Source organism: Schistocerca cancellata, chromosome 5 (assembly GCF_023864275.1).
Source record: "Schistocerca cancellata isolate TAMUIC-IGC-003103 chromosome 5, iqSchCanc2.1, whole genome shotgun sequence".
NCBI lineage: Eukaryota > Metazoa > Arthropoda > Insecta > Orthoptera > Acrididae > Schistocerca > Schistocerca cancellata.
The window spans coordinates 195,065,355-195,137,443 of record NC_064630.1 but is presented as its reverse complement, the minus strand read 5'-3'; positions in this window follow the sequence as shown (position 1 = coordinate 195,137,443).

The following is a 72,089-nucleotide window of genomic DNA, read 5'->3' as shown; positions in this document are numbered from 1 at the left end:
GCAGTGTTATGTAGTCTCCATCGTGCAGTGCACGAATTGTTCAGTTTCCCTGCCATATTCCTGTTCCATAAAAGTAATCAAAGTCCAAACTTCGCCCAAAATATTTCAGAGTAGCTTTCATAACATAAAATCCCCGACAACCTTGTGTGACTCTAAGACCAACAACTGTTGGAAAACTTTCACTATTGTCGAACATATTTCAACATCCTACAACCTGGCATGGTTGTAGAAATTTTCCAAGTCCATACGTATGATCATTCCACATTACATCTCCTGACACTCGTCATTGTGACCAGGAACAGACCTCATGCACGAGCACCTTTGTTGAAGGGATTGTACAGACATTTGTCAGAAAATGGTTTAGAAATGCTATGTAAGCATGTAAGCTCACACACAGAAGTCCCAGTATCCCATCATTCGATTAAGAATATGGAAAAATTCAAAATGTTGCTCACAACGTCAGATTTCTCAACTGTTACCATCCAGAACATCACTGGAAATGTTAGATGTCTTATGTACAATTTGAAACATAATTTATGCGAGGGATCTCTTAAAAAACAGTTAGTGGATGTACGATTGGAGTTTAAATAAAGATTGAATTTGAAAGACATCAGTTCACACCTACCAGTGAAATGTTAGTGTTAGTCAAGAGATAATACTGTCATCTACCAAAACGTGTGCAGTCATTGGTGTACAGATAGCTGAGAATCTATGGTGTACTCTACTAACGGCTTCACATTGACCACACATCTGTTATAGTACACTTTTTCCCACACAAGCACCCTTAGAACTGACTGTAACATAAGACTCAAATTATGCTGCAGTGGTTTGAGGAGCACTCAAATTGATGTTTTAGCTATCAAATTCGTCTGATCTGAATGCATCTGGGACGTTACTGGAAGTCAGCTGTAAACCCGAAAATTACTGGAATTGTGTAACACATAATGCCAGATACCTATGGAGACCGAGAAGAATCGATCAAGTGGAGTGCAGCGTAAACATGACGGTAGACGCTCGCTACTATGAGTGTTTGCAACCTTTGTCAGCACAGGACATATTGCACACAAATGCCTTTCTTGAAGAAAGCACGGCTGTTTTCTCCTGAAATGATTTGGAAATACTGTGGAAATATGACAGCTGTGCCACGAAAAAGTGAACGGACCAGAGTTGCTTATTGCCGGCCCTAGTCAGCTGTCTCAGGTATCCATTGGTGCGCATACTTGGTGACAGGCAAAATTCTGGCAATGTGTGACGTGTACGGACACAGATCAGCAAAAAGCAATGGCAGCGGGAGCTGAAACACTATACAGTACTGATACTAGATTGTGTTTCCGCAAGCCGTGGACCACGTGGGTCGAGCGTAATGCGAGCTCCCCACTGACGCGTCCAAAAGTTAGTTTGGCACTCTCCGTTCTATTTCACTTTCGATTCGTCACGTCCATGAAATACACAGTGCCCCGAGATCGTGAGGAAAGTTTGTTTCGTTCCGGACATGCTTCCATTGTTGTCCCATGCTGGCACGATCGGACGGCATGCTCATCACCGAGGAGTGTGCACCCTCCGAGATTGGTGTTTGAGTGGAAATGCGGTGGAACACCATTATCGCGATCGCCAGCTAATAGACATTGCAATCAGAATTTATTTTGTCAAGTCTTTATTTACTCTTTCGTGTAGAAATACATTTTTGACGAATGTGTACTTTATCAATTCATGTCACCATACCCTACAGTGTCAAAAAAGTGCATGGGTGCGACATTAAAGCTAACTTACTGCATGACTAACATGTAAGCGGCGTTACCCACACGTTCCCGACTCACTGATGACCCCAAAATGAACTCTAGGCCAAATACATGGTGACGAATTTTCGTCAGTGTGAGTGACGTGGAACGGTCCTCAATTAACGTTAGTGATTTGTTTGTAAACAAACCATCGCGAACTAGGCACTAAAGCAAGATGATGACCTCGGAGTAACTGCAAAAGACAGTAGACAACAGATAAACGACAATAGATAAGCTGCTGGAATGCAACCAGAGGCTAGACAACAAGCTGCCACCCAGAGCCAACTGAGGAAAACTTACGAACATGAAGCATAGCCCCACGAAAACTTCGTAATGTTACAGAAGATGCAGAAAACATAAGACAGATGTTGGTTAGGTTGTGGCTCTTTTGGCCTCGGGACCCAATCATATAGTTTAGCCAAGTGTGGGCTGTTTAACTGAGAAAGAACATCGCCTGGGATCTCGCCAGATTCGGACGCGTCGTGAACCAAATAGATCAAGATTATGCGGGATATAATCGCCGCCTTGACGATGCAATCTTCATGTAAGTGACTAAAGAAGGAGTTATCCAGCGAGTTTCATCTTCGCAGGAACAACAGGTGCATCAGTTGCTGCGCCAAGAGGAATGTGGCGACAAGAGGACATCTCATTTCTGCGCCATCTGCGGAGCCTCGCAATTCGGCGTAGTCCTACACTCACTGTTGCATGCTATCTGCATGTGCAGAATCCCAGCACAAGTGCAAGCGGTCATCGCTGCTCAATAGATATGCAGCTGGACACGGTGGCCGACTTGGTTGATCAGATGCAGGACACACTGGAAACAGCGTCCAGTACCACTGCGGCAGCAGCCCACATTGCTGCAGCCCCTCCAACAAATCTGACTTCCCGGCGACACGCGTCTCCCTCAGCCACCAGCCCAGAAGCCTACCTGCACAACCTAGCCCACAACTTGGCCGCCCAGGTGACCATGTTCAGCATGCAGGTCGACGGGATGGCGCACTCACGAGCAGAGGGCAGCAGGCACCGTAGAGGCAGCCACTGCCGATCTGGCTCACGCAACTGCCCACACAGTACCAGCCGTCCTAGTGTTACCCCGCCGACGTCAGAGCAGCAGCCGAGCAGTTTTTGCTGGTATCCTTCCCACTTCAGCAACAAAGCGCCAAGTGCCGGCCTCCCTTCTGGCACCCAAATGCCAGATGCAGCCAGGATTAGGTGCACTCTGTTGGAGTGCAATATTCAGCCTCTCTTTGTAGCAGAACGGGCTGACAGTGTGAAGTACCTTGTCGTCATGGGTTTCGATCAGTCTATTTTCCCCACATCTATGGTAAGAGATCGCCATAAGGCCGAAGCACTGTCTCCTATGGCGGCAAACAATTCAGCAATAAAAACATATGGCACACATCTCCGAAATTTGGACCTTGGACTGTGCCGCACACTCGTATGGATCTTCACTGTACGGGACATCAACGATCCAGTCCTGGGTACAGATTTCGTTGGTTACACTACAACTTGTTATTCAACATTGCAAACGTCCAACTGATTGATTCAACAAAAGATTTGAAAATAGTAGGACAATGACCGGCTGTGTTCTTTAGTGTTAAACTAGTGGAGTCCCCCAGACAGTACTCAGATGGAGCGCACTCGCCCACCTGGTGCATAGAGGGACAGCAAGCATTCAACAGTCCACTACATCATGTCAACTTGTGCCTGAGCGACTTGCTGAAGCAAGAGCTGAGTTCAAGGCCATGTTTCGAAGGGCATTGTTCGACCATCATGCAGCCCATGCTCCTCTGCCTTGCACTTAGTCCCCAAGAAAGACAATTCATGGCAACCACGTGGAGATTATCTTGCCTTAAATGCACGAACGGTAACAAACTGATATGTGGTATTGCACCTGCAGAATTTTAACTACACCTTGTAAGGCTCAGTTTCATATATGTAGCAAAACTGACTGCATGAAGGCGTCGATAGAAATCCCTGTGGCACCTGAAGACTTTCAGAAAATGGCAGTTATCACACCCTTTCAGCTTTTAGAGAAGATGTGCATGACGTTGACCTTCGGAATGCTGCCCAGACCAGGCACTTTTTCCTGCATGGCGTCTTATGAGGCACATGGGGCGTGTTTCGCGTATCTCGACGACATCCTTGGCTATTCAAAGTCGCTGAAACTCCACCACTGCCACATAACGACCTGTTTCAGCACCTGATCGAGGCCGACTTCGTCATTAACCCCTTCAATAGTGTATTCATTGCCATGGAAAGTGATGTTCTAGAGCATCTAATACCCCTCAGCGTATCCACACCAATACCAGACGAGGTAGTGATCTTGAACATACCACAGACTTACACTGCTGTCTTGGTATGATTTATTACACAGGCCAGCAATGGAAAAACTTTTTTGCTGAAAATACCTTATTCTTATGTTTTTAGGGGGGGGGGGGGGAATCCAAATATGATACTTAAAAAACTGTATCACCCATCATTTCTTCACATTTTACAGTTCAGTTTATTAAATTAAGCTATTTTTTAAAGAATTTAACAGCTTTTATATAGTTAAAATAATTTAAAAAGAAGGTGTAATCAATGTAGATGTCGTTGGTAGCTCTGGTGAAAAACATTTGCTGGCAAAAAAAAGTAGATTCTATTTTTGTTCTAACAGATGGTGTTTTGTTTACTGTCAACCTAACCTCACTTTCCTATTTCCTGTACATGTGACCAGCACAATGTCTAATCATGGTTTTAAAAACTCTGCAGACAGTTTCTGTTATATTCGTGGTGAATTTGTGATTATAAAGACTAAAGGAACATTAAAGACTTTGTGAAAAAGGTTTATCTATCATACTTTGCATCTAAACTTGGTGACCAAGATAAATCTTGGGCGCCACATAAGGTATGTTATGTGTGTGTTGAAGATCTGAGAAAATGGTCCAAAAAGTAGAAAAAAGGCCTTTATATTTGCTGTTCCTATGATATGGAGGAAGACAAGGAATCATTCCAATGATTGCTACTTTTGCACTGTTGATATTACTGGCCATAATTCGAAAAACAAGAAGGTAATAAGCACCCTAACCTTCCATCCGCCATCCGACCAGTAAGGCATGGCGTAGATTTGCCAGCTCCTGAACAACTAGACGATTTAAATTCTATTCCAACAGAAGTATTTTCTGATGTACAATCTGATTCACATGAACCAGATGATGATGAATTCCATTGTAATACAAAAAATCTAGAGCTCAAATTGTTTACTCAGACCAAGCTTAACGATTTGGTTTGGGATCAGGGCTTAACGAAAGAAAAAGCTGAATTGCATGGCTCTATATTAAAAGAAAAGAACGTATTGGCAGTTGGAACCAGTATATACATGTATAGAAAGAAAGAACAGCAATTTTCCAAGTTTTTTCAACAAGAGGGTGATTTAGTGTACTGTAGTGTACATTCCTGGTCTGATGAATGAGTTTGGTATTGGATACAAAAAGGAAGACTGGAGACTGTTTATTGATTCATCCAAAACTAGTTTAAAGGCTGTTTTATTACACAATGGTGACATGTATGCATCTATATCTGTTGGACATTCTGTACAAATGAAAGAAAGCTATGAAAACTTAGAAATAGTGCTAAATAAAATAGGCTATTCTGCTCATGATTGGATGATATGTGGCGATCTAAAAGTAACATGCATGCTCGTTGGTCGGCAAGGTGGCTTTACCAAAATTTCCATGTTTCTTGTGTGACTAGGACAGTAGGGCTAGGGATCAACACTGGTGCAGAAAGAACTGGTCTATGAGGGAGTCTTTAAAACCTGGTGAGAAGAACATTCTACGCAAAAACCTTGTGGACCCAAAAAAAAGTACTCCTACCACCTCTACATATAAAGTTAGGCCTAATGAAACAGTTTCTAAAGGCTTTGCCTAAAGATGGACCTTGTTTTAAGTATCTCTGCCAAAAGTGTCCACACCTTTCCGAAACTAAACTAAAAGAAGGCGTCTTTGTCGGACCTGACATTAGAAAATTATGTTTGATGTTAACTTTGAATCCACAACGACCTTAAATGAGAAAGAAGCGTGGGTATCATTCAAGCAAGTCGTTACAAACTTCTTAGGACATGAAAAAGACCCAGAATACTCGTATTTTTCTATTATAGCTACAATGTTAAAAGAGGTTGAATAGTTTAGGATGTTTGATGAGCCTGAAAGTTCACTTTTTGAACAGTCTCCTTGACTACTTCTGGGACAATATGGGAGATGTTAGTGAGGAACAAGGAGAGCCTTTTCATCAGGACATTAAAGTGATGGAAAAACGCTACCAAGCCCGCTGGAACACCAACATGATGGGGGACTATTGTTGGACACTTCATTGAGAAGTTCAGCAAGCGACTCATCGTAGAACAAGCTAAACAAGAAGCTTCAAAGAAAAAAGAGAAAGAAAATATAAACGAATTCCAGCTGACAAGTGAAATCTCTATTAACACATATCATTGTTTTAAGTAGCTTACTGTAAATACAGACCATGCTTATGTTATAACAAAGCGTTTCATCAATTTCCTCGTTTACCGTATAGCATAGTATTTTTATACTAAATAGTAAAAAGCATATTGCTCGAAAACTATGGGTGATACAAAACAACTAAGGCTACATTTGGATTCAGCTCATAAAAATCTATAAAGATCAGCTATCAAAGTAAAGAAGTTCTTCAAAAAGATTGTTTTGTTGGCCTGTGTTATTATTGGTGCCAACTGCCCAATGCCACCGCAGTTCTGGAATCCCTGTCTTGGAGGGAAGGACCCCCATTATCTAAACGGATGCAATGAAGAGAAACTTTTTTGAGACCAAACGGAGCCTCACAGAAGCAACACTGCTTGCTTTCCCTGTGCACGACGCTGAACTGGCCGTGGTCGTAGATGCTAGCTAGACAACCATAGGTGCTGTGTTTCAACAATATGTTGGCCGTAGCTGGCAGCCACTCGACTTGTTCTTGCGAAAGTTTTCAGAGTCGCAATGCTCCTGGAGTACTTACGATTGTGAGTTACCTATAGTGCTCGAGGCAGTGAAATACTTGCGCCCATGTCTAGAAGCGGGTCCGTTTATGATTTTCGCCGACCACAAGCCTTTAATTCATGCATTCCGGAACAATAATACCAAATGTATGCCGTGCCAACTCCGACAGTTGTAGTATGTGGAGCAGTTCCCCATGGACATCTGCCATATTTCTGGAACTAACAAAATCGTCGCCGATTGTTTGCCCCGCGCTTGTGTCGTTATCTCTTCTGCTGTGAACTTTGAGGATGTTTTCTAAAAACAGGAGACTGACAAGCAACTGTACAGCGACCGCCACGACATCTCAAGTGGCCTACAACTTAAGCTAGTGCCGATTCCCAAATCTACCTGCAAACGTTTTTGCTACGTTTCAACAGGCACACACAGCACATTTCTGCCAGAGAAATTCCGGGGCAATGCTTTCGAGCGCATTCACAGACTGTCACAACCCAGCATCAACACCACTGCATCGTTCGTGACCGCTCGTTCCGTCTTTCTACGGAAAGACTGGCATCAATGGGGACACACCTGCAAAGCATGCCTGTGAGCCAAAGTCAGGACCCATACACATGTACGCGTCAGCGCCTTTCCCAACATGAAACGCCATTTTACACATGTCCGAGTGGACATCATGGGCCCACTCCCTCTGTCCCAAGGTAAGCTTTATCTGCTGATGACGGTAAAGTACGGTACTTCATATTTTGGCCAGAAGTGTGCAGTCCTAAAGCATCGACTGCACGCCGACCAGCGTTGCGCCGCAGAACGGCACCGAGAAGGCTTTGACCTGCACACCAATAGAAAGAGTGGGCAGAGCCACACCTCCAGGAAGACAGTTCAGCGGCCTCTGTCAACGCTGGTCGACCCCAGTTCGGCCGCAGACTTTGAGAGTATCAGTGCTGAATAATTAGAACACGATACTTAGCCTGCGTTCTGCAAGTAGTAACAGTGGCTAAGTACTTGCAAGTAGGAGACACAGGAAGCGACTTACATAAAAAGAAGTTATGTACAGATCATTTTGGATTCCTGCCACGGGCCATCGCAACTTCTTTCCTTCCTTGTTTGTGTCAAAGCTGACTTCTACAGTAGCCGACACAATATCTGGCGATGATGATTCCAGAACGAACGTTGCCTTCGCTCTTCGCCGCTCGGCCACAGCGCGTCACTGTTTTGTTTTTTCTCTCTCCCTGTCTCTCTTTTCTTTCAGAGGTGCATTGCTACTAATTGTGTTCTTTCTTTCGTCTCGCTTCTACTTACAATTTATTGCGGCGCTCCTCTCATTAAAATGGCCTCTAACCCGCCTCCTACACCACCTGCGCCTACGCTTCCGGTTGCCGCTGGCTTTGATGTAATGCATTTTATTCAGTTTCGAAACTACCAAATGTCGCAGTTGATGTCGACAGTCCAGCTGCTCATCAATACACAAGCCACAACAGCCAGCCTCATCCACGGCACGGCCTCCACACATTCCACCGTTCACAAGAAGAACGGAACGAGTACTACGCTCAGTTCGACGCTCATTGTGCTACACATCAATTGCAAGGTAGTGTGAAACTTTCTTTCAGAGCCGGCACAGGGGTTTACCGCCTCGCTCAGAAGTTATTTCCGACTAGTATGCCGGAGTTGCTAGTTTTCGATGATTTAGTTTCCGCCCTCACTAAGTATTACGAAGACCAAAGTTCAGGGTGCTGCAGCTCATTACAAGTTCTTTCGATTGAAGAAATCGGTCAGTGGGTCACTGAACTTCAGGGTTCGACGCGATAGTGCCGTTTTCAGTGTAGCTTTAGACAGTCCTTTAGTGACGCAATGATTCGTGATGCAGTTACGTACAATGCGCCAGACAGAAGGATTTGTGAACAACATTCTTATGCTGCTTTGAAACAAGTGTGTGTGTGAAATCTTATGGGACTTAACTGCTAAGGTCATCAGTCCCTAAGCTTACACACTACTTAACCTAAATCATCCTAAGGACAAACACACACACCGATGCCCGAGGGAGGACTCGAACCTCCGCCGGGACCATGACTGCAGCGCCTTGAAACAAGTGTTACAAATTATTGAACAGCAGGACTCGTGTCTTGAAAAAATTTGAGGTAGCTCGCATTTGCAGTGTAACAAAAAGTGATGAACAGGTACGGCACTGCGACCGACCAAAGCGCACCAACAGGCCACCGGCCGTGGCCGAAGTAAACAAGTGTCTACACGTACGTCTGCTCTGAAATCGCGTCCCACTTTTCCATGAATAAAAGATAATGTTGCCCTTCGCAGAACGCGACTTGTTTTGTTTGTATAAAGCCATGTCATTTACAGTTTGTGTGCTTGCAACAGAAAAAGAACTCTTCCAACGTTCGCTCTCGTAAGCGCGGAGCACTTTCTCACTCAGTGAATGTAGTTTTTCTAAACCGGCTACCGGTACAAGAAATGACGGAATTCACGATATTCCATCACCCTGCCCATGTGCTGTGCAGGGACAGTCAAACAAACTGCGAACTTAGTCATTGCCGGAAGCTGTGCGCAACTTAAGTTAGATACTGGCGCTTCTATTAAGTTGCTTAATCCTGACGCTTAAGAACAGTTGGGCTAGCCACAGTTCACAAAATCTTGCACACAACGTACTACGTATAACGGTCGGGACAGTCCAGTGTTTGGTACGTGTAGTTCGCTTGCCACATCCCAGTCTCACACCAGAACTGTGACAATTACAATTTAGTGTTCACGAGACCGTAAAAATATTTTTGGGTTAGCTTCATTTGATTTGTTTGGTCTTCGTATTCATGGAAATGTACTTTCTGTTTCTGCTTTCAATTCAAAAGTTATTGTTACTCAGTTGATTGAGGAGTTTCTTGATTTAGTTTCTGAAGGACTTGGCAGAGCAAAAAATTTTGTTGCACGCGTTACGATGAAGGATAAAGCGCAACCAAAGTATTTTCGGGCGGGTCCTGTCCCTCATGCACTTAGAGACAAAGTTGCAAGTGAACTCAAGGAATGGTGAGACAATGGTGTTATTGCTCCTATTTAGGCTAGTCAATGGGCTTCTCCCTTTGTCATCTTACCAAAGCCTCCTGGACGACTTCGTCTTTGTGTTGACTTTAAATCCACTGTGAATCCATAAACAATAACTGATACTTATCCATTGCCTCGCCTTGAGGAATTAATGGAGAGGCCTGGTGCACGCCTCTAGTTTTTCAAAAATTGACTTTGGTGACACGTATTAGCAAATTCCGCTGGATGAGGAGTCTCAGAAAGTTTTTGTGGTCAACACACTTTTAGGGTTTTCAAATTTTTGCTCTTACCCTTTGGCAGCTCTTTCGCACCTGCCATATTCCAACGCTTCCAGCTTACTGCAAAAGTTCCATTCTCTTCAAATTACTTGGACGATATTGAGGTGTCAAGATGTACAACGGAGGAACTTACCAGTAACCTTTGTACGCTTCTTTGAGTACTTCTAGCTGCAGATTTGAAATGTCGCCTGGACAAATGTGCCTTTTTTTCAGGCTGGAATTCAGTACTTAGGCCATGCTCTTAACAGCCAGGGTGTTCACATTAGCTGACCATCCAGGACCTCCCTGCCCCGCGAAACGTGAAGGAATTGCAGTCAGTTCTCTGGAAGTTGACACATTATATCCGGTTTATACCCAATGTAGCCGAGATCGCGACTCCGTTGCATCCTTTGCGCTGGAAGAACGTGCCTTTTGTTTGGACCAAACAGTGTCAGGATACATTCCAAAAAACTTAAAAATGCCTTGTTGAGTGACAGAGGCCTTGTTCATTTCGATCCCGCTAAGCGTGGGATTTTGGCAGTGGACACTTCTTCTTACGGAATCGAAGCTGCGCTCTCGCATGTACTTGGTTCACCGGACAGGCCGATTGCTTTCGCTTCCAAATTATTGATCAAGACTTAATGTAACTATTTCCGAATCGAGAAGGAAGCACTCGCTACATTTACAGCGTGACAAAGTTTGACCATTATCTGTTTGGTCGGAAGTTTTACCTAGTGACAGGCCGTGAGCCACGTCAGTCCTTGTTTCAACCACCCAAACCCGTTCCGCCATGCACGGCTCAGAAGCTGCAACGTTGGGCTTTGTTATTATCACTGTATCAGTAACAATTATTGTACCAACCCATGTCGAAGCATGTAAATGCTGACGCCCTTTCTTGCCTCCCGTTGGTCCTGATTCTGAATTCGACGCTACTGCCGCATATTGTTGTCAGACCGATGCGCAGGACACTGAACTTTTACAGACTTTTCCACTGAACTATAGGAAAATTGCACAGGGCACAGAGACAGACCTTGACTTGAACCTTTTGTTGCGCTACCTCCGTACTGCTTAGCCTCGTTCAGCGCAAAACATTCAGCATTATTGTGTGCAGCAATATTTTGTTTCGTTTATTGGTGAGTAAAGTGACTAAACTACTTGGTTATCAGACTCTGAGATATTTTACTCGTCGGAATGGCCTCTCCGTCCAGCACGGTGTGATTTTACTGTAAAATGACTCTGTACAATCACGTATGCTTATTCCTAAAGTGTTGCAAAAAGATTCGTTGCGACTGCTCCACCAAAGACATTGGAGAATTGTGCGATCAAAACAGTTGGCACGTCAGCACTGTACTTGGGCAGGCATGGATGCCCACATGGAACAGATGACGTTGCAGGGTCGCGCTTGTGCTGAAAATCTGTTGGCCCCGCTGCAAACGTTTTCAGGTTGGCCAAAGTCTCAAACGCTATGGCAACGAGTGCAAATGACTTTCCTGGTCCGTTTTGGAACAGGCTTATTGTCGTGGACTCTTTTAGCAAATATCCGTTTGCAGTGCCCATGAACTCGACTGTGTCACGTAGTACCATTCAGGCTTTGTCATCAATTTTTTGCTTGGAAGTTTTGCCTGAAGTGTTGGTTACAGACAACGGCCACAATTTACAGTTCAGGACTTCAGTTTTGTACAGACAATGGTACCACGCAACTTACTAGTGCTCCGTTTTATCCTCAGTCGAACGGAAAAGTTTTGCGATTTGTCCGTATGTTCAAGGAACAGATGAACAAACTACGTGCCTCCGCTCCTGTTGCTGCACCCACCGCAGCGCGAGGCTCTTCCCACATTCCGCAAGTATCCCTTTGAGCTTAATGATTCTATTCTTTTCAGAGATTTCCGTTGCACCAGGCGCTGGGAGAGATGGGTTGCTGCGCCGCCATCAGAACCAGATTCGTGCTTGTCAGTTGCGAGATTCTTCCGCAGATTATCCCTTCAAATCGGGGATTCCACTACTGCCGTGGCATTGGGTAGTTGGCACCAGTAATAACTTATCCCCAGATTCGCATCCTATCAGGGCCTTACAGTAGACACAGCCGCTCCCGGGTCTGTCTTCGGCACCGCCTGTGGAACCTGTGGAGCTACACCCATCGTCTTCGCCGCCGCAGCAGCTCGGCTGCTGAACCCAGCGCCGTCGGCGATCCCATCGTCATAATCGCCGTCTCCGTTTTTCATCACACCGGCTCAGGAAGAGGGTGGGCGCCTTTCTGGGGGTTTTCCGACTGATTTTCCTGTCGAAGTGCAGCGGGCTCAGCATTGGTCCCGTCTCCTCATCTGGCTTCGGTTGCAGCCCCCCCCCCCCCCCCCGGTTGTCGTAATATGTCTCCCTACACGACAACCAACAAAGCGTTATTTGAGGGGGGGGGGTGAGGAATGTGCAGTCCCTAAGGTATCGACAGCACACTGATCAACACAGTGCCGTGAAACAGCATCAAGAAGGCACTGACCCACATACCAAAGGAACAAAGGAACGAGTGGGCAACACCACACATTCAGGAAGACAGAGTTCAGAGCTGTCGATGCTGTCTTAATCAGCCATCAATCGCTGGTCGGCCCCAGATCAGTCGCAGTCTTTCAGAGCATAAGTACTCAGTAACGAGAAGAAGGTACATAGCCTGCGTTCTGTGAATAGTAACAATGGCTAAGTACTCACAAGGACGAGACACAGGAAGCCACTTCGTAAAGAGAAGTTATGTTAATTTTCTTTTTGGAAATAAAGTGTCCTTCTAATCTTAAAGTGTTACATACAGGTCATTTTGGATTCCTGCCATGGGCCATCGCATATTCTCTCCTTCCTTGTTTGTGTCGGTGCTGACTCCCACAGTAGTTGTCACAACAAGAGGCAACGTCCATAGAGGACACTGTCGCCGAGATTGTCGTTACTGCCTTCATTAACAACTGGGTGGCATACTTCGACTGTTCCAGTCACGTCACAATGGACAGCGACCGCCAGTTTGACTGTGCACTACTCACACAAGTCGCCGACTGCGTGGTGTGCAGTTATACAGAACACCACCCGGCATGTAACGGCATAGTCCAGTGGCTCCACTGAACGCCGAAAGCCTCCCTAAATTGCCACAATGACGCCTGTACAAAAGCACTCCTGCTCGAACTGCTCACCTGCGAGTAACACCAAACGGAGATATCGGCGCTTCACCTGCCTACCTTGTCTATGGACAATCCCTCATTCTCTATGGTGATTTTATGGCGGAGGTACCACCACTGCATGGCACATCGACTCCTACACTGGTAGAACGTCAGCACACCATATGGCCTGCCTTCAAACGCACACACTGCGCAGCATGGCACTGGCAAAGCATTCATACATGCCATTCTACAGTGGTGTACACATCATCCTATGCACGGACATGGTACAGCTACCTCTTCAGCTGCCCTACTTGGGGCCACACCACGTGATCACCCGTTGCGAGAGATCGCTCAACATCAGGTGCAACAGCAAGCAGAAGAAGGCGTCAATCGACCGAGTCAAGCTGGCTTACATCTTGTCCGCTCCTTCCACCGTTCACTTCTTTTATCCAAAGACAGACTTATCAATGGATACGCTTCCCCGACCTACGGTCAGATAGTGCCTGCATTCGTGAACGCCAGTGACGCACACATGCGACCAGCTGTCAAAGCACCACCACAGGCACCGTAGCTCCAACCCACCTTCTGCATCCAGCCAGCAGAGTTGCCCAGGACAAGCCCACCACAGGCATCTGGACCACTTCCACAAAAGCCACTTGTGAATTACGTCACGCGCTGTGGCCATTTCAAATTCCCGTCCTGTGTCATAACAACAGCCCGGCCGTCACCTGCTGTAGACACCCTGTTTCCAGTGACTCGTGTCAACAACACAACGTCTCCAGTCGAGCTCTGGAAACCATCTCCCGCGTAACTGGCTGCTTTTCTGTCACGGCTCCTGGGTTGGACTCGCCTGTGCTGCGTCGGACATTGAGGCCGGATTAACTTCTGTGCTGGATTTCTGTGTCCTTTCCCGCTGAGCTCCGGACATTACTCTCCATGTTGCTGGGCTCATCTGTCACAGTTCCTGAAACAGCGTTCACGCAAAGATATCGTACTCGCGCGAGTACAGAAACTTCAGATCTCCGCGCCTCTGCTGGGCCAAGGCATCAAACCCGAATTGAATCACATGCCGTGCTCCCACGACCGAGTACATCAGTGAACTTTGAACAGTGCTACATGTAAATGTTTCATTTGGCTACTTTTTATTATCAATGATTTTTCGAGGCGACATCAGCTGCTGTCAATCGCCAGCTGTGTGCAGACATACCCACTGTGTACTCACTTGGACCCGCGCGCTGAAGTCACGTACCACCCCCTACTCACTGTTGACTGGCCTGCTGCCATCGCGCTCAAGCTGATGCCACAAAGAAGTGCGTCACACCCAAACATTCTGTCACACAAGCCAGCCACAGCCTGGACGCCTGCACTTTCTAACAGCTTCCGATCTCCGCTCTCCAAGGGGGGATATGTGTGGCAACTGTGCCGCAAAAATGTGAATGGACCAGAGCTGCTCATTGTCGGCCCAAGTTAGCTGCGTCAGTTATTCGTCGTCATGCATTCTCATCCATAGGCCAAATTCTGGAAAAAATGTGCACGTGACTCGTATATATAGGAATGGTGAAAGAACAGACGCCCAGAATTACAGACCAATGTCCTTTACATAAGTTTGCTGCATGATTCTAGAATATTTTCTAGATATAATAAGTAGATATAATAAGTATCCTAGAGACCGAAAAGATTATGTACAGGAATCAGCAGGGTTTTAGAAAGCATTGCTCGTGTGAAACTCAGCTTACCCTTTCCTCACATGATATACTGCGATCTACGGAGGAAGGTTCCGAGATATGTGAGTGCCTCGAAGACTTCTTAAGTAACAGAAAGCAGTACGTTGTCCTCGACGGTGAGTGTTCATCAGAGACAAGGGTATCGTCAGGAGTGCCCCAGTGAAGCGTTATAGGACGGCTGTTATTGTCTATGTACAGTCGTGGACAAAACGAGCGAGACCCCTCGTCTTTTCGTTATGCTGATCCGCACAGCTGTAAAGTCTGCTACACAGCATAACAGGCAAGGCGACGAAGTGCTACCAACATACTATGCACAGGCGTGAAATTGAAAAACTATCCGAAATTTGTCAGACTGTTTTCAATCATATGTAAGACTAAATTAATGCTGAGTAGTGTGTTAACCACAACACCTGAATATAAGATATAAATGAAAGAAGAAACGCTAATTAGTATGAACTGTACTAATAAAAAGGAATTTCAGCTTATGGAGATAACATAACTGTTTTAGTAAGACAAAGTACGCCAGATCGTTACGAATTAGCAAAATATTATGCGCATTCGGCCGTGAAATGGTCTGTGTCAATGTTCAGACCAGTCATACTGGATTACCGTTGCAGACCTACCATGAAAGTGTGCAAATTTAGCAATGCGTTTCAGTAGCAAACACCTTTCACTACGCTAGCAGAAAACCCAGGCAAACAGCCCTCTATTATTACCCCAGATATGAATAAGCCGGCAATTTCGCAATGAAAATGGCGAAATGATCTGCAGTTTCTGTTGCACATAGCTTTCTGGACTCAAAAACATGAATTGTCTACCTTTATGTCACCGCTTATGTGACAACCATTCGGGATGTTTATCGAAATAACAAAAAACTGTTATTAGCGAGTAAATTTAGTAGGATAATTCTGCACCACCCCAGGAAATAAACGGCGACGTAGCTACCAAACGTATTCTACAATGCTTCGAATTCTCCATTAGACGTGCCACAGCCAGAAAACGTTCATTAGCCGAAGTGTTCCTTAAGGTAGGTAGCAATGGGAATGCTTGCACATCTAAAACGCGGTAGCATTAACAGTGGGTTCTGAATTACCACGTGTATAGGCAAACGGATTTTATTTGCATTCCTGTAAATGTGATTTGGATCGAAAGCGTAGCTACGATTAATATGCTGATATGTCGACTGCAACTGGAACATTTCGAATAAAGAGTAGGGGAAATTATTATGCGGCCCTCATCTTCAGTAACAACTATTTTCGTTGTTAGGATTTCGCCACGTAAATCGGTAAAACTGGAACCCTACTAGTCTCACTTTCTTGACCGTCTATCTGTTTACCCAAGCCTTAAAACCCGTTTACCTCGAGTACAGGTGGACATAATAAGCGGAAATGCATCGCACTACCTGCGGTATACGATCCTTTGGTGTTGTAAAAAAGTGAGCTACGTCAACGCAATCTAAAGATACGGCCATTTATGTAAAGAAAATTTACGCGAAAGATCATAAAATGGCTCTAAGAAGTATGCCACCAAACTGCTTAGGTCATCAGTCCCCTAGACCTAGAACTACTTCAACCCACCTAACTTAACACACATCCATGCCCGGGGAAGGATTCGAACTGACGGCGCAAGCAGCCGCGCGGTACGCGACATGACGCCGTTGAACGCACGGCTAACCTGCCCCGGCAAGCTGTGAATATCATCTGGTGCTGCTAAAAAGTTATTCACTTCTGGTAAATGATTTTCTGCGCAGTTCATTTAAGAAAGAATAACTAAAATATATTTGATGTTACGGAAGTGGGAGGACGCCTAATTCATTTGCTCTTGTCTTTATTCGTGATACTAGATTAGCAATCTGAGCGTACGTACTATCATCCATAACCACACAATTCATAGTCACAGATATGCGAATACAACACATTGGCGTACACTTGAGGTATTTCGTTTCCCACGAAATGGTGGCAGACGCTGTGGCGTCTTCGAAGCGCGAGTTTCGCCAATGCTAGCTATCTCAGCACATCAGCTGAGCGAACTTGCATAGTATGTTGGTAGCACTTCGTCGCCTTGCCTCTTATGCTGTGTAGCAGACTTTAAAGCTGTGCAGATGAGCATAACGAAAAGGCGAGGGGTCTCGCTCGTTTTGTCCACGACTGTACATAAATGACCTGTGGGACAGAGTGAGTAGCAATCTGCGGTTGTTTGCTTAAGATGCTGCGGTGGGCGTGATAGCGTCGAAGATGAGTGACTGTAGGATGACACAAGATGACGTAGACAAAATTTCTGGTTGGCTTGATAATGGCAGTTAATGCGGATGCATTAGTAGTGTTCTGTCTGAAAATGTCACAGCGTTTAAGTATCTGGGAGTAAAATTGCAAAGCGATATGAAATGTAACGAGCTTCTAACGAGTGTGGTAGGGAAAGCGAATGGTCGACTTGGTTTGTTGGGAGAATTTTTAGGGAAGCTTGGTTCATCTGTAAAGAAGACTGTATACAAGACGCCTAGTGTCAGGTCCAATTGAAGGATGATATCGAAGTAATTCAGAGGCGGGCTGCTAGATTTGTTACAGATAGGTTCGAGAAACACTCAAGTGTTACGGATATGCTTCGCGAACCCAAATAGGAAAGCCAGGAGGGAAGGCAACGTTCATTTCGAGTATTGAGAAAATTTAGAGAATCGATATTTGTGGTTGACTTCAAACGATCTTACTGCTGTCAACGTACAGGGTCACGAAGATAAGATACGAGAAATCAGAGCTCGTACCGAGGCATGTAGACGGCCGTTTTTCCCTCGCTCTGTCTGGGAGTGGAACAGTAAAGGAGACAACTAGTATTGGTACAAGGTACCCTCCGCCACGCGCCGTGTGGTGGCTTGAGTAGTATGTATCTCAAAGTAAATGCAGCCTATTACTCACAATATCTCTACTGGCAAACAAAATAGTCCGCAAACCAAACAACTTAAGTATATAATAAATCTTCACAATTTGATCATTGCATGTGATACAAAAAAACATAACACATTAAAAATAGCACCGAAATACGTAAGTATCTATAACTATTAAAGCTACCGCTGCTGCAACAGAAAACAACCTAATTATCAAGCAAAGCAGCGAAGAAGTGGCCTCTTGGTCCCTACAGCTCAACTCTAAGCGTTTAACTGCGTCGTGTACCGATCTGACTGTGTCTCAAAAGGCAAACCAAAGGTTGGTATCGTAGGTCAGAGTCGACGTGTATACTGCCTGTTCAATAGTTTCTATGTGTCATGTCGGTGAGTGGTCTGGGGTAGGCAGTAGTAAGTGCAAGCTGCCTGCCACACTTGCCAACTCAACACATAGTATTTAACATTACGCCTTGTAGGCAAAATTACACCATAAAACACGCTGACAATGAAAAGTCGCTCACACTGTCCTGTGCACTTCTATGTGATGATCGATTACCCAAAATAAAAAAATGATATCAAACCTCTACCACTTGGGAATGTCCCTAATAATGTCATCTGTTTTACAAGGCAAAAACAGTCACAGCAAGATCACTGTTTAGAAATCCAGAAATAGACTGATGAAATTTTTATTATTATCAGGTTACCTCATCAGTTAGCTGCAAGGAAGTAAAGATTACACTAAAACCATTCATATTCAATTAAAATACACTCCTGGAAATGGAAAAAAGAACACATTGACACCGGTGTGTCAGACCCACCATACTTGCTCCGGACACTGCGAGAGGGCTGTACAAGCAATGATCACACGCACGGCACAGCGGACACACCAGGAACCGCGGTGTTGGCCGTCGAATGGCGCTAGCTGCGCAGCATTTGTGCACCGCCGCCGTCAGTGTCAGCCAGTTTGCCGTGGCATACGGAGCTCCATCGCAGTCTTTAACACTGGTAGCATGCCGCGACAGCGTGGACGTGAACCGTATGTGCAGTTGACGGACTTTGAGCGAGGGCGTATAGTAGGCATGCGGGAGGCCGGGTGGACGTACCGCCGAATTGCTCAACACGTGGGGCGTGAGGTCTCCACAGTACATCGATGTTGTCGCCAGTGGTCGGCGGAAGGTGCACGTGCCCGTCGACCTGGGACCGGACCGCAGCGACGCACGGATGCACGCCAAGACCGTAGGATCCTACGCAGTGCCGTAGGGGACCGCACCGCCACTTCCCAGCAAATTAGGGACACTGTTGCTCCTGGGGTATCGGCGAGGACCATTCGCAACCGTCTCCATGAAGCTGGGCTACGGTCCCGCACACCGTTAGGCCGTCTTCCGCTCACGCCCCAACATCGTGCAGCCCGCATCCAGTGGTGTCGCGACAGGCGTGAATGGAGGGACGAATGGAGACGTGTCGTCTTCAGCGATGAGAGTCGCTTCTGCCTTGGTGCCAATGATGGTCGTATGCGTGTTTGGCGCCGTGCAGGTGAGCGCCACAATCAGGACTGCATACGACCGAGGCACACAGCGCCAACACCCGGCATCATGGTGTGGGGAGCGATCTCCTACACTGGCCGTACACCACTGGTGATCGTCGAGGGGACACTGAATAGTGCACGGTACATCCAAACCGTCATCGAACCCATCGTTCTACCATTCCTAGACCGGCAAGGGAACTTGCTGTTCCAACAGGACAATGCACGTCCGCATGTATCCCGTGCCACCCAACGTGCTCTAGAAGGTGTAAGTCAACTACCCTGGTCAGCAAGATCTCCGGGTCTGTCCCCCATTGAGCATGTTTGGGACTGGATGAAGCGTCGTCTCACGCGGTCTGCACGTCCAGCACGAACGCTGGTCCAACTGAGGCGCCAGGTGGAAATGGCATGGCAAGCCGTTCCACAGGACTACATCCAGCATCTCTACGATCGTCTCCATGGGAGAATAGCAGCCTGAATTGCTGCGAAAGGTGGATATACACTGTACTAGTGTCGACATTGTGCATGCTCTGTTGCCTGTGTCTATGTGCCTGTGGTTCTGTCAGTGTGATCATGTGATGTATCTGACCCCAGGAGTGTGTCAATAAAGTTTCCCCTTCCTGGGACAATGAATTCACGGTGTTCTTATTTCAATTTCCAGGAGTGTATTTAATTACTCAGTGAAATTACAAATTGTTGGATACGAGATCAACATTAATAGGAAGACAAGTACGCAAGAATTAATGACATCAGTTAGCAGTATGGGATTATTCAGTGCTACTGATTATCTTTATTGTGTCGAAGGCATCTGAATTTCATGTGGAAGACTGCTGCAGGATAACTCAAACGACTAGTCTGAGCGGTTCAGAAATCCTACTAAACTGGGGAAGATTGATTCACAATTCCTGTAGTGATATCTCTCTACGGTAAATAAGGAAGCGAAGTTTCGTTAGTGAATAGTTATGCAAATTGCGATCTGCGCAGAGCGTAAAGAAGCGAAAAGGCTAAATGCGACACTTCCTCAAAATAACCTCACCGTAACAACGCCAAGCTACAGTTGGCTGCCTCTTTATCTCTGTGTACGCTCAACACATCGCCCCGCAGGCGCGAACAGCGAAAGCTACGTGTTTCAACTCAAGATGTGTCGAACACCAAGTACAGTATCGAAGAGAGGCTAATACATACAGGCTGAAAATTATAGAACTATGTGAAAAAACAAACGTAAATTAGTTACAAACTACGGCGTGCACACACTTTATTCGTCACGTAAACGTCATTACAGGTATACGGATTTATGTTATGACATGATCAATACGCCTGCCGTCATTGGCGATGATGTGGCGCAGACGATTAGTAAAATTCTGCATGACCCGCTGAAGTGTCGGAGCATCGATGCTGTCGGTGACCTCCTGAATGGCTGTTTTCGGCACAACAATGGTTCTGGGGTTAATGCTGTACACCTCGTCTTTAATATAGCCCCACAAAAAGGAGTCGCATGTGTTCAGATCCGGAGAATATGGCGGCCAATCGAGGACCATGCCAGTGGTTTCTGGGTGCCCCAGAGTCAGAATGTGGTCCCCAAAGTGCTCCTCTAGGACGTCAAACACTCTCCTGCTTCGCTGGGGTCGAGCTCCATCTTCTATGAACCACATCTTGTCGAAATCAGGGTCACTTTGGATAATGGAGATGAAGTCATCTTACAAAACCTTCACGTACCGTTCGGTAGTCACATTGCCATCAAGGAATATCGCACCGATTATTTCGTGGCTTGACATTACACACTACACAGTCACCCGTTGAGGGTGAAGAGACATCTCGACTGCAAAATGCGGATTCTCAGTCACCCAAATGCGCCAATTTTGCTTTTTGACAGACCCATTTAACATTAGAAGGACCGAGGGGCCAAATTGGCCCCTTTTCGATCTTTTCACTTGTTTCTGAGTAAATCTTAAGTTCGACTGACTTGATATTTTGTGACTTTTCATCAGTCATATGAAATATTAACCACCGCGTTTTGGAGTGTCCTATTTTTATTAGGTTGTGAAATATGAAGCTTACCACGTAGAAGGACGGCGGGGCCAATTTGGTCCCTCCAACATTTCTCTATATTTAGAGGATATTTCTTTGCAATACTGCGTATGAAATCACGTCAACTGTTGTTCCTTTGTTGTTCAAATATACGACAACAATATCATTCAATCCAGCGCTGATTGTTGGTTAGTTGACGCAAGGATTTCAGTTATTGTCTGTTGTGACGGCATCTGAGAGTCGTCCCTGCAGTCATGAGCTACGAATGCAAGAAGCGGCTAACAGACGCTGAAATACTAGCGGAACTGACAAAAATAGAAGATGAAAGTTCAGGTGAAGAATTTGAGTTTTCCTACAGCGATCAGGACAATGAAGAAAGTGTAGTAGTTCCAGTGTGTGCAGATGAAGAATGTGATTCGTACAACGAATGTGATGATGCAAACACAGCCCACGACAGTTTTCCGCTAAATTTAGGGGAAAATGAAGCTTCTACATTGTGCACGCCTTATGATGTTCCAAATTCTTGCTCTATAAGATCAACAACCCGGACAACATTTGCTTCCCCGAAGTCAGTCAAAAACTGATACTGGGCAACCTACTGAAGAAAAAGAAACAGCAAAAGATGGGACTGTGTGGAAAATTGTACCAGTAGGTTCTAATGCAGGTCAGTAATATTTCTGCCCTTTAGTTTTAGTTTGTAAAATTACAAGAACAGATATACTCATATAATATCAGTACATTACACGTTCTAAAAATACTGTTCTTTTTTCATATGTTTTCGGGTCGTCTACAAAGTCATAACATTTTGCGGGAGAGCTCACGACCAACATCATACGCTAAAAGGAAAATTCAAAGTGGGAAACTTCTTAGTGCTTGGTGGTTAATTTTCAGTGCTTCCATGATGCGCCACATCAAGCATTGTACCGAAGCTGAAGGCTCGTCGTCAAACACAAGACGATTCCTGGGCAGTAGACACTGAAGAACTGGATTCTTTTGTCGCCATAATGTATGCAAGAGGAGTGTATGGAGCAAAGAATTTTCCTCTCAAAAGCCTCTGGTCCTCCATTTTTCAGACAAACTATGGGACGAAACAGAGTTATCGAAATAATGAAGTATATGAGGTTTGACACCAAGTCCACTAGATCTGAACACCTCAAGGCTCACAAATTTGCTCTTGTCTCAGATACTTGGAATGCTTTCATAGAAAACAGTGCGTCATGCTAAAAGCAGAACCTTATCTTACAGTTGATGAACAACTTTTGCCGTCTAAAACAAGATGCCCATTCACACAATATATTGCAAGCAAGCAAGATAACTTTGGCATAAAATTCTGGTTACTTGTAGGTGTGTCTAGTAAATACATACTGAATGGATTCCCATACACTGGTGCTGATCCCCTTCGACCAGCTGACCAAGGCGTAGGTGAAAACGTTGTTCTTAGGCTTATGGGACCATACTTGGCAAAAGTTTGAATGTCACTACTGACAGTTACTTTACTTCGCTAAGCCTTGCAAACCGTCTGAGGGCAGCACCCACAACTTTAATAGGTACTTTGAACCGTAATCGGAGGGAGGTGCCTCCTGCTGTAAAGACCAGAAAACAACCACTCCACTCGACTATTGTGTATAAAAATTATGATGGAACAACACTAACAGTTTATCAAGGGAAAACAAATAAGAGTGTTTTGTTACTGAGTTCATTTCACTCTCATGTATCCCTGTCCTATAGTCAGAGGAAGACTCCTGAAACAGTGCAATTCTACAATGAAACAAAATTTGGGGTCGACGTTGTCGATCAAATGACAAGGATGTAATCCATAAAAGCCAGTACAAGACGTTATTTTACAACATTCTTGATTTGGCTGCCATAAATTCCTGGATGTTGTATAAGGACGTGACTGATACACCACTTAGCTGTCGGAAGTATAGTTTTGATTTGTGTGAAGAGCTTCGAGCGCAGTATGTATCATCAAGAAATAGAGCCAGACCAGAATCATGCAGACACTAAAGGCGGACCACAGAGGTCAACTAAGAGAGAGAAATGTAAAATTCGTACCTCGTGTAAAGGAAACCATACTGCAACTGTTGTTCAGGTTGTGAGAAAGCAGTATGTAGCAAATGTGCGAAGACGAGTGTAGTGCGACAAGTGCAGCAGTAAGCAGCGGTGAACTACGGTGTGTGTGTGTGTGTGTGTGTGTGTGTGTGTGTGTGTGTGTAATGTATTTATTTTATTAATAAAAATCAACAAAAGCTATATATGTGTGTTACATTCCATTACCTATCACAATATGATCAAATAAACAAAAATAAACATGGGGCCAATTTAGCCCTGTTGGTCCTTGTAGGTAGTAGCCTGCTTGCGGTCCTCCTAGTGTTAAATGAAAGTGGGCTTCGTCACTAAAACAAACAACAATGCGCATACTAATTCCCATCATGCCCCGTGGCCAACCGTGCAGTTTGAACGTCCTAACGCAAACCGTTCAGAAGATATGACGATTTTATTTCACATAGTTCAATAACTGTCACCGTGTACGTTCGTACACCTCACGCGCTGGACGTCAAAGACGCGTGCCTTGCACTTCGTCTGCTCCTGAGCGCTATACTGTGGAGGGGAGGATGCGTTAAGTTTTGCCATACTGACAATCGAGAGTTTCTCCATTCCCTTCAAAATACCGGCAAAATAACGTAGAACTTTCTCAATAGGTGGCTGTAGTATGTCTGCAAACTCACTATGGGTTGGCACTATACAAGGCTCGTGCCGTCACTGGCTGAGAATTTTTCCGGACAAAGATGAAACTGTTTTCCCACTCTTGTGTATGGAAAACTGACGGAGGTTCTAACAGGCGTACTCAAATGAGACATCCCGTGGCCATTCTAACTTCGCTCACGGTCTCTCCCGTGTCCTCATGCCTTTTGGAAACACACTTCGTATCTCCGGAACTCCGCCATCTCAAGCGAGACCACTGAAGTCTTTCGGTCACAGGAACACAGGTGTTCTCTCCCATCATCCTTGCTTTGTGCACTCACTGCCTGAAGGCCTCCTGCCAGGCGTCGCACCAGCTGTGGAGAAATTCTGCTCTCACGTATCAACTTTAACACACCTTGTGCCTTTTCCCAGGAAAGTTACAAATAATATTACAGCTGTCACTTTGTATGCTGTCGCTTTGCGACATTTGACCAAATGGTTAGTTTCATAACTGTAACAGTTCAGTGTCAGTGACAGAAATTAGTGAGATTCTGTCATCATTGTGCGTATGTTTCTCTAGTCGTCATCAGCAGAATCGAAGTGCCACATTCTCACATTGTCATGTCCGAAAAGAGAGATGAAATTTGAAAAAAGTATGCATTACAGGAAATAGTCTACGTTTTTTGCCTCAAATTCTGGATGTATCACAGACACCAGCAACTTTCTTGAGTAACACAGAATCGACTCTGTTATGTATACCAATGTGCTATTGAACATTCATTCCCAGATCTAGCAGTAAATCTCAGATGTTTTCGGATTTCAGATACGAACATTAAAGGACTCTGATCGATGGTACCGGGTCTCATACCTCCTTCTAGTACAGTTGGTGTCTAACATCGTTGGTGTCGCTAGATTTTTGCAAAAACGTATCAATCCAGCAAGTAAAGATACTTAGCGACAGGAAAAGGAATGTATGCTTCCATAAAAGTCCCGATTTCAACTGTCTCTGAGCTCCATACGTGAGATGTGAATCGTTCTGCTGCCTGCCGCGACTTTTATGTTGCATAAGCTTTCCCATTAATGTTTCACGACAAGAATGGCGGTGTGTTAGTGGGGTGACGTACCGCTTACTGCTGCTGGCTATCCAGCTTGTGGAGGGTGCCGCTGTCGACAGCGTTCTTGGCCGGCCACCTATGATTCATACCTTCACTATGCTAATGATGTCATTCCCCATTAGATGGATGTTTGGAGGCTCTATTTGCCAGCATTTCCAGACATTTGCAACAGAAAGTGGTGTGGTTTAGCGTTTGACACGGGTGACAGTTTCATCGTGTTGAAATTCCATTGATAAGGAGGGTGTAGACCTTTACTCTCATAAGACGTCGTTGTTTCGTCACATGAATTTGCCGCATTTTTTACAGCCATAATTCAGCATTCTTCTTTGCATAGAGGCGTTTTGTTCTCTGTGCATTTGATACATGACTGGAATATATAACTTCGAAGTTTTTAACACAGCTGGTGTCTGTTATGAGCAAAACATCTTAATATTTGTTCGCTAGCTGTCACACGCTAATTTTTGTGATAAATTGTAAGATGAACATGCTACCATTTTTTAAGCTTTTGAGCCATTTGCACAAGTTCTCCAAAGGATAAGTGTGTTTGAATTTTTTAATCTTCCTGAAGAACGTCTTTATGGGCTATTGGTTATTTTGAATTTCCCACCATTTTTCACATGGCTTAACCACAATCATGTGAGCTTCTTGCGTATTTCAGATTTCCTTGCCATTTTAACTTGGACCACATGGACTGTGATGTTAGAGGAGGTATGAGGGATGACTGCAGCGCCATCATAAACATCATACTAGCGATGCAAATCGGAACTATGTTCTTGTATTTGTAATGTCCCACAATTTTTAACTTAGGGCAGTGTGCACTGCGTTGCTGTGGGAGACCATGACGTGACCTTCACTCCAGATAATCGAGATGTGCGACTTGGTGGCTCTGCACAGCCAGTACCCCAGCACTCACTCTGACACAACATGTGACCTTACGTTGCTCACAGCCCAGTGGTGAACTGTGCGACCACAGAAGGGAGCTTTCCCTGGTGTGTATTTATTCAAATAAATACATAAACACTTCTATCCTAGCTCATCAATGTAGTAGTTGTTTAATCATAGTGCAAGGTGTCAGAGGGGTGGGAGGAAATTTTTCAAACAAGTGAACAGTAATGTCATAGGAAAGAAGAAAAGCAATGTTTTTTTTTAAAAAATTTGTACCATTTTAAACTTAGGATAAGTGATCTGAAAACCATGTAGGCTGCCCTAATACCGCCAGGTCCACCATCTTGTATTTAAGTGACCTGAAAACCACGTAGACTGTTCCAATATGCCTTGGTTCGCATCCTGAATCCCTATTTTGGATTTTGACTAATACACGCTGCCCTGGTATACACAAGCCGCTCTCTTGGACTCTGGTTCATGCAGATAGTCCCAGTATGCGCAGGTCAACATCTCGCATTCTGACGTCGTAGATCCTATGCCGGAATTACCAGGTCAGCAGCTATCTTGAGTTCAGACATCACAGAGCCTCTGGCAGTACCCAAGATCAGCCATCTTGAATTCTGACACCATAGATCCTGTCCCTGAAGTTGACACCAACAGGACAATGAATCACCTTGGATTTTTTTATTTTCCTACCAATTTATACCTAGGACAGCAGCCCTACTTCCAAAAGTAATGCTATGGGGGTGTGGTGGTGGGGAACCTGTAACACAATTGGGCTATTTTGGATTTCCTGTTGTAGGTCAATTGGCATAACTCAAAGGGGGAGAAATTAGGTAACAATGCATAAAGTCATCAATGATGTCATAGGGGACTGGCGAAATCTGGCAAAAATGCAAGCTGTCCTATGGTGCTCCTTATTATACTACTGACTAGCCTGAATTGACCTGCTTTCACAGGCTCTTGCTCTCTCTGTTTCACCTAGCCATGCGAAATAAATTGACTGCGGTATACCACTACATTTCTCCATAACCCAAACTGATCTTCCCCAATTCAGGTTTCACCAGTGTCTCCATTATTCTGTAAGCAATTCATGTAAATATTTTACAGCCATGAGTTATTTTACTAATGGTTCGGTTTTATTCACACCTAAGAGCATTTTCAATCTTTGCTATTGGAATTATTACATTATTTCTAAAGTCTGGGGGTATTTCGCCCGTCTCATATATTTACACACCAGGTGGAATAATTCTTTTGTCATAGCTGGTTCTGCCAAGGATTTGAATAAATCAGAGGGAATGTCATCTACTCCAGGGAGCTTTTTTCACTTATATTTTTGAGTGCTCTTTCAAATTCTTCTCGTAGTATAACATCTCCTAGCTCATCTTCACCTAGTTCCTCTTATAATAATATTGCCCTCAAGTTTGCTCGTCTTATATTGACACTCTTTACATATACCTTCCACCTTCCAGCTTACCCTTCTTTGCTTAGTACTGATTTGCTATCTGAACTGATATTCATACAGCTGCTTCTCCAACAATCTCTCTAATTTTCCTACAGGCGGTGCATATATTTCCTCTAGTTATGCATGCTTCTAAAGCCTTGCATTTATTCTCTAGCCATTCCTGCTTAGCCATTTTGCACTTTCTGTCAGTCTCATTCTTTAGACGTTTGTATTCGCTTTTGCATGCTTCATTTGCTGCATTTTTATATTTTATCCTTTCTTCAGTTAAATTCAGTATCTCCTGTGTTATCCAGGGATTTATATTAGGCTTCGTGTTTTTACCCAGGTGATCTTCTACTGCTTTCCCTATTTCAGTTCTAAAAGTTACCCGTTAGTCTTCTGTTATATTACTTCCACGTATTTCAGTCCAACTTTCCCTAATGTTCCGTTTGAAACTCTCAACAACCTCTGTTTCCTTCAAGTTATCCAAACTCCATCCCCTTAAATTCTTATTTTTCTGCAATTTATCCAGTTTTAATCAGCAATTCATAACCAATAAATGTCATAGGGGACTGGCGAAATCTGGCAAAAATGCAAGCTGTCCTAGGGTGCTCCTTGTTATACTACTGGCTAGCCTGAACTGACCTGCTTTCACAGGCTCTTGCTCTCTCAGTTTCACATAGCCATGCGAAATAAATTAACTGCGATATAACACTACATTTCTCCATTATGATCAGAGTCCACTTCGGCCCCTGGAAAAGTCTTACAGCTTAAAATCTAGTTCCGAAATCTCTGTCTCATCATTATGTGATCAATATGAGACCTTCCGGTGTCCTCTGGTCTCTTCAAAGTACGCAGTCCTCTCTCATTATTCTTAAACCTGGTGTCAGCGATGATTAAATTACGCTCTGTGGAAACTTCTACTACGTGGCTTCCTCTTTCATTCCTTTCCCAAGTCCAAGTTCTTCTACTATTTTTTCTCTTCCTTTTCCTACTATCGAATTACAGTCACCCATCATAACTAAATTTTCGTCTCCCATAACTATATGAGTAATTTCCTTTGCCTCATCATACATCCTTTTAGCCTCTTCATCATCTGCGGAGCTAGTTGTTATATCGACTTGTACTACTGTAGTGGTTTTCGGCTTTTGTGTCTATCTTGGCTATGATAATCCGTTCACTATACTGTTTATAGTAGCTTATACACATTGTTGCTGCTTTATTCATTATGAGGTCTAGTCCTGCATTACTCCGACTTCAGTCTCTGTTGATAATAGAGTACTGACATGATCAGAAATCCTGTTCTTCCTGCCACTTCGCTAATTCCCATTACATCAAATTTCAACCTAATCATTTCCTATTTTTAAATCATCTAATCTGCCTATCCAATTAAGGGATCCAACATTCCACGCTCCAGTCCATAGAATGCAGCTTTCTTGTTTTTCATGACGACAACCTCCTAAATAGTACCCGCCAAGAGATCCGAATAGTGGATTATTTTACCTTCCGATTATTGTACCTAAGACGGTTACGTCATTAGTTAACATACACTATAGTATATGCCCTTAGGGAAAAAAGTAACGGCTGTAGTTTCGCCTTTCTTTCAGTTGTAGGCTGTAGCAGCACAACAAAGACATGTTGGCTGATGTTACAAAGCTAAATAAGTCAGTCATCCGGACTGTTGTCCGTTCAACTACTAAAAAGGCTGCTAGACTCTCTTCGACCTTTCCACACACTATGGCTTGACCAAGCAAATTCAACCGTGTTACAAACGCCACTCTGTAGAGGATTTGAGTTATGGAAAATGAATTCATTAGTCCTCGGTTCCTCTTTCATTCATTAGTCTTGTAATTTAACTGCAAGTGTTTGCATAATGGTTTTGTAATCTCGATAAGTTTATAGAAATGTTGTCAGTAGCACCTCTACTGATTTCCGTAACTGTTGTTATAAACTGTATGAAGGAGAGAAAGATTATACGAAATGACAAGGTACTTGGTTACAGCTGCAGAATAGCGTTTATAGAATATTTCGTCTGTACTTGAAGCAACGTAGACATGTTAGAACTGAAATACACAGTACTCATGTTCCGCAAAATACAGTATTTACTTTATAGTTAATTGCGATCCGGCTTTCCTGTTTTCTTGACTACCCTCAGGCTAAATAGGCAGTCTACGCAACATCAACGAGAGTTTATAGCTGTACAAAGGTTGTTTTTCCAGAGATGCATTACCTTTAACGGCTATAGATCTCATACAAAAAAAAAACACAAACATAATGAAATATACAGAGGTCCTAAGAATAAATAAATGTTTCTCACAGATTAAAAGTGTGTAAATGTACTGCAGCATGTCCTTCAAAACTGTATGATAAGACGTAGCAAGGAATTTATTAATGAGATGGCCATACGTTGGGTGCCACAGTGGAGAGAATTGAAAATTCCCATCTCTGACATGAGCTGACATGCAGATTAATAAGGAGCTCACCCTACGCTGGGAGCCAATAATTAAGTGATATCAGTAATTAAATGAAATCAAACAGCATAAGGTTCTGAGATTAAGGGATTGGTGCACGAATATAACAGATTAATTAGAGGATTAAAACATGAAGTGGTTGCTTTTATTACAGTACCTTTTACAGATAAGAATTACAAATCTCAGTGCCGATTCGACTGGGCGTCGACACGACTCTGTTTATAAGGGGAGGGGGGGGGGTAATGAATCATCTCACCATTCTTCGTAGTTATTTGTCGTGTGGTGAGGACGGCAGCAAGCGCTTCGCCTCGGAGCTATGCAGCGCGATTCGGCTGCCCTCACCTGTGTGCCACGGCTTTGCAAGGAGGCACAGGACTGATCACGTTGACAGGTCGCCGTGGGTTTCGTGGCCGAAGCAGTGTCACGGCGTGTGTCGGAAGGCGGATGTTAGGCGAGGAAACTGCAACGCTCAGTCGAGTGTTTCATTCCCAAGAACTGGATTGTAAGGATCCGTCCATTTAACATCGAACAGGAAAAGAATAAGCCACAAAGCGACGATGAACATTAGGATTGGAGTAAGGATAGATTCAAAGTCAGCAGATCAAGTAGGCGATGGGTGGAAGAGCCTCCATATCCTCTTACTTTCGCCCTGTCTCACTGGGCGTCCCTTCACTTCTGATCATTCGCCTTAGTTCACAGGCTCCTCGATTTTAAACTTCTCACGTTGTCATTGGCAGACTACATTTGCAATGCTACCCAATGATTGATCGTCATTTCTTGCCTAATCCTCTCAGTGCAGGAAAGGAATTTTCTGCTTTGCGTGAGCTGGAGTCTGACTAGGGAACTAACTTTTTTCTCATGTGTTCAGTGTCGAGGCTGTTCCCAGTGTTGGTCCTACATTATTCCAATGTTTTTTCCGCATTTCTTGTTGTTGTTGTTGTGGTCTTCAGTCGTGAAACAGGTCTGATGCAGCTCTCCATGCTACTCTTTCCTGTGCAAGCTTCTTCATCTCCCAGTACTACTGCAACCTACATCCTTCTGAATCTGCTTAGTGTATTCATCTCTTGGTCTCCCTCTACGATTTTTACCCTCCACGCTGCCCTCCAATGTTAAATTTGTGATCCCCTGATGCCTCAGAACATGTCCTACCAACCGGCCCCTCCTTCTAGTCAAATTGTGCCACAAACTCCTCTTCGCCCCAATTCTAATCAATACCTCCTCATTAGTTATGTGATCTACCCATCTAATCTTCAGCATTCTTCTGTAGCACCACATTTCGAAAGCTTCTATTGTCTTATGGTCCAAACTATTTATCGTCCATGTTTCACTTCCATACATGGCTACACTACATACAAATACTTTCAAAAAGGACTTCCTGACACTTAAATCTATACTCGATGTTAACAAACTTCTCTTCTTCAGAAACGGTTTCCTTGCCATTGCCAGTCTATATTTTATATCCTCTCTACTTCGACCATCATCAGTTATTTTGCTCCCCAAATAGCAAAATTCCTCTACTACTTTTAGTGTGTCATTTCCTAATCTAATTCCCTCAGCATCACCCGAATTAATTCAACTACATTCCATTATCCTCATTATGTTTTTGTTGATGTTCATCTTATATCCTCCTTTCAAGACACTGTCCATTCCGTTCAACTGCTCTTCTAAGTCCTTGGCTGTCTCTGACAGAATTACAATGTCATCGGCAAATGTCAAAGTTTTTATTTCTTCTCCGTGGATTTTAATACCTACTCCGAATTTTTCTTTTGTTTCTTTTACTGCTTGCTCAATATACAGATTGAATAACATCGGGGAGAGGCTACAACCCTGTCTCACTCCCTTCCCAACCGCTGCTTCCCTTTATGTCCCTCGACTCTTATAACTGCCATCTGGTTTTTGTATAAGTTGTAAATAGCCTGTCGTTCCCTGTATTTTACCCGTGCCACCTTTAGAATTTGAAAGAGAGTATTCCAAACAAAATTGTCAAAAAGTCTCTAAGTCTACAAATGCTAAAAACGTAGGCTTGCCTTTCCTTAATCTTCCTTCTAAGATAAGTCGTAAGGTTAGTATTGCCTCACGTGTTCCAACATTTCTACGGAATCCAAACTCATCTTCCCCGAGGTCGGCTTCTACCAGTTTTTTCATTCGTCTGTAAAGAATTCGCGTTAGTATTTTGCAGCTGTGACTTGTTAAACTGATAGTTCGGCAATTTTCACATCTGTGAAAACCTGCTTTCTTTGGAATTGGAATTATTATGTTCTTCTTGAACTCTGAGGGTATTTCGCCTGTCACATACATCTTGCTCACCAGATGGTACTGTTTTGTCAGGACTGGCTCTCCCAACGCGGTCAGTAGTTCCAATGGAATGTTGTCTACTCCCGGGACCTAGTTTCAACTTAAGTCTTTCAGTGCTCTGTCAAACTCTTCAACCAGTATCGTATCTTCCATTTCATCTTCATCTACATCCTCTTCCATTTCCATAATATTGTCCTCAAGTACATCGCCCTTGTATAGACCCTCTATATACTCCTTCCACCTTTCTGCTTTCCCTTCTTTTCTTAGAACTGGGTTTCCATCTGAGCTCTTGATATTCATACAAGTGGCTCTCTTTTCTCCAAAGGTCTCTTTAATCTATCTTGCCCCTAGTGAGATAAGCCTCTACATCCTTACATTTGTCCTCTAGCCATCCCTGCTTAGCCATTTTGCACTTCCTGTCGATCTCATTTTTGAGACGTTTGTATTCCTTTTTGCCTGCTTCATTTACTGCATTTGTATATTTTCTCATTTCATCAATTAAATTCAATATTTCTTCTGTTACCCAAGAATTTCTACTAGCCCTCGTCTTTTTACCTACTTGATCTCTACTGCCTTCACTACTTCATCCCTCAGAGCTACCCATTCTTCTTCTACTGTATTTCTTTCCCCCATTCCTGTCAATTGTTCCCTTATGCTCTCCCTGAAACTCTGTACAACCTCTGGTTCTTTCAGTTTATCCAGGTCCCATCTCCTTAAATTCCCACCTTTTTGCAGTTTCTTCAGTTTTAACCTACAGTTTACAACCAATAGATTATGGTCAGAGTCCACATCTACCCCTGGAAATGTCTTACAGTTTGAAACCTGGTTCCTAAATCTCTGTGTTACCATTATATAATCTATCTGATACCTTCTAGTATCTCCAGGATTCTTCCATGTATACAACCTTCTTTTATGATTCTTGAACCAAGTGTTAGCTATGATTAAGTTATGCTCTGTGCAAAATTCTACCAGACGGCTTCCTCTTCCATTTCTTACCCCCAATCCATTTTCACCTACTATGTTTCCTTCTCTCCCTTTTCCTACTCTCGAATTCCAGTCTTATTTGCTGTGGAACCGGCCACACTAACCAGGCCTCTCTGCGTGAGGCCTGGTTAGTGTTATGTTTGCGCTTCGTCTAAGAATCTGCTAGCGTTCGCTATTTATAACCAATATTCTTACGACCGGCAAACATTTTTTTTAAAAATCAGGCTGAGTTCTTTCGCGTTTCCACAGTGTGACACGCCTCACTGTGCGAATTCTTGACGCTGTTGTTTCTACGCTCTAGCTTAGTGCCTGCAAGGATCCACGAATTTTCAGCATGTTTCTCATTGTCCATCAGGACATTCGTAATATGTGTCCGTTCTTCACGCGAGCCGAGGACATCCGCCAGCCAACTCCCCACGTGGTTACAGAATGCGTCCATGGCCGCGGAATTTTTTTTTTACTCATTTTGTTCGATATACACTCCTGGAAATTGAAATAAGAACACCGTGAATTCATTGTCCCAGGAAGGGGAAACTTTATTGACACATTCCTGGGGTCAGATACATCACATGATCACACTGACAGAACCACAGGCACATAGACACAGGCAACAGAGCATGCACAATGTCGGCACTAGTACAGTGTATATCCACTTTTCGCAGCAATGCAGGCTGCTATTCTCCCATGGAGACGATCGTAGAGATGCTGGATGTAGTCCTGTGGAACGGCTTGCCATGCCATTTCCACCTGGCGCCTCAGTTGGACCAGCGTTCGTGCTGGACGTGCAGACCGCGTGAGACGACGCGTCATCCAGTCCCAAACATGCTCAATGGGGGACAGATCCGGAGATCTTGCTGGCCAGGGTAGTTGACTTACACCTTCTAGAGCACGTTGGGTGGCACGGGATACATGCGGACGTGCATTGTCCTGTTGGAACAGCAAGTTCCCTTGCCGGTCTAGGAATGGTAGAACGATGGGTTCGATGACGGTTTGGAAGTACCGTGCACTATTCAGTGTCCCCTCGACGATCACCAGTGGTGTACGGTCAGTGTAGGAGATCGCTCCCCACACCATGATGCCGGGTGTTGGCCCTGTGTGCCTCGGTCGTATCCAGTCCTGATTGTGGCGCTCACCTGCACGGCGCCAAACACGCATACGACCATCATTGGCACCAAGGCAGAAGCGACTTTCATCGCTGAAGACGACACGTCTCCATTCGTCCCTCCATTCACGCCTGTCGCGACACCACTGGAGGCGGGCTGCACGATGTTGGGGCGTGAGCGGAAGACGGCCTAACGGTGTGCGGGACCGTAGCCCAGCTTCATGGAGACGGTTGCGAATAGTCCTCGCCGATACCCCAGGAGCAACAGTGTCCCTAATTTGCTGGGAAGTGGCGGTGCGGTCCCCTACGGCACTGCGTAGGATCCTACGGTCTTGGCGTGCATCCGTGCGTCGCTGCGGTCCGGTCCCAGGTCGACGGGCACGTGCACCTTCCGCCGACCACTGGCGACAACATCGATGTACTGTGGAGACCTCACGCCCCACGTGTTGAGCAATTCGGCGGTACGTCCACCCGGCCTCCCGCATGCCCACTATACGCCCTCGCTCAAAGTCCGTCAACTGCACATACGGTTCACGTCCATGCTGTCGCGGCATGCTACCAGTGTTAAAGACTGCGATGGAGCTCCGTATGCCACGGCAAACTGGCTGACACTGACGGCGGCGGTGCACAAATGCTGCGCAGCTAGCGCCATTCGACGGCCAACACCGCGGTTCCTGGTGTGTCCGCTGTGCCGTGTGTGTGATCATTGCTTGTACAGCCCTCTCGCAGTGTCCGGAGCAAGTATGGTGGGTCTGACACACCGGTGTCAATGTGTTCTTTTTTCCATTTCTAGGAGTGTAGTTCGTTGCGTTTGGTCTGGGCGGACGTCACAAGACATCCGTTCAAATTGATCGTTGGTTCCTTGACTCAGTTTTTTTTATTATAGAGAGCACGCAGCCCTCTGTCCGAACACGCTAAGCTACTGTGCCGGCGCTGAATCAGGTCCGACTTTCCCCCTGTCCTTGGCTGCTGGCGCCCGGAATCGGCCACGGTGGCCATTGGCAGATACAACGCTATTTATAATCCGTCTTGAGTGCAAAAAAATGTTTATTCATATGAGTGGTTTCGGTGCATGTAGAACCATCTTCAGATCTGAAACGACAGTGATACTACTTTACTATTTCACAAATGCAAACCTTTTTCATCCTATCCAATCAACAACATGCTTTCGTAAATCCAACATTAAAATAGGGTTCCGAACATATAACACGTTAAAATTGAAGCTTCGGCATAAAATAGGTAATAGTAGGAATAAATTTCACGATTCCGGTGTATATAAGATCAAATTTGATGACTGCTGTAAACAATACATAGGGCAGACTGGTAGGGACTTTGAAACCAGATTCAGGGAGCACACCTACTCTCAAAACAAAGCAGTGTTTGAGGTGCATATGGCTGCCTTAAAGCACTTAGTCACGAACATTGAACAAAACTTAGACATCCTACACAGAGCTCATAAGGGACGGTTTCTTAACATTTTGGAAGAAGTTGAAATATAACCCACAAGAAGAAAGATCCGGATTTAATCTTCAACAAGCAAAGCGAGTTCAATCATAACCCCTATTTTAGTATTTATGGCGACTTACTGAGATGATCACTGTTGCATATAGAAGTCCAGCCCGAAGAATGAGAGATGGTGGACGGTGAATAAGCTGGAAGATGCGTGCAGCGCTTAACGTCGTTGACGGGGCCTTCCTGCACGGCCCTCGTACCCACGGCGATGGACATTAGACGGCTGAACGGCTCGCGGCACAACACCGAAATAGCGGGAACCACGGAAGCGGACCATGGAGGAAAACGAGTCTACACCAGCCCCATGGATATAGCATTCCCACTCTGTTTTCGATTGTACAAGAATGATAATTTTATTGCGTATTTTAATTTTGACAAGTACAGATTTTTAACCTTGAAAACTACAGATTTTAACTAAGTAATGTTAGAAATAAAAGTAAATTAGAAAAATCTATACAGTACGTGCATATGTAATGTAACAAATGTACCAGACGCCACCTGTCGGTAATAGTTTTATAATTAGTATAAATGACGTGCATTCTTCCAACCAATTTAAAGTGACGCAGCATGTGAAGGTTGCTGTGTGTGGACGGGTTACTCCTGTAACCGAAATTGCAGGTACGTTCTGGTACATTTGATGTTGATCGGATAGGATGAAAAAGGTTTGCATTTGTGAAATAGTAAAGTAGTATCATTGTCGTTTCAGATATGAAGATGGTTCTAGATGAACCGAAACCGGTCATATGAATAAACATTTTTGCTATCAAGACGGATTATAAGTAACATTGTATAACCAGTGATTGCGGTATCCCGTCAGGCATTATGTCTGTTTTTGCAAAGCCATTGGCAGAAGTATCACGGTGTATACCACACACTGTATACAAGTGAGTGCTAGCAGAGACCACTATGATATATGGACAAATTAACTGGTGAATGTGATGTCCCTCAATATATACTTTCTTTAATGTTTCTTGGTGTTAATAACATGAGCTTATTCTCAGGAAATATCAGCTTTCACTCAGTTAATACTAGGCAGGAATCCGACCAGCGTTTGGATCACACCTCCCTGACTCTTTTGTAGATAGGTGTGCAGTATTTCGCTGCATCCATTTACAGTTATCTACCACGAGACTTTAAGAAATCTTAGCAATAATCCATGCACATTTAGGTGTAAGCTACAGAATTCTCTCATGACTCACTTTTTTTATTTTGTTGGGGCGTTCCCCGCAACAAATTAAACCACTTTTAGTGTTATATTGTTGATGTTAATATATACGAGTACCAGGCAGCTTGTCGTCTGCATAGGATTCATGCTAATTTTATTTATTTTTATTAGCTTTTATGATATTAATTTCATATATTACCTCGTTCCTCGAGCATATAGATTTGCTCCTCAATTTAGTCTTTCGGAAATGGACGTATAAAATAAAAATAAAAATGAAAACAGGGAAAAACGAGAGGGCTTCGGGAGTAGAGGAGAGGACGGAGTCAATGGAATGTGCGTGGGGAACAGTTATACTATTTACTACGAGCATAAAATGTTATGGTGAGAAAGTGTTAACTGACTGCTGATAATTCAGCAAGGAAGAATAGTGGAATAGTATTTGATCGTTAAGCATTAAATTACGATTTTGTGACTGGTATTTATTGATAGCCATAATTTCAAGTAATGTTTGTTTTCTACCTTTATTTGGTCTATGGAAAACATAAGATTGTCATTCTTTCAAAGCATGTTCAGCAAGTGTGTAATCTTTCTTTTTTATTCTCTAAATCCTTTCGCGTCAGTCAGTTTAGTGGTTACACACCTCCCTGATTCACATTTGTATAATTTGCCATCCAGATTGCAGGAAATCCAATAAATTCCAGTCTATTCTAAAGGTTGAATCTTGGCTTTACTGTTGAACAGAATGTGGGCAACAGTATTCCCAGCATAGAAAGCTGTATTCCCAAGATTTTACTTTGCTGGCAAGTACCTGGCAACCAAATTATCATACATAGCATGCGATTCATCAGAGTGCCTGTGAATTACGAGCGACTAGTGATGGATCACGGGCTTGCCCACACTCGGGCGGTCTGTGGACAGATGACAGGTCGCTGCAGCCGTTGCTTGTGTGAGGCGCCCCAAAGGAACAACGAAAGGGGGGGGGGGGGGGGGGAGGGCGTTGTTTGGGGGAGGAGACAAAACAGCGAGGTCATCGGTCTCATCGGTTTAGGGAAGGACGGGGAAGGAAGTCGGCCGTCCCTTTCAAAGGAACCATCCCGGCATTTGCCTGGTGCGATTTAGGAAAATCACGGAAAACCTAAATCAGGATGGCCGGACGCGGGATTGAACCGTCGTTCTCCCGAATGCGAGCCCAGTGTGCTAACCACTGCGCCACCTCGCTCGGTCGAACGAAGACAAAACACCATCTCAGAGAAATAGGTAAGAAGAGTTATCTACTCTTCTTCGGACAATGAAATATAAGACACGCGTTAAACGAAAATTTATAACTGTAAACGAATTTTTCAATTATGAAAGTATATACCTCCATTCCGTCTGAACATATAGTTTAAGTTTGCCTTAGTCTGTACGAAAGTCCATGAGAAAGCAGCGTGATTAGTGCTGCTGAAAAGAGCTGTTAATATAATTTATAGTGACGAAACTAAGAGGAAAACATCTGTAGCAGAATGCGATGTGTATAATTGTGGATTGTAGTTACATTCTTTTTAATCTTGCATTGAGAATCACTACAGAAAGGTGCATTCTATGTTGATCCACAAATCAAAAAGATCGCAAAGATTTCGAGGCGACAGACAGTTAAATTATCTGACTCACTACCATCTGCATTCGGATAAATTTAACCAGGGCGGAAGAGGGGAGAGGGGTCGTGATATAGACCTAATTTTTGTATATAGGGCAAAAAATTAATATTTTCCGTTATGTTCTCCTCGTTATGTTCTCCTTTGTTTCTCAGTATTGTTTCAGTATCTGTACTTGACTTAGTACAGAGTGTATCAAAAAGGACTTTACAATTTTAAAAACTCCTATTAACTTATTCATATGATTTACATCATTCATATGATTTTCATCGTAAAGGTAAATTAATCAAGTTTTGACTCACCTGGTACGCTAGAATGGTTGCGACGAAGATCGCTGCTTTTACCGGTGCTGAGTATACCCGCTGTGTGTTTTACTTTGAAGAGTCGAAGACTGCGACAACTGTCTAACGTTAAGTTTCTTACAGATTATGGTAAATATCCTCCCAGTAGGCCTACTATTTATTGGTGGCGTAAGCGTTTTATTGAAAGTGGAGGTTCAGTAACAGATAACAAATCCTCAAACGACTTCGTAGAGCAAATGAGACAAAGATCTGTGAATATCATTTTCTCCTATTTGTTTCTATTGTGTATGTTTAGCACCTGGTCAGTGTTATGCACTCACACACTCACTCACTCAATTTGCATCTTTGGGACGTGATGATCCCATGTCACACTCTCCATCTGTCTCCAGTTCTTGCTGTCTTGTGCCACTATTTTCCATTCAAGATACCTGTCACTTTGCAGTCTAAAGTCATCTCATCTTGCCATCTACATCGTGATTGTCCACAGGATCTTGAGTCTCCTACCTTATTGTCATATATCTGACGGACTATTCTATCAGTGCCCAACCTGAAAACATGGTTTGGTCATTTCGCGATGTTCACTACTGAAATTGGTCGGCTAGCTTAATTAGTTCTTCGTTGGATCTCCACACCCATCTCTATATTGCTTGATCAAACGTTGGCCCATATACTTACTGTACACTTTATCTTCGGAGACTGAGAGTTAGTGGCCATCTTTTTTGCTCATGCTTCCATGTCTCCGTTCTATACAGCAGTACTGGTCAGATGATTGTGTTTCATCCGGGTTCTCGTGGTCAGGAAGCTGGAGGATACAAGTGTTCGGATGGAAAAGTAAATTTTATTTACATTCCGTTGTCTAATTTGGTATCAACATGTCTTATGTTGCGGTCATTTTCATTTATACAGAGGTATTTAAAGTTGTGTGTGCTCCTGAAAATTCTGTAGTCGTGTCCCCCTTTGAATGATGACGTATTCTGTTTTTCCTTCATTAATTTTTAAGTCAGTTTTCATGGACGTTTCATGCGAAGGGCTTCAATTTCACCACCATTACTTCCTATTAAATCTACATCATCTATATAAGCGAGCATATTTAATTAGTTATCTGTGATGTTTCTATTAGTACTTTTTCCACGATAAGGTTGAAACTAAGTGGGGATGGCACAACTCCTTACTTCTGTCCAGTTCTGTTCTCAAAATAGTCCGAAAACGAGCTGCAGTATGTCACTCTGCTTACTGTCTTCTTCATACACATTTTGACCGGGCTGACGAGCTTTTTAGGTAATAGATATTCTGCCATGATTTTCCCTACCATTTTACTGTGAACTCAATCGTAGATCTTCTGAAAGTTAACGAACAGATAATGGATAATCATATTGTGTTCCACACTTTTTCATTGGTAGTCGACCTGTTTTTTTTTTTCCGAAAAGCCTTCTAGTAGTCCCCAATTATTATCTCGCTATAAGGGGTCAATCTTAGCAATATTATAGTATGCTGTTGATAGTAGGAAAATTTCTCCGTAATTCCTGCACTTTCGTGTATCTCCTTTCTTATGTATAGGGACGGTGCTTTATTCCCCCCACTCATCCGTTTTTTGGATATAGACATTTTTTAGGATTAAGATGAAACAATTTCTCGTGAAATTTATGAGCACCACATGCCTGCAATTCCACTGATATTCTGACAGTCCAGCTGCTTGGTGGTTTTCGCAATTTTTTTTTTTTCAAATTGCTGTTTTAGTTTCGTATGTTGGGTCATTTACTAGAGGGTCACCTATTGGAATGCAAACTTTCTCCACTTTGTTTCCCGTTTCAGGGTAGTTCAATAAGTAGTCAAAATATTCTTACGAAGCCTGTTAAATGATAATGCATCGTACTTCATGGGTAGCGGATGGAAGGAAATCACGACTACAAATAAAATAAAACGCATTCTGATATCACGATTTCACCCTGAGACAAGCCCCATAGCAAGGGATTTAAGGAATGTAATAGATTTATATGCTGCTGCACACCACTGAAACATACAATATGGATCGAGTTCGTCTCACCATTTCAGCAAATCATTAATGACTTGTCATATACTTCGACAGGTTTTATACCAACTGATTTAATGTTTAAGAAACCAGAAATGAATGAGTGGGAAAAACTTCTATCTAAAGTAACCAAGGAAGATATGTAATTTGAAAAAAATACGCCAAGCCTTGATTAATCTAGGAGGAAGGGTGGGGCAGATAAAAAAATCTTATGACAAAAGATTAGGGTGCACTGTACAGTTCCATACAGGACAAGAAGTACTTACTGCGAATGCACCCAAAGCCTACCAAACATGTAAAACTTAACCGCAAATGGCAACTCTTATACATTGGCCCATTTGTAATTACTCGAGTCCCTCATCCAGGATCTCATAGATAAGCTTATCCTGTAAATGAAAAGGACAAGAGTTTTTCTCTACACAATAATCTAAAGCAATATGTACACTAAAAGGGTCTGACAAAAGGTTAAACCAACTCATGAAGTTATTGTGCTTAAAGATAGTGAAAATATTTCACTATAAACTATGATAGACGTTCACTTAGTTTTAGGATAAGTTTCTCTCTTGTGTAAACAGAAATAAGGTAAGTCATTAGTTATTTAAGGCTGTGTTCACTGACTAAAGGATATTGTGAAACAAGTAATAAACTGAATTTAAGAGCCATGATGCCAATTCACTATTAAAATACACACACCCTTCAACCACAAATTGATAAATGTAGTGGGGAGAAATAAATGATGTAGCATAACAGTGAGAGGCAATGCACAAGCAGAGCAGAAATTTGCATCACAGGACAGTGACCTCGGTGTATGCACAAACACAAAATGAGTCCAACATATTGCTTGAGATGCTAGATGCTCAGCTGCCATTAGTATCTGTACACCAAGTTCAATATATCTGAAAGATTATGAATATAAATCGGTTACTAAAATAAATCCTGAGGTCTACACTACAAGAATAAAATTAATACAAGAAAAGAAAACTAAGATAAGGAAATATTTAAATGGAAAGAAAGAAAATGAACTAACTATGGGAAGATATCTACTCACTAGGTTACTATTTACAGTATACACACAAAAATCTACATTATGGCTATATGCTACATAAAGTAAGCACTGTAGTATAGGAAATCTGTACACAACATGAAAGAATGAATAATTCTGGGGATACGATCGCACTCTGAATAAGGTACGAGAGAGGGTACTGACACTGTGCCTCGTGTAGGGGGATATGTATTAATTTTATGTGCACTCATCGTATGAATATGGGAAGGGGAGTCAAAGCAATGACATACTGTGGATATGTGAGCGCTCACAAAAGAGGATTGGATTATGGGAATCAGAAAATAATGAACTAAAAACATTTGCATACTGAATGAGAATATATATGCTATAAGTGCGAATAGTACATTGGTTGGCCTCAGAGAAACTACATACTCAGTTTATAGGTTAATATTAAGTTTTTTCCTTTTTTTACAGGGAACGATGCAACGACACGTCCCAGTAATGAGAAGAAAGAGAATTTATGTACCTGGTGCCAAAAGAAGTGGGCCACATCACAACACGAATAGTTATATATGTGTATCAACGTGGTAATTTCTATGTTATGTGTGAATATAAAGATGTTATAGTATGTAAAATGCTGTGAAATGAAGGCAAAGTCCAGTAATACCAAAGGATTATATATTTTTTCAGTTATTGTGTTATGTGTAAACGCTGGATTGCAACAGAAGATGATAACTGCTTCTTTCCATACCTTATCATAACTTCCTGGAGATTCATAGACCACCTCTTGGTAGAATTGAGAGAGGTGGGACTAAGTATAATTATGCTTGCTCGTGTTGAAAATGTGAGAGTGAAGTTTTTTTATTCCTTTCATCAGCAATCTGGAATAACAAACGCTTCAGTTAAATGAGATGATGGTAGTAGTTCAAGCTTATCATCAGGTTTCGTATATGTATATCGTTTTTTCAGTCCTCACATGTAACATGTTTTGCAAATTATTCATCTAAACAAAGATTACATCATCAGTTTAAAAATTAAAGGGAGTGCTAGCTTACCATAAAAGTTGTAAACATAAATTAGTTATTAATGATGAGAATCAATATGAAATAAGTTTCATGAAACTTTATGGATTTTGAACGTGAAAATGACTTCTTAAATGTTATTCAATTGTACTTAAATATTATTATGCATTATGTGACTAATTCATGTATAAACTTGTATATAAGTAAAATGTATTAGACCTCTTGTATCAGCCAATATTAAAATGATATTTATGTGTAATTATATGGACCAAATTTACATCATGCTTTAATTTCTTTATGTAAGTAGTGTAAAGTCATGTAAAGCAGATGCCAGACTGAGATTCATTGGAAGAATCCTAAGGAAATGCAATCCGAAAACAAAGGAAGTAGGTTACAGTACGCTTGTTCGCCCACTGCTTGAATACTGCTCAGCAGTGTGGGATCCGTACCAGATAGGGTTGATAGAAGATATAGAGAAGATCCAACGGAGAGCAGCGCGCTTCGTTACAGGATCATTTAGTAATCGCGAAAGCGTTACGGAGATGATAGATAAACTCCAGTGGAAGACTCTGCAGGAGAGACGCTCAGTAGCTCGGTACGGGCTTTTGTCAAAGTTTCGAGAACATACCTTCACCGAAGAGTCAAGCAGTATATTGCTCCCTCCTACGTATATCTCGCGAAGAGACCATGAGGATAAAATCAGAGATATTAGAGCCCACACAGAGGCATACCGACAATCCTTCTTTCCACGAACAATACGAGACTGGAATAGAAGGGAGAACCGATAGAGGTACTCAAGGTACCCTCCGCCACACACCGTCAGGTGGCTTGCGGAGTATGGATGTAGATGTAGATGTAAAATTTTGCGCACTTTTACAAAGACATGTAAGAAAAACTGTACAAGAAAAGGATGTTTAACATACATGAAATGAAAAAAGACTTCACGAAAAGCTGTCCACATATCATATGTTTAGTGTTTGTTGAATGAGGAATGCACACTCGTGTGAAGCATTGATCAAACTTGCATTTGCCCACAACGATGAAAACGTTCTTTGTAGTGGCGCTGGACGCCGAACTTTACTATGCAGGAGGGATTAAAGCAAATAATTTATGGACATACCTGGAACATGATGAGCTCTCGACATGATGCCAATGATACGGGATGGATGACATAGTCGATGTAATTATGTTTGGAACTTTATGGCTTCACCATATTGGCACTAAACTCTTTAACCAAACACATATCAACTCGAATTTACACTACTGGTCATTGAAATTGCTACACCAGGAAGATGACATGCTACGGACGTGAAATTTAACCGACAGGAAGGAGGTGCTGTGATATGCAAACGATTAGCTTTTCAGAGCATTTGTAAGTAGGCTGTTTATGTTTTCTTTATGTAAGTAGGCTGTTTATGTTTTCTTATTGGCAACATTACGTAGCACTCTATATGAAAATCACTGGCTGTGCTGTGTGCAGTCTGTGGCTAGTTTGCATTGTTGTCTGCCATTGTAGTGTTGGGCAGCGGCAGCTGGATGTGAACAGCGCGTAGCGTTGCGCAATTGGAGGTGAGCCGCCAGCAGTGGTGGATGTAGGGAGAGAAATGGCGGAGATTTGAAATTTGTAATACTGGATGGCATGAACTGCTATATATATTATGATTATTAAGGTAAATACATTTTTTGTTCTCTATTAAAATCTTTCATTTGCTAACTATGCCTATCAGTTGTTAGTGCCTTCCGTAGTTTGAATCTTTTATTTGGCTGGCAGTAGTGGCACTCGCAGTATTGCAGTAGTTCGAGTAATGAAGATTCTTGGTGAGGTAAGTGATTTGTGAAAGGTATAGGTTAATGCTAGTCAGGGCCATTCCCTTGTAGGGATTTATGAAAGTCAGATTGCGTTGCGCTAAAAAAATATTGTGTGTCAGTTTAAGCACAGTCGTGTATATTTGTTCTAAGGGGACGTTTCATATATTCCTTTGTAGAAAGCATCGTAAATACGACACCCTCAAACTTGAAAACATGATAACACTGTGGAGCTCTTAATTTATGATATTTACTGCAATGCCTAATGAAATGATGAGAAATATTTTTATGTCTATACACCTGATTATGACTACTGTCTTTCTAGTTTAGAGAAATGCCATATGGCTTGCTTTATGTATTTATTTGCTCATTTTCTTTAATATCTAGTTTCTAGCTGCACTGCAGCATTGTTTAAAATAAAATTTTATGAATGTACTAATATAGATATTTTATGCCTACAGATCCAGTAAACAATAACTTAAAAAAAAAACGAAGGAGCACAAAAAGACATTTCCCTTCACAGGACATGCATACATAATTTTCTTTTCAACTACTTGGTAATATTTTTCGTAGAATAAGTTGTGGTGCACCACTTTAATTACATAGACATTAAGATGTGAATATACATTTCCCTTATCTGCATTGTTGTTTTTACTGCAATATTTTTTCTGCTTGAGCTATGTCATGTTTAGGTATAAGTTACTGCTGTTTGCCAGGCATAGTGTTACTGAATTTGAATTTGTGTTACTCTGCTAAGCCAGTTTATTACTGATTTATTTTTCTTGTTTGCTGCTCATTGCCTTATATTAGTTGTAATATTGTTGCTTACTTTGCTAATTTGAATTTTTTGTCATTGATGTTTGTGTTAATTGTTTTGTGCTGCTGCATTACCTCGTCCCTTAGTTTAGCATCTGAGCTCAGTAGATTTAAGTTAGCTTAAGAAGGGGTAGACTATATAAGAGAATGAGTTGCGATGAATTTTAAGAAATGCACTGAGAGGTTATACGAGAAAAATACAGAAAGCATGCTTGGATAGGATTTTTTTGGTGGAAGCAAAGTTTGAAATAAGACGAAAGATCTATGGAATGAAGTTTTGGGTTGGACTGCAGTACCAAATGTTACACTGAAAACGAACCCTGTCCTTTCCTTTTGTGTTATCCCACTATGTGTTTGTGTACCCTTGTGTATTTGTTTTCTTCCTATCTCTGTGTAGTTTCATAGAAGTTTTTCTTCTTCTAATACTAAGCTACATTCACTATGATGAGGAATACTGTTATCCTCAAATATAATTGGCATTAATAATATGTTATTTACCTTGTAAATATGCTTAGACATTATTTATTCTGTTTTGTTTTAATGCTCATGCGTGAAGTTGATGTTTCAATAATTATTCTGATCTTTTATGTATGTACTCATGTCATAATTCCTGTAACACTGATGTATATGTATATTTCGATTCTTTTGTAAAGCCTGTACTACTACAAATGTTATCTGTATTGTTATGTTCTTTAATGATGTATTTTGTACCTTTGTTATTGTATTTTTATGTTATAAAATTGTAATTGACACCAGTTCATCAAATAAAGTAACTTGTAAGTTACATTTCACTGCACACTTTTCTGTAGGTCATAGTATATGTACAATATGTGAGAAGTAGGGACTGTTAGTGTTTGCACGTGTGTTGATAATTCAGCAAGGGACTGGATAACAGCATTGCTGGTTCTAAGGACAATTCCAAAAACTTTGTGCGTGCACAAGTGGTGGTTTATGGACTTGCTATCTTCTCTGCAAGACTCTTCGATGGTGATTGTGCACCTGCACAGTCACAACAGATGGCTGCTGGCCATCTCTCCAAGGACTACAGTGGGTCTGCATCTCTGATGACCCACCAATACCATTATTTCTACAAGGACTACAGTGAGTATGCACCTCTGGTGGTCCACCAATACCACAATCTCTACCAGGACTACAGTGGGCCTGTCCACAATTTCTACAAGGACTACAGTGGGTCTGCACCTCTGGTGGCCCACCAATACCATACTCTCTACCAGGACTACAGTGGGTCTACTCTGTGATGACCTACCTACCAATCTTCTTCAAAACGTCGAATGACTCTGCTGTGGGTTTGCTCTGTTGTGGCCCATTACCTGTCAGCATGTCAAGAGTCAGCACTGTCTTTCAGTTGGAAGGACAACACTACTTCTTCAAGACTGCATGGAAATCCACTACTTCCGTGTGCATTGTCTTTTACTGCTCAGACTTTGAAAAAAAAAAAAAACACTGAAATTTTACTGTGATGAACAATCTGGACTATCTTTATGGACTGTGAGAAAATTTTAGCTTTTGACCAACATTGTATAAATAAGTGTGTGCATTTCATATCTTTGTTATTGTAATTATGAAAAAATTTTTCAAATCATTATTGGCCACTGCCCAAAACAATTTGTAAAATTTTTTGTGGGGAGTATGGGGGCTATGTAAGTAGGCTGTTTATGTTTTCTTTATGTAAGTAGGCTGTTTGTGTTTTCTTATTGGCAACGTTACGTAGCGCTCTATATGAAAATCACTGGCTGTGCTGTGTGCAGTCTGTGGCTAGTTTGCATTGTTGTCTGCCGTTGTAGTGTTGGGCAGCGGCAGCTGGATGTGAACAGCGCGTAGCGTTGCGCAGTTGGAGGTGAGCCGCCAGCAGTGGTGGATGTGGGGAGAGAAATGGCGGACATTTGAAATTTGTAATACTGGATGGCATGAACTGCTATATATACACTCCTGGAAATGGAAAAAAGAACACATTGACACCGGTGTGTCAGACCCACCATACTTGCTCCGGACACTGTGAGAGGGCTGTACAAGCAATGATCACACGCACGGCACAGCGGACACACCAGGAACCGCGGTGTTGGCCGTTGAATGGCGCTAGCTGCGCAGCATTTGTGCACCGCCGCCGTCAATGTCAGCCAGTTTGCCGTGGCATACGGAGCTCCATCGCAGTCTTTAACACTGGTAGCATGCCACGACAGTGTGGACGTGAACCGTATGTGCAGTTGATGGACTTTGAGCGAGGGCGTATAGTGGGCATGCGGGAGGCCGGGTGGACGTACCGCCGAATTGCTCAACACGTGGGGCGTGAGGTCTCCACAGTACATCGATGTTGTCGCCAGTGGTCGGCGGAAGGTGCACGTGCCCGTCGACCTGGGACCGGACCGCAGCGACGCACGGATGCACGCCAAGACCGTAGGATCCTACGCAGTGCCGTAGGGGACCGCACCGCCACTTCCCAGCAAATTAGGGACACTGTTGCTCCTGGGGTATCGGCGAGGACCATTCGCAACCGTCTCCATGAAGCTGGGCTACGGTCCCGCACACCGTAAGGCCGTCTTCCGCTCACGCCCGAACATCGTGCAGCCCGCCTCCAGTGGTGTCGCGACAGGCGTGAATGGAGGGACGAATGGAGACGTGTCGTCTTCAGCGATGAGAGTCGCTTCTGCCTTGGTGCCAATGATGGTCGTATACGTGTTTGGCGCCGTGCAGGTGAGCGCCACAATCAGGACTGCATACGACCGAGGCACACAGGGCCAACACCCGGCATCATGGTGTGGGGAGCGATCTCCTACACTGGCCGTACACCACTGGTGATCGTCGAGGGGACACTGAATAGTGCACGGTACATCCAAACCGTCATCGAACCCATCGTTCTACCATTCCTAGACCGGTAAGGGAACTTGCTGTTCCAACAGGACAATGCACGTCCGCATGTATCCCGTGCCACCCAACGTGCTCTAGAAGGTGTAAGTCAACTACCCTGGCCAGCAAGATCTCCGGATCTGTCCCCCATTGAGCATGTTTGGGACTGGATGAAGCGTCGTCTCACGCGGTCTGCACGTCCAGCACGAACGCTGGTCCAACTGAGGCGCCAGGTGGAAATGGCATGGCAAGCCGTTCCACAGGACTACATCCAGCATCTCTACGATCGTCTCCATGGGAGAACAGCAGCCTGCATTGCTGCGAAAGGTGGATATACACTGTACTAGTGCCGACATTGTGCATGCTCTGTTGCCTGTGTCTATGTGCCTGTGGTTCTGTCAGTGTGATCATGTGATGTATCTGACCCCAGGAATGTGTCAATAAAGTTTCCCCTTCCTGGGACAATGAATTCACGGTGTTCTTATTTCAATTTCCAGGAGTGTATTATGATTATTAAGGTAAATACATTGTTTGTTCTCTATTAAAATCTTTCATTTGCTAACTATGCCTATCAGTAGTTGGTGCCTTCCGTAGTTTGAATCTTTTATTTAGCTGGCAGTAGTGGCGCTCGCTGTATTGCAGTAGTTCGAGTAACGAAGATTCTTGGTGAGGTAAGTGATTTGTGAAAGGTGTAGGTTAATGTTAGTCAGGGCCATTCCTTAGTAGGGATTTATGAAAGTCAGATTGCGTTGCGCTAAAAAAATATTGTGTGTCAGTTTAAGCAGTCATGTATAATTTTTCTAAGGGGACGTTTCACATTCACACAAAGTTGGCATCGGTGGTGACACCTACAACATGCTGCCATGAGGGAAGTTTCCAACCGATTTCTCATACACAAACAGCAGTTGACTGGCGTTGCCTGGTGAAACGTTGTTGTGATTCCTCGTGTAAGGAGGAGAAATGCGTACCATCACGTTTCCGACTTTGATAAAGGTCGGATTGTAGCCTATCGCGATTGCGGTTTATCGTATCGCGACATTGCTGCTCGCGTTGGTCGAGATCCAATTACTGTTAGCAGAATATGGTATTGGTGGGTTCAGGAGGGTAATACGGAACGCCGTGCTGGATCCCAACGGCCTCGTATCACTAGCAGTCGAGATGACAGGCATCTTATCGGCATGGCTGTAACGGATCGTGCAGCCACGTCTCGACCCCTGAGTCAACAGATGGGGACCTTTGCAAGACGACAACCATCTGCACGAACAGCTCGACGACGTTTGCAGCAGCATGGACTATCAGCTCGGAGACCACGGCTGCGGTTGCCCTTGACGCTGCATCACAGACAGGAGCGCCTGCGATGGTGTACTCAACGACGAACCTGGGTGCACGAATGGCAAAACGTCATTTTTTCGGATGGATCCAGGTTCTGTTTACAGTATCATGATGGTCGCCCCCGTGTTTGGCCACATCGCGGTGAACGCACATTGGAAGCGTGTATTCGTCATCGCCATACTGGCTCATCAACCTGCGTGATGGTATGGGGTGCCACTGGTTACACGTCTCGGTCACCTATTGTTCGCGATGACGGCACTTTGAACAGTATGGTGGCGCTTCAGTAATGGCGGACAGAGAAAGAGGACTCCAACAACTGGTGAAGCAGTTCTGTCCATATGCGCTGTTTATTCATTGTTACGCACACCAACTGAATTTGGCACTGTTACTCGACTCCAAAATCATACGACAAGTACGGATGTTTGTAAGTGATCTTAGTGCCTTCCATTCGTTTTTCAGCAAATCATCAAAACGAACTGTATTGCTAACTGGGAAAGGATTTAAACTGCCACATGCAAGCAACACTAGCTGGAACTTTCGTTCCAGGGCAGTTTCAAAAACATCTAGTCATTTCTCAGGGCTTTAATAACTGCAGAGTCTCCCCAACCTTTACAACCACGCTACGCCACTGCTGATTTCTCAGGATCTATGCACCCAAATTGCGTGAAAATGTAATCACATGTCAGTTCTAGTATTATATTTGTCCAATGAATACCCGTTTATCATCTGCGTTTCTTCTTGGTGTAGCAATTTTAATGGCCAGTAGTGTATATTATAGAACTACCCTCTGGACACTATAACAATGTGCAGTTTGTTGTCATCAACAAAATTATAGGCCTGGGGCTGTACTGTTCTCCATAGTTGTATCGATGGTACCACAAGGCATGTGTACAACAAACACCACCTAACGTGTGAAGATGTGGCTGCACAAACTATGGATGGCAGTTAAACCTCAATAACAGAGGAAAAGACTCTAATTAAAACATGCCCTGTGTCAAGTCATGGTCTCTCAGAAACTGAAATCTTAACATTTTGTAAATTTCATGTAAACTGATTGTAAATCTGACACTTGCAGGAGAAAAATAAGGTATAAATTTGGATACAAATAAAGGGATTTGATCCCAGCCAGGTCAAAAAGCAGTGTAAGTAGTACTTTCATTTGAAATTTGATCATTAATGTTATTTACATTTGTAAATGTACACTACTGTATAATATTGTCTTGCAAACATGGACAACGCCAGGGGAACAGTTGTGATAGATCTTATTTTAGTTTAGTCATAAATTACATGTCATTTAGTCAGTACTGGAACTCTTTGTGGGGCAAAGATGCATTATAAACATGCCTGCACCAAAAAGAAATATGTACCAAAAGAAAGATGAACATGTATCTGTATTCTAATCTTTCCTTAAGCCAATATCAAATTTTTCACTCTTCAATTATCTGTCTCTTTCCGCACATGATTCTGCATGATCGTATTGCGTGTATGTCAGACACATTTCTAAATTGCTCATCCCGAAAATGATATCTCGATACATCGTAACCTGCTGTCTCCGGATATAGGATATAACGGCAACATTATTAATTATACTGCGTTCTTTATTACAGAGATAGACAGAGCATCCTTTTCTTCGAGAAAGGAGATTTAATATATCAATCAATTTAGACTACTAAAGTGGTAAACATAGCAAGAGACTGAGGTGCGAACGTAGAGGCGAGAATTGTTGCTGGTGAATTTAGTATCCGCCATCTACACACCTCAAAATAATCCACATTATTCATACCTCCTTACGGCGCTAGTACTTAAACGTCAGTATACCCTTGACATTAAAAGAAAGGTGGGGGGGGGGGGAGGTGTGCTACATTAAATAACCTACTAAATCAAAACTAAGAGCATTCTACAACAGGAGTAGCTTCCCAAAGTAATTAAAAAATCTTTTCCAAGTTTAAAAACACATTACAGTGTTGAAACAAGGGTTACCAAACTGGCATAGAATAACTGGCCGTTTAGGCTCTTACATTGAGGGAAACAGCAGTTACAATTACTTATGTTAGCGAATGGTTACCTTCACCGACCGCTTAGGCCTATATAATGAAGAAAACAAATTACAGGTAACAGTTAATAGATTACAATTACGTAACTTGGCGAGCAGCGACCTCCTTGGCAAAGGTGGTGCAGGTCAGTGTTGCATGTATTGTAGAAGCACAGCTGTGAAGACTCTACAGTCCAGGAGTCCCATAAGGTGGCAGACAACACTGCCTGTGATGCTGGAACAGACTAAAGGTGCGTCTAAGATGGAGCCACCACTGCAAGCTCAACATTGCCAGAAAGAAGAGTCAGCATCATGGTACACACTTGCTGTGGGTGTCACAAAACATGGTAGAACAGAAAAAATAATTCCAGATGTACTGCCTTGCATAGTCTAAGAATCCTAAACATCCAGAAATCTGCAACTCAATTCAACTTGGCTCCTCTTCAATTGACAAAGGTACCAGTAACGAGACAAGGTCGGGGGGGGGGGGGGGGGGCGGCGCATAAGACTCTTACATAGTTGAAACAATCGCGCTCACTTGTAATAGTGCAATCTAACCTTTCACACAAGAAGTGGGTTTTTCTCTAAGCCAGAATTCACATTTGGCAAATAAGCAACAAGGGGGCTTAATTCTGCGGCCATGAATCAGTTATCATGTGCAGCTAGATTACCATGCAGCAAATTAATCCAGTCTGGAAAATTTGGGTGAGCTCTTTACTGAAAAAGCCACTGTACACCAATAAACTTCCCAATGCCAAAAGTCAGTCTGCTTCACCACAAATTAGAGCCATGTTACCCTTTGACCCAGAGAGAGGAGGACATCGCTGTGCAAGCACCACTGGTTCCAATTCACTACTCCACGCGGCAATGCCTCACTTCTCTGAGCGTGACACAACCATCACACTCCATCGATAAACAGTGCACTCTATATTGCGGCTGAAAGCTCATGCGGATGAGGCAGGCAGTTTGCAAAAGGAAACGGAGCCAATCTAGCACAGTTACTATCTGCCAAACCAGGTGGTACATACAGTACCAGCATGTGCAAGATACAGTTGTACGTAAAGCAGAAGGTCAGGACTGTCTATGTGATGCACTTGAGCCGCAATGCTACAGTACCAAAGTTGTAGTAACAAACTGCTACAAACAAGGTAAGTTCAGGAGAGCTGATCGTTTGGAGTGGAATAATTATTAATGGAACATATTGTAGTACACCTATCAGCTTATGTTATGAGGGAAACCAAATAGAACATTACGCAGCCACAGTTGTACTTTCCAGAGGAGCCACTAGCGATTCTTCCTGTGAGTAATCTGACCTAACTGAATGAAACACTGAATCCTAACCTAATCCTGTCCCTGAAACGACTTGCAGAAACGCAAGAAGGATTTGTCTCAGTGGAGAAAATGCTTTCACATGTTCAGCAATATCGGGAGGAGCAGCAGCACATGATCCCTCCGCCACACACCGTCAGGTGGCTTGCGGAGTATGGATGTAGATGTGGATCAAGACCATAAACATCACACCCAGAAGCACCATCTTAATTTTTACTCTGTTTTGTGCAACCTTCATCTGCTTTAGGCAGACGGCCACACGACATTGCGATCCCCCAGTATATCTGATACGTTTGGACTAGTTAATCACTTGTACACGAGAATTAGTGGTGAGCACAAAAACTAGATACAGTAATAAGAGAGAGTTATTGTAAGCTGTAGTCAATTACGATTAGAAAGACAGGAATCCGTAAGGGCGCGATAAGAGAATATATGTAGATATAAGAGATTATATGTAGTAGCGTAAGGACCAAAGGAACCAGTGGGCTGAGAACTGTAAGGGAAATTTGCCCTACTTTCGGAGTTTGTTGTTTGGTGTATGAGGAAGAACTGTAAATAATCTATGTCATAACTTCATGGTGAAGTATTGTTTTGCAGACTGGTCACGGGTTTAGACCTGGGGCCCAGTTCTTCCCAATAAAGGGGGGAGGTATGTTACGCCTTCGCTATATTTTGGGCGTTACTAAACTGAAGCAGCGCCATGGCAGCCATGTGTGAGACAAGAAGGCAAGCACAGAGGTGCCTGTTACGTAATTGCTCAAGGGAGCCTATTTGTAGATTGCGAGGCGGCCAGGTGAAGTCGTGCAATCATGGTGACATTGCAGATGGGCTCTGCAATGATGGACCAGCCTTTAGTACATATCCACACTGTTTAGGACACCAAGGTTTTGATCTGTACATGCCTGGAAGCAGTGTAATGGCACAACAAGTGTGCTACTAATCGCTATAAACACCCTCTGATTCTAGCACAGTTATGTGCAGTTTGGCAGCCCCTTTCACGATATCAGGTTCCCGTCAGTTTCCCACATGATATGGGCCGGTCAGTAACTGAAGCTAGCTCCACCAGACATGCTCGCAATTCTAAATCCACTACTGTTAGTTGACAATGGGGAGTCATTCCTCAGGGGCCATGGCAACACCGAATTTGCGCCTTGTGCGGCAGCAATTCACAGCCAAGGTGGTACCATTGACATCCCTCCACACCACGACAGGTTCCTAACCCAGTAGTCATGACTTCTTACAGAGATTCAGAGGACATACAGATCACTGGCACTGCTCATAGTGCTAACTTAAGCACATGCAACTGAGTGAGGTAAGCAGTACATGAAAATCAATCATCCATCATACCGCCATGGCTTTCTGACGTCATTGGCTTTCCCCGTGGACCATGAGCCAGCAGTAGACATATCCTGGGGCGTCACAACACTCAGCGTTTTAATCCAAGACGATTAAAGAATGTTGTATCTCGCAGCGGACTTTTCCTAGCCACCCTCGACCAACACTTCCACCTCCACAATCCGACACTCCTCCATCTCTGCACTGTAGTGGCGACATTCAACCCTGGGTCGATATAATAGTCTTTGCGCGATGGAAATTGGACATTCACATTGCATCTGTAGGTCTGTCTTCGAGCCAATCTTGGGTTTTTTATATCTGTGTCAAGTTCCTTATAATCTTCCTTTACTGACTCAAAAATGATTGTGAATTCGTCATTGCTTTGTCTCTGCTTTGGCTAGCAAGTCAGTGTTGTCGTATCTGCACTATAAGTGGGAACATGCATCAGTATGCTGGAGTTTCTACATCTACATCTACATGATTACTCTGCACTTCACATTTAAGTGCTTGGCAGAGGGTTCATCGAACCACAATTATACTGTCTCTCTATCATTGTACTCCCGAACAGCGCGAGGGGAAAACCAACACCTAAACCTTTCTGTTCGAGCTCTGATATCTCTTATTTTATTTTGATGATCATTCATACCTATGTAGGTTGGGCTCAACAAAATATTTTCGCATTCGGAAGAGAAAGTTGGTGACTGAAATTTCGTAAATAGATCTCGCCGCGACGAAAAACGTCTTTGCTTTAATGACTTCCATCCCAACTCGCGTATCATATCTGCCACACTCTCTCCCCTATTACGTGATAATGCAAAACGAGCTGCCCTTTTTTGCACCCTTTCGATGTCCTCCGTCAATCCCACCTGGTAAGGATCCCACACCGCGCAACAATATTCTAACAGCGGTCGAACGAGTGTAGTGTAAGCTGTCTCTTTAGTGGACTTGTTACATCTTCTAAGCGTCATGCCAATGAAACGCAACCTTTGGCTCGCCTTCCCCACAATATTATCTATGTGGTCTTTCTAACTGAAGTTGTTCGTAATTTTAACGCCCAGGTACTTAGTTGAATTGACAGCCTTGAGGATTGTACTATTTATCGAGTAATCGAATTCCAACGGATTTCTTCTGGAACTCATGTGGATCACCTCACACTTTTCGTTATTCAGCGTCAACTGCCACCTGCCACACCATACAGCAATCTTTTCTAAATCGCTTTGCAACTGATGCTGGTTTTCGGATGACCTTACTAGACGGTAAATTACAGCATCATCTGCGAACAACCTAAGAGAACTGCTCAGATTGTCACCCAGGTCATTTATATAGATCAGGAACAGCAGAGGTCCCAGGACGCTTCCCTGGGAAACACCTGATATCCCTTCAGTTTTACTCGATGATTTGCCGTCTATTACTACGAACTGCGACCTTCCTGACAGGAAATCACGAATCCAGTCGCACAACTGAGACGATACCCCATAGGCCCGCAGCTTGATTAGAAGTCGTTTGTGAGGAACGGTGTCAAAAGCTTTCCGGAAATCTAGAAATACGGAATCAACCTGAGATCCCCTGTCGATAGCGACCATTACTTCGTGCGAATAAAGAGCTATCTGCGTTGCTCAAGAACGATGTTTTCTGAAACCATGCTTATTACGTATCAATAGATCGTTCCCTTCGAGGTGATTCATAATGTTTGAATACAGTATAAGCTCCAACACCCTACTGCAAACCGACGTCAATGGTATAGGTCTGTAGTTCGATGGATTACTCCTACTACCCTTCTTAAACACTGGTGCGACCTGCGCAATTTTCCAAACTGTAGGTACAAATCTATCGGTGAGCGAGCGGTTGTATATGATTGCTAAGTAGGGAGCTATTGTATCAGCGTAATCTGAAGTAACCTAATCGGTATACAATCTGGACCTGAAGATTTACCCGTATCAAGCGATTTGAGTTGCTTCGCAACCCCTAAGGTATCTACTTCTAAGAAACTCATGCTAGCAGCTGTTCGTGTTCCAAATTCTGGAATATTCCATTCGTCTTCCCAGGTGAAGGAATTTCGGAAAACTGCGTTCAATAACTCCGCTTTAGCGGCACAGTCGTCGGTAACAGTACCATCGGCACTGTGCAGCGAAGGTATTGACTGCGTCTTGCCGCTTGTGTACTTTACATACGACCAGAATTTCTTTCGGATTTTCTACCAAATTTCGAGACAATGTTTCGTTGTGGAACCTATTAAAGGTATCTCGCATTGAAGTCCGTGCCAATTTTCGCGCGTCTGAAAATTTTAGCCAATCTTCGGGATTTCGCGTTCTTCTGAACTTCGCATGCTTTTTGCGCTTCCTCTGCAACAGCGTTCGGACCTGTTTTGTGTACTATGGGGGATCAGTTCCATCTCTTAGCAATTTATGAGGTATGAATCTCTCAATTGCTGTTGCTACTATATATTTGAATTTGAACCACATCTCGTCTACATTTGCATAGTCAGTTCGGAAGGAATGGAGATTGTCTCTTAGGAAGGCTTCTAGTAACACTTTATCCGCTTTTTTAAATAAAATTATTTTGCGTTTGTTTCTGGTGGATTTGGAAGAAACGGTATTGAGCCTAGCTGCAACGACCTTGTGATCACTAATCCCTGTATCAGTCATGATGCTCTCTATTAGCTCTGGATTGTTTGTGGCTAAGAGGTCAAGTGTTGTTCACTATTAGTTCTAGACATGAGGAATTTATTGATATAGTGTATAGACAAATAATAAATGTAATTGATTTTTTTTGTAGCTAGTTGAGTGGCATGTGATACAGTCTTCATTGTTTTCACTGTTATTTGATAGGCGACTGAGACTATCCTTCGTTACCAAGTCGCTTTCTTCGAATACCATGTCTGATGTTTAGGTATTGTTTTCCTACGTTATACATTTTCTCTAAAGGGGCTAATAACTTCTTTTATTGTTCTGACAGTATTAAGAATTTCCTGGACACTGTTAAATTCACTGACAACTAAGTTTAGTCTATGTGATGCATAGTAGAAACGAACAGCTGAAAGACAACGTTCTCTTTTCCTAGACTGCACTCCATTTGCATGGCCTGTCATTGGTCAATATCCATCAAAGCCCAAGTCAATCAACATATTCATATCAAGGTCCAAAGTTTCAACAAATTTTAAAATAAATAAAAAATTCCCTCGGTATACAATGTACTTAGCTGTTCTTCTGTTACTGTAAAGCCTAGTTTCTCCTCTACAAATTGTGCTCCCAGTGACAGTCGTTCTTTCCTACTAATGTGAGCCGCTTCATCAGACAGTAACGGAAAGGCTGTTGACCTGTTTATCTCATCAACAATCTCGTTGTAACACAGAACAACATGTACTTTTAAATTGTTTTGAAATCAGAGTGAGGTATTGTCACATGCACTTAGTCTAAACAAAAGTAAATCTTGAATATTTCCTTCACTCGAAAACTGTCCTCTAAATACAACATATTAAAGTAGCAAGAACTGATTACAGTTTTTTCTATTGGTATTTACAAGCACTGTGATACCACTGCCCAACCGTTCAATCACGTTTTACTTTCTCACTTCTTAGAACTCACAAAAACTTTTGGTCTTATTTGTAGGTTAGAGATACCAACTGCTCTTTTCATGGCCACAAGCATATTCATGAAAGTGTTTGTAGGCACAGTGAGGCTTTATCACAAAATCACCAAGTATTCCTCTTTTTAAAACGGGTTGAGAAGTGTATAGAAATTACAGAGCACTCCCTTCGATCTGGACAAATATACCAACCATGAGTGCTTTTATAGCCAAGTTTTTTGAAAAGGCCTTTTTATAGTTTTCTCTCATCAGTGTCCTTTATGAAATCACGGAGCCAATTTTGAGCACATAGGTTTGTTAGTAACGGAATGGTTTATGCATTCGCCTATGTCAAAGCTTTTGTTAACTGCTACTGAATGTAGTTCATCCATCTTGTTGAAGTTGATGGGTTGACATCATTCCACTCAGTAGCGTCAGTAGTAGTGATATCAGCAGACTCAGTACTAATGGTGGAAGGACATTATGGCATTAACACGTCTCATGACTGACAATGGTTCTGCTCAACAGATAACGTAAAATTAGAAGCATGTGTTGTGAATAAACTGGAATTTTAATGTCATGCAAGTTCCTTTCTGTGTAGCAGGAAAGCCTTTTTGTCCAAAGAACCTCCTGATATCCATTTCTGAAATAAATACAAAGAAACTTAACTTCAGAGTATTTAAGAGACGTTCCCTTACGAACTGCCACTGTAAACTGGCTTAAGAATGTTGTTTCTTTTTTTAATTAAAAACAATAATATTCACTGTTTATAAAGGTGCATGCTCATCTAGAAAACAGTAAATATTATGATCCGATGCAACAAGAAAGGAAAATCAAGGAACATTATAGTTTGACAATTATGTTTTTTGATGTTTACAGTTTTCATCTATTTACTTGCACTTCTTTCAAAGTTCTTTACACTGACTGACTACACTAAACAAAGTCCAGACCACATGTAGGAAACCATATACCTACATAGGAAATCTCTGTTTTGAGATGTTAATAGTGAAGAGGACTGCAAGAAATTAGAGGAAAATGTGAAACAGATAAGAGATAACAACTCCGAGCCTCTGAAAAAGCGCAGGGCCCTACTTCTTATACAGAGTGTTTGTTTTAACTTGAGATAATGGAGTATTTTGAAAACGACGTATCGTATGACAAAAATGTCTTGGTGGAAAGTTGATATTAATAAAGGGGACATGTCTGTGACGCAACTGGCCAACTCCTAACCACCCTTCCTTCGTGGGTGGGGTTAGCTTTGTAGTTTCAAATGAGAACCTCCATTTCACTGCACATTCGGATTCTACAGCAAAAAATACGCAACGTTTACCATATCACGGTTTTCCATTTGTGGTCGATAGCGCTATAACTGACAAATACAAGTGTGCCTGTTTTTGCAATTAAGAACGAACACACTTGATTCCACATTTCATTTATGGTGTAAATGTACACTTCTGTGTTCTAACGGTTGATATTTATGTCCAAAATAAACTTAAGTATTGAAATTTGATTGAACAGGACAATATGGTTAGCTGTAGAAACTATGTATAACCTGCTCAAGGAACAACAAAGTGATTTAATAGTTTTCTGTTCCCACTGGGATGCCTGATTTTGGTGAGTCCCCTTACCTCTCACCATTGGGGTGCTTGAGTTCGGTACATATCCACGGCAGGTGCGCCTGTCACTTATCACTTCATGGACATTTACCTTATTACAATGGCTATGGTTTGCATTTCGCTGGTAACCATGTAGCATCCAGTGTGAGAGTTAGGGCGGATGGGTGGAAACATGCCTCAAAATCAGTCACCTTGATTGTAGCCTTCGAGGGAGGCCATTGAAATCAAGCGTTCTGATGGTTTGGGGTCTCACCAGATCAACCCCATAGATAACAGAAAACTATGTTACCGCACAAGTAGCTTATTTACCAGAAATATCAGTGTCTAGCCATATTATTTGTGCTGTACAATCACATTTGAAACACTGGAATAACGTTTGAATATCAGTACCTAGCGTTAGAATATATTTGTTTACATTTACATCCTAAACGAAATGTAAAATCAAATGCATTGGATCTTAATTGCAAAAACAGGCACACTTGATATTTGTCGATTACATCGCCATCTACCATGAACGGGAAAAAACCATGCATATTTTTCGATGCAGAATATGCAATAAAAATTAGGGGTTTCCCCTTTTGAAAATACGAAGTTGGTCTCACCCACGCTGGCACGCTGGAGGGATTTTTAGGTGGTGGCCAGTTGTAGCATGGAAAGATGTCGCCTTTACTAATATTTACGTGGTAGGTTCTATAAGTTTCCAGCCTGACCCCGAATACGAGCACAAAGGTTAAAATTCCTTGGCGTTGAGCTAGCTACATCTGTCATTAGATGCATACACGAATTGCAGCCCGTTACTAGCCTCAGTCGAATGGTAACACTCGTTTGAGTAAGACATTACGTGCTGCAATGATGCAGTGGATAAAATCGAGTATCGTGCAGTGATAAGGTTTCTGACAAAAGAGGGGCTTGCACCAGCTGAAATCAACATCAACTCGGATGATGTTTATGTTGATGCTTTCCCTTCATACTTCACAGTGATGGAATGGTCTTACAGTTTCGACTAGACAGGTATAACATTCCTCATCATCCACTTGTTGGTCGCCCTGTTGAGGTGGTAGCTGAGGACACCACTGCTACTGTTGAAAGTTAAGTTCTGAATGACAGGCGTGTGAAAGACAAGGAAACTGGAGCAAGGTTTGGGTTATTTAAAACAACAGTTTTCTAGATAATGGATGATCATTTGCACACGGAAAAAGTCAGTGCAAGATGGGCGCCCAGACTTCTCTCTGGAGTGCAGAAGGGGGAGTGTGTGACTTTTTGCACCAAGTTTTTGGAGCTCTGGTGTGGTAACCAGAAAAAATACTGGAATCCATTGTTACAAGGGATGAAACTAAGGTTCATTATTATGATCCTCTGCCCAAAGAGAGCCTCTTGAATGCATAAACCAGGTGTAGCTCCACCAAGAAAAGCGGAGGACACTCAGACCAAAAAAAAGGGACATGGCAACAATCTTCTGGGATTCCAGAGGAACTCCCATAACAGATTTCCATAACAGATTTCACAGATAGGAAAGCCACTGTAAATGCAAAGTTCTATGCTTTACTTCTGCCAAATTACATGACTCCAACAAACTAAAGAGGCGAGGTAGGTTGTGACGTGGTGTTCGTCTTCTCCACAACAATGAGCCAGTGCACACGACGCCGACTGAAGACCAGTGGCGGCATTAGTCGTCGGTGACTGCTGACAGCCTCGCGCCTATGAGGGCCTCACAAACAAGTTGTTGAAGCTGTTAAAATTTTAGCTACTTAGTTGTTTCTGTACAAATGTAGTAGTATCTATCTAGGGTCGCCTGGCTACATTATGACAGTTAAGCCCCATTACAAGATGCATCTAAGGTGTACACTCGACAGCAAAAAAAGTGGGCCACGCCTGAATTCCAACGTGTAGGCTGCACCTGAATGTATGCAACCAACATAGCATATCTGTGTTGCCCATCGTCGCAACCCTCCACGGTACAGTCATTGTAAGATACACAATGGGTACCGCTAGAGAGTACTAGAGAACACTGGTCTTAATGACAGTCCATCCAGATGTAAAGTAACACCATGGTAGTGCAGAAGAAATCAGACAGTCCTTAACGTTTGTAAAATAAACTTAATTACAATAAGTGACATTTCAAACGTTACGGGACAACTAATTTTGTAACATAAATCGTTCAGTAATCCTTAGGCACAATTAAATATTTGAGACAGTATATGGATTTATAAACTTGTATGGCAATTGGAAACAAGTTCTTTGCTGTCTAAACTGTTTACCCAACACATGCTGAACGTCGTTCAACATTCAACGGGGAGTGGTTTCACATCAACTTTATGTAATACTAAGCAGTACAAAGAAAACGTGATTAATGGCGGCAAGCACTCTACGGAAATCCCAACATTAACAGCGAATCACAAGTAATATCATTGTTAACATTACTCATCAACAGTTACTTGTACACAAAGTTGTACTTAAAATAACATGACCAACGTCTTCATTCTGGATCCGGATGCAAACCCAGAACATAAAGCCATTATTAACCAAGCAAAGCTTTGTGTCTTATCGAGACTCAATCACTAGGCAGAAAGAGACGTCAAAAATTGACGTTTGCACCAGTAACAGTTATCAATTCTCAACTTGAACGTAAATAACGATAATGTTTGTATGAAACCAGGTACCCTAACATGAAAATTACCTTCTTGCTAATTAACCTCGAAAGGCGTTGTATATTGTTGCATTGTCAAGGAACAAAGAATGCACATGTCTAAAATTGAAATGCTACCATGTAATGCTGGTGACAAGGATGCGAACCCAGCACCTAGTCAGATTGTTGAATAAGTACGTAAAATCAGAATGTAGATATCACAGTTTTTCACCAGTAGTGAAGTTGCAACCTTAAATGACGACTGAAGTTGTATTGCCTGACCGGGACTCGAACCTGTCGTTGTCTAACCAGGTACAGACGAGAAATGTCCAATGTTGGTACACAATTAGCGAGATGTGCGCATGTTTAACTAAAAATAAGGTGACGAAAACGTCTATGCTGGCTGAGAGTCGAACGCCGCACACATGGTTATGAAGACACGTTAATAATCAGATTCTTATTCAGTTGTAGCTAGGCATAGCATGTTTAGTTGCAAACCTTAAGGCCTTTCTCATCCCTAGTAACGTGTTGCCTAATATCTGCGATATCATGGTGTTAATTTACAAGTGGATTGAGTGCCGTAAAGAGCAATGTTCTCTAGTAGTCGTGCATCATTGAGATGTAAATGAAGTGCCTCAGCAGAAAGTAATTTCCGTCGTGCAGCACGTATTGTTTCAGAGACACTGAGTACATGTTATAAGCGCACAAAACGTGCATTATATACTACGTATATACTATTATTTGGAGAAGCTGCCGCCAAACCTGTTTACTTTTACATTCCGCTTAGTGTCCTGGTTGAATATACGTTTTCTTAAGGCTACATCTAATGCAGAGTGCTTACAAGAAAGAATAGTTTCCTGCATCATGTTATTGCTAGCTAGGTGAAATATTTTGTGTTAGCTATGTTTAAAATGAATGTATTTTTGAACGTATTGTTCGTCAAATATTTGAATAAATCGTCAACTGTAGGTGTGACTGCACATGTTATAGCATAATAGCTGTAGCTGCGTTAGTTTGTACTACAGACTTGGGTAGGTTAGGTGTAACTTTTGATCCTTCAAGGGGAGATCGTGGCCATGCGGCCCAGGTCTGTGCTAGCCGCGGCTCGCGAGCTACGGGCCAGCCAAGCTGGCCCTGGCGAGACGGAAGTGAGCGAGCTGGCGGTGGCGTTAAGGCCGGTTCCCACTAGGGCTGCCGCGCGTCAAAACCGCGCGTCAGCGGCGTGGTTGCCATGGAAACGGCGTCAGCGGCACGGCGCGGCGGGCTCTGCTTCGCGGTTTGACCATGTCGAACCGCTTCCGCTGCCGCGTGACGCGCCGCAGGTGCGCGCCGCCAATCACAGAACGCGCTGAGCGTGATGTCAGGTACGCAACCCCGGGCCACAAGAACTTTCGCCGAACCGCTGGTGCGGACGAGGTGGCAGCTATGAAATACTTATCATCCGATTCCAAGGAAACTATTCGGTAGAAAAATTTGATTCTTGGGCATGTTACAGCCTGATATCTTCTCTCGATAAAGGGCCGAATTTCTTTTCGATATTCGTCGTGGTTACTTGCTGTATCACATTTACGTGAACCTTTACACGAAATTTTAATGAGTGTGCAGAGGTAAAAACGCATTGCGTGGACTTTGCGTACAGTTCATTTTAGGTAATACATTATTGCGTATGAAATTTAGTCAACATATCGAAATTGCTTTTAAAGCTGAGAGCAGAACGATAGCTATCACCGTTCTCGAGATATTGAATGATATGTCGGTGACCGCGCGCAGGTCGCTCGCGACGCGACCGATACTTCGTCCTGCTCGTTGTAAACCGTGTGGTTGTATCAACTGCAAATTTCGTAAATGGTTCAAGAAATCTAAAAGCGTTTTTTGCAAACGATAACTTGTAAAAAGTCATGTATTTCGTCGCATGATAAATATCCAAAATCTGTTTATCTACCGAGATATGAAAGAAACTACAGTTTTTCAGAAGGGATAGATGATTTTTTTTAAACAGCATTTAATAGCGTGTGGAATGAGAAGTTAAACAGAAACTAATTTGCTGGTATGTCATAAGATGTAATTTGCTAAGGATCTACAGCTATTGATTATTTCCTTTGGTAAGTAACAAACGTTTTTTTTCTTTATCGAGTGTACTTTATTAGTTCAAGACGCGTTTTGCCTTTTACTTTAAGGCATTTTCGATGGAATCTAGGATGATTCAGTTTTGTTTTAAATGCATAACTGATTACTTACAGTGAAACGAGTTTTTGGCGGACATATACGTTTCCCCTCACCTGGTCACATGCTGGAGGTTGAACTAAAACTTAGATTATGGAACATAAGCACATTTTCATGTTTGCTCTTGTTTCTTCTGTCACTAGCTGTAGACATTTTACCGAAAACACTGACTTGAAGTCGTAACTACAGTGTGTTCACCTCATGCCCCTTCCTGTTTGGTTTGTTTATGTACATGTTGCCAACCTAAAGAATTATATGCTGAAATTGTTTGTTTATTTCTGTTCTCCTTATATCTGTATATGTGTGGGGCTAGCCAGTGATAGTTATAGAAAGTTGAAAGTGAATCCAGTAGTTGTCAGACAGTGGTTGAAAGGTTTGGTGTTCAGCTGATTTCAGTTTTGGTTTAAATGTTTTGTGGAGGAGTGCATGGAAGACTAAATTCACTGCTTACATTAACAGATAAAATAGTACAATAGCATTTGAACAAATGATTATTATCAGAATACTATCACCCAACCCCTTTGTCCTCACTCTTTGACGCCTCATAATATGTCCTGTCAACTTACCCCCCTTGTAGTCAAAGTTGTGCCGTAATTTCCTCTTCCTACTCTATTTAATTCCGTACCTCTTCTTTAGTTACACGATCCTCATATCTAATCTTCAGCATTCTTACTGATCACCACGTTTTGAAAGCGTCCATTGTCTTCTCGACAGAACTGTTCATCGCCCACGTTTCACTTACAAGGCTGCACTGCACACAAATACCTTCGTAAAATAGTACCCAATCATTACAATTTATATTCCATGTGAACAAATTTTCTTTTTCAGAACGCTTTTCTTGTTATTCACAGTCTTCATTTTATATCCTCTCTACTTCTGCCTTCTCAATTACTGCTTCCCTTTCAAGTCATTGAAGTCTTAGAAATGCAGTTTGGTTTCTGTACAAGTTGTAGATAATCTTGTGTCCCTCTGTTTTATCGATGACATCTCCAGAGCTTCAAAGAATGTTTTAATTAAGATTGTCAAAACCTTTCTCTAAACATGCAAATGCTATAAACACAGTTTCGCTGTTCTTCAGTGTGTCTACTTAGTTAAGTGGTAGGATCAGAATTGCCTTGCGTGTTCAGACATCTCACAGGAATCTAACATTGTACTTATGTTAGTTTGTACAACCCCTCCCCCTCTCCTGTCTACATATACCTTCCACTATGTAGCCTTCTCTTATTTGTTTAGTTCTGGCTTGCCAAATGAGTTCTTGACAGTTGCTTCTCCTTTGAGCAAAGTTTTCTTTGTTCTTTCCCATTTTCATTCCCTTATGTTTTCCAAGTGCAAAATCACGTTGCAATTTAGGACTTTCTGTCAACGTCATGTTTAGACATTTCTATTTCCAATGGCCTACTTTATTTGCTGCATTTTTATATTTTTCCCTCTTGTCAGATTTAATATTTCACGTTTTGTCTAACGATTTCTACTGTACCTTCTTCGCGTTCTCATACTCTGCTGCATTCACCACTTCTTCTCTCAAAGATATCCATTCGTATTCTAGCGGATTCCTTCCTCTGTTTCAGTCAGTCGTTGCATTACGCTAACTTTAAGATTATCGAAAAACTGTGGGTCTTGACTTATTCAAGTTCCATTTCCTTAATTTGCTACCGTTTACTGTCTCTTTAGTTGTAAACTGCAGCTCGTAACTAATAAAGTATTGTAGGTTTGTGTCTGCACTGGGAAATGTCTTATAATTTAAAATCTGGTTTCGAAAACTTTGTTCCAAATATGTATTATTCTTTCATGATTCTTAAGCAATGTGCTAGATAGTGAACAATGATGAACGGTAGTCATGAAATCTGTTTATGGTGAAATGACAAAACATGCATAATGGAATATGTGAAAGAGTACATTGTACAGAAAATGAAAAATTGGTATGTCTTCACCCAACTAGATATAGTTTTTCCAACGCACCGCGCATTTCAGTGGGTCCTGTCCCGTACCTCAGTGGCTGTCCGTCATTGGCTACCGCTAACGTCTGCCGCTTCCAGATGGGAACGCCAATTCCGCAAGCCACCGCGTCAACGCGGAAAACGCTTGCCGCTGCCGTTGCCGCACGTCGCGCTGCCGCGCTCTAGTGGGAACCAGCCTTTAGTGGACCAACAGCCCAGGACGAGCGAGCACTGCTGTGCGGCATGCCTCTGCCGCTCTGTTTGACGTAAATATGTTTACTTCCTCTCCTGGCATCAGTATAAGAGCGGCAAGCAGAAATACACATCAGGCTGTCTGCCGTAATGGCTCACTGGGAGGGGTATATTTGAGATAGAGTCGCCGCTCTCATTGAAGAAGGAGGATGATGCTGTAGTATACAGAGAAGTTGCTGCATTAGAAAATTGTAGCGAAATGCAGGAAGATCTGCAGCAGATAGGCACTTGGTGCAGGGAGTGGCAACTGACCCTTAACATAGACAAATGTAATGTATTGCGAATACATAGAAAGAAGGATCCTTTATTGTATGATTATATGATAGCGGAACAAACACTGGTAGCAGTTACTTCTGTAAAATATCTGGAGTATGCGTGCGGAACGATTTGAAGTGGAATGATCACATAAAATTAATTGTTGGTAAGGCGGGTACCAGGTTGAGATTCATTGGGAGAGTCCTTAGAAAATGTAGTCCATCAACAAAGGAGGTGGCTTACAAAACACTCGTTCGACCTATACTTGAGTATTGCTCATCAGTGTGGGATCCGTACCAGATCGGGTTGACGGAGGAGATAGAGAAGATCCAAAGAAGAGCGGCGCGTTTCGTCACAGGGTTATTTGGTAACCGTGATAGCGTTACGGAGATGTTTAACAAACTCAAGTGGCAGACTCTGCAAGAGAGGCGCTCTGCATCGTGGTGTAGCTTGCTCGACAGGTTTCGAGAGGGTGCGTTTCTGGATGAGGTATCGAATATATTGCTTCCCCCTACTTATACCTCCAGAGGAGATCACGAATGTAAAATTAGAGAGATTAGAGCGCGCACAGAGGCTTTCCGGCAGTCGTTCTTCCCGCGAACCATACGCGACTGGAACAGGAAAGGGAGGTAATGACAGTGGCACGTAAAGTGCCCTCCGCCACACACCGTTGGGTGGCTTGCGGAGTATAAATGTAGATGTAGATGTAGATGTAGATGTAGATGTTCCATCAGAGAAGCTGGCAGACGGTATGGCGTACCACATACCACTGCAACGCAACGAGATGGTGGAGGATCTGCCTTGAAAGAAGCACCACCAACAGGGCTCCTGGCTCAGACAGGAAGAGAGTGATTTCACAGCAGGAAGACGGGGACCTAGTGTCTAGGAGCAGAGAAAATCTCTTTCTGAACGCGAGGCAATTGCGGCGGGAGATCAACTTCCCCGGCTCCAGTGACACGATTCGCCGAAGGCTGAGGGACGCTAGACTGTATGCACGACAATCCGCCGTGAAACAAGAGCTCAACGAAGACAACGTTTTATACCGGCTAGATTTTGCGGAGCTCTATCTGAGGGCGTCGTGGGACAACGTCATTTTCACTGATGAGAAGGTGTTTTCCACCAATAACGACGGTCCACGAATCGTTTACAGGCAGCAAGGGACTCGCCATCGACGCGACTATGTAACCACGACGGGAAGAAGTGGCCGGCTATCTGTTACCTGCTGGGGTTGGATTTCTGCGAGAGGGGCGGGAATTCTTCATAGGATAGAAGGAACTCTGGACAGCGTGCAGTATGCCCACATATTGGAAAGTGTGATGCTCCCGTAAGTACGAATGCTGTACGCAGAAGGAGACGTCACATTGGAAGAGGACCATTCTCCCATTCACAAGTCTGCATTTGTTCAGCAGCGGCTCTCCACGATTGCCGTCAACGTCATGGACTGGCCGCTATGGGCGGCTGATATGAACCCCATGGAAAACATGTGGGCTGAGGTCGCCAGAACATTAATGGAGAACTGGCCACGAAACCAACCAACTACTGCGGACGCTCTTTGGGACTGCGTCCTGGAAGCCTGGGAGGAAGCTGCTTCTTCAGACTTTTACGTCTGACGGCCCATACATTCTATGCCAAGACGCATGATAGAAGTACAAAATAATGAAGGATTCGGGATAAAATATTAGAGTCCTTAAAATGTTTTGTTATGTCTTCTTTTTCGTCATTTTTCCTCATTGGGAGCTAGTGGAAGATCGCGTGGCAACAGAAAAGATACAATATGGGTTAGTTTTCCTTTGAGTTGCCTTTTTAATTCAAGTGGGTTTCTTTTGAATATACAGTTTGTTAAATATTCTACTTTGATTTCATTTATACCCTGTCTAGATACTTACAAACTAATCAGCGTAGATGGACTCTGTCACAGTAGTTTTTGCTATTTCACATACATCTCTCTCTTCCCCTCCATCCATGAATACACCCTCCGTACTCCACACAATACACAAACGATTTCATATTATGTTTACTCGTTGTTGATATCTCCTCTATTCTGTCTCCACTCTCTCTCTCTGACACTATCGCCGCAAGTGCCCTTCTATTTCATTCCCCCAAAACTTTATAAACAAATCTAGCAGTTTCCATTGACGCTACATTTTCTCTTTCAATTGCTACTGTCTTTACTCTCTAACATTCCTCTCAACACCGATGAAACCGTATTCTTTTATCTCCCCTTCCCTATAACCCATTCTTCGTTCTAAAAACAGTCCTTCCTTATCTCTCGGTCCTAAGATAAAATAAACTGTGGCACACATCTAATTAAGCAATATTTTGCAAGCATTTCACGCTTATATTTTGCACTTCTGCACTTCTATCCATTCCCAGATCCCGCCCTCCTTCCTGTTACCCGTCCTTTGACATCTGCATCTACATCTAAATGAATACTCTGCAATTCATAATTATGTGCTTGGCAGGGGGTTCTGTGGTCTGGTGGAGTAATCCTGTATTGATGTGTAAAATGTGTAGTTCACATCTCACATCAGGCGTTGATTTTTAACACACACAAGTAACTCTCCTTCACCCCTAGTAACGCCAAGTGCAGAACGCCAGTAAGCTCCGTAGTTCAATATCCGCAGTAAAGATAACATCCCTTCGCTGTGACTGGGGCAGAGCGGCATTCGTTTGAGCTGTAACAGATGGAGAAACGCCGGAAGGCAGAGGCTCTGTCACCAGCAAGCCGTCGTAAACTAGAAAACGTATTTCATTTAATGAACCAATGGCCATGTACGTTCACAAGACTCTTCCTTTATTTGAAACTGAGACGATGAAAATTGTGGTGCTGGACTGGGATTCGAATTCGATTTCATTGTGTTCCCCAAGATTGCAAACTCTTCTAGGCCTCTTCGAAAGGCACCTATCTGGTTTCGAATCCTGATCAGCACAGAATAGTCATTATTTCATTTCAAGCTCTAGCATGTGCACTCCGAACTTCTAGTGAAAAATAGTTGCATTTTCAACGTCTCTTCGTGCGTTGTCAGCTGTAACGTGTTCGTTTCAACTCACAGCCACATGATGAGTTTTTTATTACAACGTTACAAGATCAAACGTTAAATTACATCTTTACAAGTTCAAACATTCCTCTCCATCCTACTGGCGAAAACGGATTTGGTTGTGTTCGTTGTGATCACCAACGACGATATGTTGTGGATTCAACTTCTAGCCAGCAGAGTACTTTCCATCACATCACTGAAAGTACAAACATGCCAATTCTAGCTATTATTCGAAAAGAATTTGGTAATTAAAGTGTCTTCATAACCACGTGTGCAGGGTTTGAATTCCATTCAGCACAGAACTTTTCGTCGCCTGATGTCTAGCTAAACATGCACACATCTCGCTACTGGTGAACCAACAATAGCTATTTATCGTCTGTTCCTGGCTAGAAAACGACGGCGCTAGATGCTGGGTTCGAAACCCAGTCAGGCAAAAACAGTTCTATTGTCATTTAAGGTTCCAACATCTCGCTATTGGTGAAAACATTTGACATTTAACTTCTGATTTTACATACTTCGTTAACAATCCGCTTAGGTGCTGGGTTTGCATCCCTGTCACAAGCTTTACATGATGGCATTTCCATTTTAAACATGAGCATACCTCGTTCCTAGTGAATGACACCATATTACACGTCGTTGAGGGCAGTTCCCAGGAAGGTAATTGTTATGACAGATTCCCAGTTCATTTATTTTCAGAATCTGAATTGACAACTGATACTGGTGCAAACGTCTGTACTTCACGTCTCTTTATGCCTAGTGATTGGGTCTCAATAAGGCACAAACAAAGCTTAGCTTAGTTAGCAATGGCTATAGGTGCTGGGTTTGAATCCAGGTCCAGAACGTCGACGTTGGTCATGTCATTTAAAGTTCAATTTTGGTACATGTAGCTGTTGATGTGTTATGAGAACAATGATGTTACTGGTGATTCGCTGTTAATGTTGAGGTTTCCGTAGAGTGCTTGTTGCCATTAATCGCGTTTTTTTACTGGTTCATCCAATATCCAGTTTCCAGAGACACTCGCTATTGAGCGACGTTCAGCACTTGGATGGAAAACCTTTTCGAGAGCGAAAAACTTTTTTCCAATTGCCGTACAGCTTTGTAACTCCATATATTGTCTCAAGTATTTAATTTTGACTAAGGATTACCGTACGATATATGTAAAATAATTCATTTTCTCAGAACTTTTGGAATGTCACTTTTTGTAGTTAAGGTTAGTATATGTGTGTTATGGGGAGCCTCATCGCTAAGAACGTGTTTTTTAATATATTTTGTATGACGATATTAGTAGACACTTAGACTGACTGCCACAAAGACCTTTGGTCTCTAGTAGTCTCTTGCAGTACCCATTGTGTGTAGTCAAACGACTGTACCGCTCAGGCTTTTGGTGTTTAGAGGACCTGCAACACAGCTACGTTATGTTAATTGTATTAGACAGTGACCCACTTTTTTTGCTATCAAGTGTACACCTAAGTGGCGGCGTGGCAAGCGTACAAGTTTGGGACTTCAGACTGGTTCTGGCATGCCTACTACATTACACAACCCATGTGGGATATAACTGTCGCAAATCAGTGCATGCACAGTAGATGGCAGTAATGCATGGAACTCGAAGGAGACTGTTTTGTTGTAAATTTGTTCATACAGACTAAAAAGTTTTGTAAAATAAATAATTAAATTATATATTTGGAGAGGAAGCTGATCGCCATATTAAAGAACTATGCATGTTAAACGAAAAATACACTTACTTTTTTATATACCATATTCACAGCCCACTTGGTGTGCACAACTTTTCCGAATTGACACTTCGATCCAACAACAAGCAAATGCAAGAATGCTCTGGGGAAGAGACAATACAGGCAGTGGCATTATCTTGGCCAGTAATGAGAGCTCTCTGAAGCCAATCCTACCAAGTGACACTTCACACTTATTCAAGTTATCGAATTGGTACAAGTGAACAAGTCCCTTGTCTCTGAAGTCTGTACCAGTTTCAGCCATATATGCTAAAGCAACCACATCCTACGGTAAGTAAGTATACAAATACATTTCTTGGCGTATTTATTAGCCTGC